Source organism: Budorcas taxicolor, chromosome 2, assembly GCF_023091745.1.
Source record: "Budorcas taxicolor isolate Tak-1 chromosome 2, Takin1.1, whole genome shotgun sequence".
NCBI lineage: Eukaryota > Metazoa > Chordata > Mammalia > Artiodactyla > Bovidae > Budorcas > Budorcas taxicolor.
This window is the reverse complement of record NC_068911.1, coordinates 923664-984611: the sequence shown is the minus strand read 5'-3', so window position 1 is coordinate 984611 and position 60948 is coordinate 923664. Positions and strand designations below refer to the sequence as shown.

Below are 60948 nucleotides of genomic sequence, written 5' to 3'. Positions count from 1 at the left end.
CGCAAATATGCAGAATTACCGGCCTGGTCGCTCCTAGAGCCAGCGCCGGGGAGCGAGCGCGGCGGCGGCCAGCACCGGGAACGCACCAAGGAAGAGGCCCAGCCCCCGCCCTCCGCCCCTTCCGTCCCCACCCCCTACCCGGCGGCCCAGGAGGCTCCCGGCGCGGCGGGCGCGGCGAGCGCGCACTCCCTGCTCCTCCTCCTCTCTGGCGCTGCCTGCCTCTCTCCGCACTCGCTGCTCGCGCCGGGCGCGCTCCGTCGGCTCCCTGCTCTCCGCGCCACCCTCCTTCGGGCCGCGTTCCCTGAGGGATGGTACTGAATTTCGCCGTCACAGGAGCCCGGCTGGAGCGCCCGCCCCGCGGCCTCGCCTCCCCGCCGAGCCACCGGTGCCTCGGGACGCGATGAGGACCTGGGCTTGTCTGCTGCTCCTCGGCTGCGGGTACCTCGCCAATGCCCTGGCCGAGGTGGGTGCCACCCCCGCGCCCTGTCCTTTCTCCGACTCCCCCTGCGCACGCCCCCTGAGGTCGCCCGAGAGCCCGGGCTCCGGGGCTCTGCAGGGCGCGTTTTGATTTCTGCTAGGGTGGTCGGTTTTAAAATTTTCCCAACTGGGTTCTATTTTCTGCCATGCCTAAGTGTGTCTGGTGAGTTTCCAGCGGGTTGCGTCGCTCCGCCGCGGAGGGACGGAGTGGCGGCTGGGTGGACGAGTGGGGAGAAACTTCGGGGGCCGCGGGCTCCTCTCCGAGGAGGGAGACCTAGGGCGCGGCGGACAATGCAGCATTGGGGTGCGGGAGCGCGGAAGGGGGTGTGTGTGTGTGTGTGTGTGTGTGTGTGTGTGTGTGTGTGAGCCCGCGGAGCCGGGGAAGAGGGAAGCGCCCCCGACAAACTGGTAGGGGCGGTCGCAGCGGGAGCCCCCGGAAGGCAGGGTGAGCAGCGCGGAGCCGCAGACCCCGGGTCCCGGTCCCCACGCCCGGAGCGGCGGCTGGGCCGGCGCAGTCCCGCCCGCCCGGGGCCTGCTTACAGGTGGCTGAGCGAGGCGAGCCGGGGCCGGGCCGGGAGCCCTCGCCCTCCCACCGCCCGCGTCCCCACCCCCACCCCCACCCCCACCCCCACCCCCACCCCCACCCCCACCCCCACCCCCACCCCGAATTCGGAATCCTCGTGAGCTGTGCTGTGATAAATGACTTTCTACACGCCCGTCGTCGGGAGTCAGTGCTTGAGACCCCCCACGACCCCCTACTCCCTTTAAAAATCTGGAAAGAGTAGGGGAGGCCGAGAGGTTGCGGGTGGTCTGGGTTGGGACCCGGCGCTGCCAGACATAGATACTTAACCCTCACGTTCCCTGGCAGCCCCTCCCAGTCGCGGCTGGATTTGGGGCGTCTTCGTCGGCGCTAGGGCCGCAGCTGGGCCGGAGCCCGGGGTGGGGCGAGTGTGAGTGTGCGCGCGCGTGTTTGCAGACCCTCTCCCCCGCAGATTCGGTCGGGATTCCGGGTGTGAAATTTAAACCTCGGGGTAGATTAAAGTGTTAGGGCAGCCGTGACTTTCGTCGCCGGTCCGTGACGCATTTCAACTTGATCTTTCTCGATGTTGATTTCACTATTAGACCAGCAACTCCCCGGGCCCCTCGCTGCCCCTAGACCTCCTGTAATGGACACCCCCGGGCAGAGGGGCCCGGTGGGTTTTTTTTTTTTTTAATTTAAAGGCGGGGAGCGGTTTCTTTTTGTAAAGGGCAGACACGGATGGGGACGGAGAATTGGATTGGGGGTCTCATCCAGCCCCACCCTGGGCCTTAGGCTCCAGGGCCCAGGCTGGGGGTCCAGCGGCCTTCCTGCAAGGCGCCCGCGCGGGCCGGGTGGGGGACCAGGCGCTCTGGACAGCCACGGGCGCTGACCGTGTTGCTACGCTTGCAGGAAGCCGAGATCCCCCGCGAGGTCATTGAGAGGCTGGCGCACAGTCAGATCCACAGCATCCGGGACCTCCAGCGACTCCTGGAGATAGACTCCGTAGGTAAATCGCGCCCCTTCCCTCGGCGCGCGGGGAGCGCGCGGGCGGGTGGGCAGGCTGTATGTGCGCCCCGTGCCGCCTCCCGCGTCCGGGCCGGGCCGGGCGCCGCGCAGGAGCGCACCGAAAGGTCAGAATCCAATCCCGGGCCATAAAAGCCGAGGCGGATGAGTCAGGAGTTTCTCTTCCAATCACCACTTTCTCTCCCGGCGGCGGCCGGGGCTGCTCACTCGCCCAGGGGTTGTTTTTTTGCTTTAAGGAAAATGCCGAATGTGTCTCAGAAAGTTAAGCCGCATAGAGGGCGCCGGCGTCCCGGCCAGGTGTGCGGTCCGGGGCCTGCCCTCCGGCCGGGAGGAGCCAGCCCAGGCCTTGGGCGCTGAGCCCTGACCTGGGCGCAAGCTGTTGCGCGGTGCCGCCCCCCCGCCACCCCACCGAGGGCCCCTTTGTCATCGGTGCGCATTTCCTCCGCTCCTGCTGCAGGGCTGGGCCTTTGTGGTTGTGAGTCCTGTGTTTTTCTGTTTTCATGAGCCAATAAAAAAGGCGCGCCTCGGACAGTCTGCTGTTTGGGGACTATTTTGGGGCTCCCCCCCTCAGGCTCTGGAGCTGAGCCGCTTTCGGAAAGTGTCAGGCAGACTTTGAAGCTCTTGAGTGTCGCTGCAGAGTTGGACTGGCCCCAGGTGGGCAGAGGTGCTGACGACCCATGTTGGCCCGGCTGGGAGCCGGGGGTGCGGGGTGGCTGTGCTTGCCTGTGGACCAGAGGAAGCTCTTCTGGAAGACGAGGGTTCTGGCCTGCATTTCTGTGGCAAGAATTCCACTGTGAGTTAGCTAGGGCAATACTCATGTAAGAAAACTTCCTGTTGACTGGACAAAAAGGAGCCCCAGGTGAGCTTGTCAAATGGAGCGACCAAAGCTAGCCAGGGGTTGGTTGGGAGAATTTTAAGTGAAATGAAGATCTTTCTCTCACTGCAAACTACTCTAAAAAGGGGGGCGGTGGAGGAATTAAGTAAAATCACATGGTCTAGTCATTTGGAAATTTGTACCTAATTATGGTGGTGGAAAGGCCTGAACTATTTTCATTTCATGCCAAAACCATTTTCTAGCAAGGGCATGGTTTCTGTAGTTTCTTGACCCAGGAAATCCTTTGGCTGATCCTTATCAGGAAGAGGGTAGAATTTCACTTGGAGATCAGAGTGGGGCCAGGGGGGGGTTTGATCTGGCTCCTTGATGTGTAACGCTGGGGAGAAGGCTTTGGCTTTGGTTAGCCGAGGAGAACGTTTGCCTGCATGCTGCTGCTCCCTGATGGACTTGGGAAACGGGGAGACTGGCTCCCAAGAGGTTTTCCCTGGGAAGGCTGGGCCTCCCGCAGGACCTGCTTTGGGCTGTGCTGGGGAAATGGGCCATTCACTTTCTGCTGGGACCTTTCTTACTCTGTTTTCTGATTCACTTTCTGCTGGGACCTTTCTTACTCTGTTTTCTGCAGCCCCGCCTCCCCCTCCCCCACCCCCCACCCATTAATGCTTTTAGCATTGCAGCTCCGGGGTCATGCTGATAGCATTCCTGACCTGGGGACTTCTGGGTCCTCGGCCTCCTTGGAGGGTCCAAACAGAAGAAGCAAGGGTGCACCAGCCGGTTCTCCGGGCTGGTTTCAAATTGCCCCTTATAAAAGCCTGGGAGCCTGGCCCCCTCCTGCCCCAGGGAGTGGGCAGAGTGGTTGCCTCCCTCCCTCCCCCACCTGTTGGGGCAGCTGGGGTCTGAGAGGGAGCGCCTAGTGCCTGGTGAGCTTTGGGCTGAGCACACTGGAGGGGCCCCAGGACCTCCTTTGTTCAGTAGCCTTGTCCCTCCGGGACCCTTTGTGACGCAGACCCCAGGGCGGGCTCCTTCATCAGAGCTCTGGGCGGTCCCCCTCTCACAGCTCTGACCTGAGCTGGTTGCTTCTGTAGCTTGTTTTGCAGGAGTGGGCTGGGGGTGTGGGTGTCTTTTCCCCAACTTCTGTTTCTGCCCCAAGTGAAGACTAGAAATGGACCCCGCCGCTAGGAAAGGTTGTGAACTGCTGTGAAGTTACTTCTCCAGGCCCAGGACTCCCCAGCAGGGTCAGCCAGAGGTGGGATCAGTGAGGAGGCGGGTGGGTGCAGAGAAGACCGGTTGGCCTAGGTGCCCGTCCTTCCTCCTACAGCTCGGAGTGGAGCTCCTGCCGACTGACGCCTGGGAGCGGGAACAGACGCTCGGGTTCGCAGCGGCTCCTCCCTGGGGCGGGGCCTCGTGACTGGCAGGTGGGCGGGGCCTCCAGGGGCGGGCGTTCCCGTCCCCCAGGTGAGGCGCTGCGCCCAGGCCCGCAGGCGCTGGATTCCTTGCCCGCGCCTGAGAGACCGGACAGTTGGTTTTTCACGTGTGACCTTTGGGTGCAGGGGTCAGCATGTGGTCTTTTAATGACCAGTAGCATGGAGTTTGCGGCCTGTGTGTGGGGCGTGCGGAGAGCAGACCATTCAGCCGCGCGGGAGCTTTGTTTTCTGAAGCCTGGCCGGGTGCCCGTGGCCATTGAGTAAGGATACGTAAATGTCATCCCATTAGGCCATTAATGCTCCTCCAGGACTGACGGCTGGAAGACGGCTTCCTGTCTTTCGGACATCTGTGCAGAAGAGGCAGGAGGGAAAACCAGCTGATGAACCGTCCTGAGAGCCATTTTCGGCTGTGATTCACGTGTGGCCTTCTCTTGGGGAGGGGGGGGTCCCTGCTGGTCGCATCTCCACCCACATTAATCAGGGGGCTACCTCCCCATCAGTGAGGTCCAGGCTGGGTTTCCGGACCACCCGTCTCCCTAGGGTAGTGGATGAGCTTGTCTGTCTGGGAGCTCTTTCTACTCTTGTTGGGGAGTCCTCAGTTCAGGTTTTAGAACAGTTGATGGACCAGAAGGCTTTGTCTTTGCTTCTTCAGAGGCAAGAGGCCTGGGTGTGGCGCAGGCAGGCAGGGGCCTCCTGCTCGCCATCGGCCTTGCTTGTTCTTCTGAGCCTTGGCCTCAGTTTCCTCTGAGCTGGAAAGGTGGCAGCCCCTACTGTGTGCACGGCACCATGATATCGCGGAAGGCCGCTGTTGCCTGGCTGGAGTGCTGGGTGGAGTGCGGCCTGGGTTGCTGCCGTCCCATTGTCTCCTAGAAGCTCAGGATGGACCAGCTGCTCCCGGGCTTGGCGATGGTGAGATGGCCACCACCAGGACGTGACTCATCATGTCACTTTTTTCGTGAAAAAATGCTTCTTGTAACAGTTGGTGGATGGGATTCCTACTGCATGAGCAGTTCTGTTCTGATCTTATTTTGGGTCTCAGAAAAAATTAGCGGCAGTGGAACATTGAGTCATTGTGAGGGGAGAGCTGGGCTCTCCTGGACGGCGGCGTGCACGGCGATGCGTCTTGTGTCCCCGCTGCGTTTTCTGTGTTTGCGCTTCGCTTCTAGTGTGTGCAGGTTCCGACTGTGGGCACGTGGACAGTCTCCAAGGCCTCTGTGCACTGCGCATCGGGGAGAGGGGTCCTCGGGTCTGGGCTCATGGCCGGGATACCACGGGAGCTTCTTGGGGAGGGGAGGTGGCGAGAATGGGCTCCTTGGGCAGCTGTGGCCTTTGAGGCGTGCTTTCTCAGAGCCCGATGCCTCTGGTTGCCTCTGGTTAACTGTGGGGGAAGCAGTGATGGAGGGGAGAGGCGGGGAGATGCCCCACCGGGTGTGAGGGCCGGGGTGGGGCAGCCGCGTGTGGCCCACTCCACCCTGGTGCAGGTGCTGTCCTTGGGCGGGGTGAGGCCAGACGGCAGGTGTGTGTGTCCCTTCCGAGCCCTGTCTGGGGGCCCTGGGGGCAGAGTGGGTGGTGGTCTGTGTACTGAGGGGGCTGTAGCCAGCCTGGGGCGCTAGGCCCAGTGGTGACCTTGGCTCTGGGGCCGCTCAAAGCACTTTCCTTCCTGAGAGCCGTGTCCCCCACTGGGCACCGGGCTCCTGATGCGCTGCGCCCGGCTCTGATGGCCTCTCCGTCATGGCCGGCTGATGTTCAGGGACGAGTGGGGTCTGAACGAGGCCCAGTCGGGCCTTGCTCCTGATGCCCCTGCAAGGCCAGGATGCTCAGCCACGATTGGGTCAGTGAGGGCAGCAGAGGAGGCGGCAGAAGCAGAGGTGGTGGAAAAGCTGCGGCTGCAGCCTGTGCGCGTCCGCGGTCCAGTCTGCCGTCCAGCCCTCTGTCCACGGTGCGCTGTCCAGCAAGCAGCAGCAGGCCTGTCGGCTCGGCCTTGCGGGTGGGGCGGGCTGGCTTCAGGCACCTCCCCTGGGTCAGCCCTCACCCGGCTTCCCTGAGGAGGTGCCCCGGCCGGGCTGGCCGCAGGCCCTTCCCGGGTGTTCTGCAGCTTCGCGCAGGGTGCAGGGCAGGCGCCCACGTCAGGAGCCCCATGCTGGCCGCGTGGGGCGGCTGAGACATCTTTGCAGCTGGGAGTCTCATCCTGCACACGTCTGGAGGCCCCCCTTGTGGGTGCAGAGGGACCCCCTCTGTAACGAGGAGGGCGGTGGGGTGTGCTGCTGTGCAGGCCCCAGGGGCCCAGGTGTGGGCGGATGGTCGGCATCTCTTTTTCCTGTAGGAGCTGAGGAGCCTTTGGAAACCAGTCTGAGAGCCCACGGGAGCCACGGCGCTAAGCATGGCCCGGAGAGGCGGCCGGTGCCCATCCGGAGAAAAAGGAGCATCGGTGAGTCCCTGTGCTGGGGGGCTGTGGAGGGGCTCTGGGGATGCGGGCTCCGTCCCTTCTCTGCTGTGCAGGCCCCGCGTCCCCCTCCCTGCCCTGGCCCGCCCGCTCCCCGCTGCAGGCCTGGCCTGGGCCAAGAGTTTCCAGAAGTGGGGAGCCGCCGTAAATTCCTGAAGTGCCCGGTCTTGTTGGGGCCTGTGCTGGAGGCAGCCTCGCTGGAGGATGGGTCGTGTTTAGTTTGCAGTTCATAACATCGAGCACAGAGTGCTCCCTGCTGCCCTTCGAGGTGGTGGGTGCAGCCATGCTGGGCCTGGGGGGCCCTTTCCAGGGTACCCCCCGCCCCCGCAGGCCTGGCCTCTTGGCCCCACTCTGAGCATCCAGGGTCTGCCTGGCCCCTTCAGGAGTGAATGGCTGATGGAGGTCTCCTGGGGCCTTGGGCTCATCCTTGAGAGGAGGCCTTGCCCCAGGGGTGCAGTTGGGGGGTTTGACCACCCGGTCCCGTGCCACGTGGGGGTCCTGACAGCTGCCCGTCCTCCTTGTGACCTTGGGTATGTGACTCCCTCTGTCTGAGCTGTCTTTCCAAGAATATGGATTTTATAGCTTCTGCCTTTGGGCGTGGTATGTGGGTAGACGATTCCTGGTTGAGGCCAGCGGGCCCTCCCAGGTGACGTGTGCTGGCTTGAGTCTTCGGGGCTGATGGGGGCCTCTCCTGCTCTAAACCGGGGGCCTGCCCTTAAGCGGAACTGGGGCTGGACTGAAGGCCTGTGGCCCTGCCTAGCTGGACCCCCCAGACCCTTCCTACTGGTGGGCGCTGGGTTGGGCGCTGTGAGTGGGGCCCCTTCCCACACTGGGGTAGCTGGGTCACCAGTACCCTGCCCTCTTGATTTGGGGGCCACTGGAAATGTGCTTGTGGGAGGCGGGGCCCTTGGGAGGTGAGGCAGGTGAGAGATGGCTCCCCGCCCCCGGCCCTGAGTAAAGGCGGTGTCTCAGCTCCAAGCTGGCCTCGGGCTGTGTGAGCCCCTTTTCAGCCCCCACGCTCCAAGGGGGGCTCTCTGCAGCCCCCTCCCCTCTGGGGCCTCCCCTCCCAGCCCTCCAGTTACCGCTCATCTTTGGGCCAGCCAGTGGCACCGTGCTGGGGGCCGGGGTCTTTCTGCCTCTGCTGGACCAGGGGCTGTGTGACATGTCCCGTGGGCTTAAGCCGTGGGCCGTGGGTCGCTCCTGCCTGGACCCCTGGGCGCTGCTGCACGTTCACCCACCTCTCACCTCTGCAGAGGAGGCCATCCCAGCGGTCTGCAAGACCAGGACTGTCATTTACGAGATACCTCGGAGCCAGGTGGACCCCACGTCCGCTAACTTCCTGATCTGGCCGCCGTGCGTGGAGGTGAAGCGCTGCACCGGCTGCTGCAACACCAGCAGCGTCAAGTGCCAGCCATCGCGCGTCCACCACCGGAATGTCAAGGTGAGCCCGCGCATCCCTGGCCCATGGCGGCCAGCTGTGGCTGGTGAGCCGGAGGATGCGTCCATTTCTCTGACAGGCACACTGAGGCCCGGGGGCAGGGCTGGGGCTTGGGTCCTGGTAGGTGGTTTAGGGGTGGCGTCTAGTCCCCTCTCCAAGGGCCTCTCGTGGATCTTAGGACGAGTGGTGGTTTGCCTTGCCGACGGGTTTCGCATGGTGTCCAGCCATTTAGCTGAGGGCTGCCTGGTGTCCCCTCCAGGCTCTGGAAGGGTCTCTTGGGCACTTTATCAGGGGCTGTGGTGTGTGGCAAGGGGGCTGGGCGTCCCCTGAGAGCCTCTCCCCACCGAGACCGGAAGGGAGCCCTGGGCTGGGGCTGGGTGGGGAGGCTGACTCCCACCACAGCTCAGAACTTGGCTCAGAACTCAGGCTGCAGGGCCAGGCACATGCCCGTCATGTTAGACCTCTGGCCCCTGTGAAACCTGGGAGGGTGCCCCTCTCCACTGGACGTGCTGTTGATGGGGCACCAGCCTTGGGGTGTCCTTTTGGGGGCCAGGTCGCCCCCTGTTTCAGGAAGGTGTGCTCTGCGTGGCGAACCACAGGCCCAGCGGCTTGGGTCAGACGTCTCTGCCTCCCGCATCGGGCTCCTGGGGGCCAGTGCACGGCAGTGCTCTCTGCGAGGCCTACCAGGCAGGAGGCCTTCTACCAGGCAGGAGGCTGGCTGGCCTGGCTGCTAAGGGCGTTGTGGGCTCCTGCAGCGGGTCAGGTTCCAGGGACACATGTGGGGCTGGTCCTCTGAGTCTGGGGGACATTTTGCATCCTCAGGTCACTGAGCAGCTAAGCTAGGGGCTGGCTTCTGGCCCCATGTCTGCAAACCTTTCTTAGCCTGGGCTCGCTCCCCTCTGGCTGCACCTGCCTCTTTGGGGGAGTGGGTCTGGGGCGTGGGGACTGCCTGCCCCCATGGAAGGTCTGGCTGCAGGTGGGTCGTGGTCCCTGTGGCCCTGGAGCGTGGACTTGGCACCGCCCCGTGGAGCAGCTCCCTCCCCACTCAGCTGGGCCTCCAGTTTTCCTGGAGCGCGGACTTCTGCTCCGGGGGTGCAGTAGAACTCTTCTCTCCACTGGGAATTATCTCCGCTTGCCTGCCAGTCTGAGTCCAGGCTTCTGGCCCCAGAGTGAGGTGTGGAGTTGAGGGCCCTGCAGCCGGCACGCGAGAAGCACTTTAGACTCTAACTGGGACTTGACTTGACCTCGGGGACTTGGTCCTCTGCGTGCTTTGGGGACTGAGTAAGCAGATTCCACGGCTGGCTGCCTGTGGTCTCAGGTGGACACTCCCCTGGGGCCAAGGTGCCCTGGAGTGCCTGCCTGGGGCGCTGGCTCCCGCCTCAGGCCTCAGACTCCGGGTGGGGGGCATGCGCCCCGGGCACCCCGTGGGCCCCGCTGCATCCTCCTCGGTTCAAGGAGGAAGCAGGCCTGATGCCCGCCCGCGGGCTCAGCGGAGGCCCTGGCTCTCAGCCCAGCCTCCTGGGCTTCCGTTGGGTCTGGGGATCCCTCCTTGTGGTGTGTTGAGAGGTCTTAGGAGCCCCGGGAATCCACAGAACTGAGGCCTTTGTCTCTTGGGCCTGGGGGTGGGGTGCCCTAGATTAGATGGTCCTGCTTACGGATGTTGGAGCCTGTCTGTCGGGCCAGCAGCAGGGGCCTGGAGGTACGGGGGGGTGGAAACGGAGTGGGCTCTCTGCCTGTGGCTCCACCCTTTGCGGGCCCCCATGGCCCCCACTCTTGCTTCCCATGGTGTGAGGGCCAGGTCATGTCTGGTCCTGGGCTGGGCAGTGACTCTCTGCCTCCCCTGGTCCATCCTAAGGGTGGGCGGTGGTCCACAGCTCCTCAGGGGTCTCGGTGGGTGAGGGCGGGTGCTCCATCTGCCGGGTCACAGGCCTGCCCAGCGGGCGGGAGAGCCTGGTTCCGTCTGCCCAGAGCGGGGTGGGGGGAGGGTCAGCCCGCCGCGGGGGGCCTGGCCACCCGGCTCCGCATCCAGTACCCCGCGCCTTCGCCCACCCCCCTCTCCCGGGGAGGGCCCCTCCCGCCCTCCCATCAGGAGGTCGGCAAGGAAACATCCGGCGCCAGACCCCGGGGTCCTGGCGGGAGGAGACGGAGGTCAGTGGGAACAGGAGGCCCATTGTGGCGTGCCCGCCCCCCGGCCTGGCCAGGGGCCACCCCTGTTCCATTTGGGGTTGAGGCCGAGCGGAGAGCGGCCCTCGAGGCCCAGACTGAACGCAGGGTGGGTGCTGGGGGTCGGGGTCATGGGGCGACGCACAGCCCGAGGCCCCTCATTGGGAAGAGAGGGCGGGGAGGCTGGAATGGCCTCCCAGGTGACTGAACCAGGTGGGCACCCTCAGCTGCAGGGGGCTCTGGGCCTGGGGTCAGGACATGCCCCGGTTGGTGGCCTGCCCACCAGGGCCCTGAGGCCTCCGGGGCCTGCCCTGGGGGTGGCTCGTGGACCCCGGAGCCCCTGCAGACCCGCCGTGTTGCCATGTGGGCAGGGGTCCTGGCCACCTCCCCTGCACAGCAAGGTCAGCGCCTGGCGTCTGCCCCCTGGTGCGGGCTGACACACGGACCCCGCCCCTAGACCCGAGCCTCCGTGGCCAGGACAGGTGGAGCTGGACGTGGGTGGCGGTGGGTCAGGCAGAAGGAGCGGCTCCCCGCCGCCAGGTGGGCCTCTGGCCTCTCAGGTGTTGGGAGTTTGGGGCGGCCCTGCTTTCAGGGCAGCTGTTGGCTCAGCTCTGCAGCCGTGTCGGGCAGTTAGCTGCAGTCTGACATCGCTAGACCTGCGGCCTCTGGGAGGTGGGCCTGGTGTGTCTACCTCGGGCAGTCCAGGGTGGGCCTCTGCACCCCTCGTGGACAGGGGCCTGTGCTTTGGGTGGGGCTCCCCACGGGGCCGCATCAGCCATTGCCGTTCCGGGAGCCGGGTCGGGCCGTGAGGGTGAGGTAGTGGCTCTGGCAGCGTGTCTGGGTGCTGGGCTCCTGAGTCCCTGCCCCGTGTGGCGAGGCGCCCGCTGCTTGCCCGACTTGAGCCCTAGTCGGTCAGGGAGGCCAGACCCCATCGGCCACAGGCCCCAAAGCTGGGGTTCTCTTCTCCGGCTGCTGTGGCCTCTAAACCGAGCCTGGAGAAGGCCTCCTGCTGCCCGCCTGGGAGCCGGGTCGGTCTGTCCATCGTGACTCCAGGAGCTGGACTCAGTTCTGAGTGGACTTGGGGCTGCAGGGCCCTGGCGACCCTGCCCAGCGGACTCAGGACGTGGCCTGGCTGAGGGGAGTGCTCAGGGGCCCTGCCGGTCGCAAGTCCGGGACCCCTGCCGGTGAACCAGGCCCTGTCTATGCGGCCTCAGTTTCTCCGTCTGTGAAACGGGCCATGGTTGTGCCCTCTCGAGGCTGCTGTGAGAGTCATGGGCCTGGCCCGTGGGGTTCAGGAGACGCTGTTCATTCCGGCTGACCCGTGTCGGGGGGCCCTGCAGGGCGTGGCTCCCCCTGGCCCTCCTGGGAGTGTCCTGCTTCATGAGGGCTGGTGGGCACAGGAACCCAAGGCCTGGCTCAGAAGGCTGACGGCGTCGTGGGGGTGTGCTCGGGTGGGTCTGGCCTGGGGCCCTGCAGGCGGGGCAGCTCTGGCGGGGAGTCCGAGTGTCTGGTTTTTCAGGAGCAGCCGAGACAAACGGTGGGGAGAGCACGGCGTGTGAGCTCCGAGAGGCTGTAGCGTAGGTCTGGAGGTGGGGCGCCGAGGACGGCAGCATCTTCATCGTGGCCTTGGCTGGCGTGGAGGACGCTTTTGAGAATTTAATAATCACAGCGCGTTCTTGGGGGAAAAATGTGGCCATTTCCTGGCCAGATGGAGGTGGTGGACCGGCCCGGAATGCTTGCATACCCAGAAGCAGGTGCAGCCATGAATCCCTGTTTGTTTTTCTGTGATAAGAAAAACAAGATTTTTCTCTAAAGGCTCGAGTGGCCTCTGTTGCGCACCCTTCACTGAGGGGCCCGTTGGGGCAGCGCTACTGGGCCTAGCGCTAGTCCCCGGGCAGTCTGTCTGATGGCTGGCAAGGCCCCCCGCCTTGGGTCCTGGGTCCTCATCCTGCCCTGCAGAGGATACCAGGGGAGGCACCCACTGGCCAGAGGCATGCCATACGGAGGGCCAAGCCCTCGGGTAGCCTGTGTCCCCCAGCAGAGGCCAGGGTGGCGGGAAGCGTGTGGGCACTCAGAGCGGGGTCCGGGGCGGGGTGAGGCGCTGGCTTGTGTGCAGGCCTCTCTGCATGGGGTCCTTGGATAGGCTCTGCGCAGAGGTGCCAACTTCAGTGGCCTCTGGACAGTGACCTGAGTTCCAGGTGCTTCTATTGTGAGCGTGCGTGTGACCCGTGTTCCCACTTTACAGATGGGAAGGCGGAGGCTGGCTGCCCACATGGCCCGCATGCCCAGCTCTCGGACTCTCCCCGGGGAAGGGGGCAGGGACAGCCGAGCCCCAGGCCGCCCCGGGTGGAGGTGTCCTGCAGCAGCTCCCACCCGAGGCCTCCTCTCTCCCTGGTCTTGAGATCTCGACTTGAGAAACCCCTGGGCCTGGCCGCAAACCCGGCCCAGCTCCTGACCCGTCTGAGCCACAGCCTCGTCACGCGGCCGGCGGGCCACTGGCTCTCTTCTGCTTGGTTAATTCATGCGGCCGGGTGGCCGTTCCAGGTCTGGACGGGCCTCCAGGCTGCTCGCCTATGGGGTGGGCAGCCTGGCCACCGCAGTGCAGGCCAACCCCCTGCCCAGGGTCCCCTGGCTTCTGGCCTCGAAGCTCCTTGTAAAGATGGTCCCAGGCTGGAGGCTTCTGGTTGCCGCCTGGGGTCCTGTTTGCCCCGGTCAGCTGTGGCCCATGAGCCGGGCTTCCCCGGGGCCTCTGAGTGCTGGAGGTGGGTCTTGGCCAAGCTCTGCTCCCCCCACACCCATGTCCCCGGGCGAAGAGCAAGGGATGGAGAGAGTGTCCCTGGGGGCCGTTCTGGGAGCCCTGGTGAAGCTGCAGGGCTGGGCCCGGCCGAACGCCGGGCGGCTACGGGGTCCTTGTCCAGAGCCCCAGGTGGGCCCACGCCTCCTGCCCCTCCTCGCGGCTCGGGTCTGGGCCGGAGGGCGGATGGTCCCGGGCCTCGAGCAGCAGCCCCGGTCCCTGGCTGCTGACGGTCAGGCGCACCTTTGCCGACCTCTGTGGCTGTTCCACGTGTCCCTGAAGCGTGGAAGCAAACCCCTTCCCTCGCCCAGAGCCTCCCCCTCGGGGGCATCCTCAGGGCCTCTCCTGGCGTGCACGAGCCTCTGGGCTCAAGTTAAAATGGGGCCAAACCACAGACGCTGCCCCGGATCTCACCGCTTCCTCACCGGGGCTCCCGCTTTTCCCACGGAGGAGGTCAGGGGCCGGGGGCGTCCCCGCTCCCAGGCCCGTGTGCCGCTCGTCCACGGCGCACTGCTGTCTCGGCAGGTGGCCAAGGTGGAGTACTTCAGGAAGAAGGCGAAGTTGAAAGAGGTGCAGGTGCGGCTGGAGGAGCACCTGGAGTGTGCGTGCACCAGCGCCAGCCCGAGCCCCGAGCGCCGTGAGGAGGAGGCGGGTGAGTCCCGCCAGGGCCGCGCCCTGGCCTCGGCCAGTGGCCTCGGGGGGCGGCGGGGGCGGGGGCTGCAGCTGAGGCCTGTCGGCCGTTCACTGCGGGGCCTGTGCGGCCTGGGACCTGCTGGCGGGGCGGGGGGGGGGCGGGGGGAGGGCCGGTGTGCTGCCCCCAAGGGCATCGCGGGGACAGGGCCACGTGCCTGGAGGGAGGGGTCAGGCCGCTGTGGGGTCCCGTCTCCCGCCCCGGCCCAAGAGGTGAGCTGGAGAGATGCGGCCCGTCCCTGGCGGGTGGCAGGTGCTGGCCACAGTGTTGGCGCTCGGGGTCCTGGCCTTCTCGGCCAGACTCTGCCCAGAGCAGCCCGGCTTTGTGGCCACCACGCCGGGCCGGCTCACGGGACCAGGAAGTGTCTCCCTGCCAGCGCCATCGAGCTGTTTTCACAGAAAGACAAACACCCCAGGTATTTATTGCTTCAGTGTCCACCCCACACCCTCCCTTGGGCCCACTCACCCTTCCTGCCCTTCTGTCAACAGGAAGGCGTAGGGAATCAGGTAAAAAACGGAAAAGAAAAAGGTTAAAACCCACCTAACGTGGCCAACCAGGTAGGAGCCACCTGCCCGCCGCGCCGCCATCCTGGGGTGGGAGGCGTAGCGCCCGATCGCTCCGCGAATCACCCACAGGCGAGGACGCGCCCTGATTGGCCTTGATCCGTCCGCGAGCTTCCGCTCTCTGTCCGGCCGGGCTGCGGGTCTCCACGCTCCTGTCCTCTGCCCCTCTCCTGCCGCTCGGGACACCTGGCCCCCAGCCCCCTCCTGCTCAGGGGCCCCCGCTCTGGCTTTGGTCCTCGTTGATCGGGAGGCGGAGATCATAGGAGCGGGGTGATCTGGGCTCCCCGAGCAGCAATGGAGTAGCTCCCATGTTGAACTGCTGGGATCGCACGGACAGCTTACCCACTCCTTTGACAGATGGAAAAACTGAGGCTCGCCGGGATCACGGATGAGAGTTGTTGAAGGCTGGATAGATCCTGTCCGAAATGCTTTGTAAACACGTAGGGCTGTTGGTTGCTGTATTGGAAATTGTGTTTGGCTGCGAACAACACACTAGAAATAAGGGTGAGATAAGGTAGAGACCAGAGCAGGTATGGCAGTCTCAAAGTACCATCAGACACCCACCCCAGGACTGGTGATGTCCGTTCTCAGCCTCGTGGCCTGAGGCTCCAGGCCTCCAGAAGTCGTGCTATGCTCCAGGCTGGAGGAAGGAGGACAGTGGGGAGAAGAGTGGAAGGACCCAGTGACTTGTGCTTGACCTCACTGGCCGCCCTCCACTCTAAGGGGGGCCTGGGGAAGGTGGCCTTTCCGAAGGGCTCCCCAGGACGGGTGGGTGTGGGCAACTGCAGTCGTCACGAAGGGAGGCAGTGTGGAGTCTCCCGGGCCTTGCTGTTGGACTGTCTGCCTCTGGAGAGCCTGGTCCTTGCTCCTGGGAATGTGGGAGCCCATGGCATCCAAGACAAATAGTTGTGAGAGGAACTCTTAGCGACAGGCGCCTGGGAACCCAGGGCCCAGCTGAGAGATGTGTAGCTGCAGAACCTGACCAGGCCAGGAGTGTCTGAGGCCTGTGGGCCAGGTCCGCTCGGGAGGCTCCTCTGGGAGGAAGGGCCCACGTAGACAGACCCTGAAGCAGCCCCCAGCTGCTCAGCCTTGGCTGTGGGTCCTGAGGGTGTGCAGGGGCTGACCTGTGCCTGCCTGTGCTTCCGGTCTGCAGCCGTTGGGCTAAGCCTCCATGGGCCAGCTGGTGACAGAGGCCCCAAAGGGAGAGAGCCATCCCCACCTGCCTGCTGGCATTCGGGCTCTGGGCACGTGGCACAAACGCTGCGATGAGCAACAGGCAGGCAGTGGAGGGCAGGGAAGAGCTGCTGCACGCTCAGGTCCCTGTACCCTGCCTAGTCACAGAGACCCCTGTGTCTCACTGGTGACATCCAGAGGCAGGATTGCCTCCTGGCCCAGAGTGGCTGCCAGAGCACCAGAAGTCACACCAAGCTGTAAGCCAGAAGAAAGAGAAAGGTGAGGAGAAAAGCAGAAGAACCCTTCTGGGCCTCAGTTTTCCCCATCTGTACAGTGGGAGAATGGGGCTTGCTCTGAAGCTGTGTTCTATGAGATCCCAAGAGCCGAGGGCCAGTTCTGGTCAGGATGTTACAGAAAGGGTAATGGGGCGTATTTGATTTGAAAGATTTAACAAAGGCTTTAAATCCCGCAAGCTACCACACAGCGTGCGTGCGTGCGTGCGTGTGTGCCTGCGTGCGTGCGTGCCATGATGGCGTTCGTGAGCTCGTGGCCTCTCAGTGTCCGTCTCTCTCCTGCCTGCAGATGTGAGGTGAAGGTCAGCCAGCAGCCCTCTCCCGGGACACGGATGTACATGGCGTGTTACATTCCTGAACCTACTATGTACGGTGCTTACTGCCAGCGTGGTCTTTGTTCTCCTCCGTGAAAACTGTCTCCATGCACGCTTTGGAGAACAAAGAGACAGTATACGTTGTTCATGTGACATCAAAGCAAGTATCGTAGCGCTCGGTGAAACAATAAGACGCTTCCCTGTCAAAAAAAAAAGAAAGAGAGCAAACAAAACCACGAAACTCGACAAACAAAACTCACACAAGCATCTGAGCAGTTGCCGGAACGGAGGGGCGCCCCGAGCGGCGGAGGGGCCGGCGTCGCGGCGGACCGGCCTCTGTGCAGGTGGCCACAGGTGCTTCTGTCGAGGGTGCAGAGCCTGCTTTCTGGAGGCTGCGCTCGGAGGCCGCGGGCTCTGCAGGCGCACGCGGGAGCCAAGACTGTCTGGGAAACCGCATCTCCTTGCCGTAGTGTCTGAGTCTTATCCAGAAACCTCCCTGAGAGCCTTAAGTGGATTTTTTTTTTTTACATCATAAAGTGATTATTAAGCTTTCCTTTTTACTCTTGGCCTAGCTTTTTTTTTTTTTTTCAATTATCTCTTTGGAAGACATTTACACCGATAACACCAGGCTGCTGTAACAGTCAGGACAGTGGGACGGTACCTTTCCTAGCAAGATGCAAGTGAACGAGATGTATTACAATAAACATGGTATACCCACCTATGCATCATTTCCTAAATGTTTCTGGCTTTACGTGTTTCTTCCTTGCCTGGTCTCACCCGCCTTTTAATTTAAGCCATTTCGAGAGAACTGCGCGAAGCAATCACATGCCGTTCCCCAGCCTCCTGCCTGCCGTGGACGGGCCTGAGGACCCGGCTTTCCTGAGCGGCGGCCCGGGGTTGCTCCCTGCTGCTGCCAGTGTTTGGACAGAAACTAAACTCTTATTTTTGGTAAGATGTTATGCTTTACGTGTATTCAACAGAAATTCTGTGTGGTGTTGTTTTTGTTTTTTTTTGTAAAGGTGAAGTTTGTATTTTTGTCTAATATTACCAAGTTTTATATACCTGAGAGCCTGCCATGCTTTTTTTTGTTTTGAACCAAAAGAAAAAAAACAAACCCACCAAAATGCATTCACGGTGAAAAGCATTTGTGGCTGCGGCCCATCAGCGTCACGTGGCCTATGGCCTGGGTGCTGGAGCTCCAGGTGGTGCCTGGGAGGTCTCGGTGTCCTGGGCCTGCCTCCGGGATTCTGGAACCTAGAGGACCACGCGCCCTAACCTCACAGAGGCACAGCGGCGCGCCCCACCAGATGCCAAGCGGACGAGGAAGATTTGCTCCCTTGGAGTGCATGGACCCCAGTGTCTGCTGTGCCTGCGAACTGGGTCAGCCCCGTGTTGCCCGCGGCCTGCCGCCCCTGTCCTCCTCGTCTTGGAGCTCGAGTGACCGTTGGGACCCTTCTGTTGCCCTGGGGCTGTCTCTGGCGACAGGAAGCGTCCCGGGACTCACCTGTCCGTGGGGAGTCTTCCACGTTAAGGAGCATCTTCCACGCGTGGCTGCAGGACGCCTTTGAGCGAGCGTGTGGGGGCGTGGTCGTGGGCTGTGGCCCCCCCCATGGGGACCGCCCCCGTGCAGTCCCAGGATGGGTGTCCCGAGGGGTGCGCGATCCTGTGCTATGGATACGTGTCTGATGTGATATGTACAAACGCGATCTGTGTATTTGCGTCTGGTGAGATGCCCAGAACCCTGCTCACTTAATCTTCCTTTGGGCAAATGCGTCTGATGGTCTGTCCATTAAAGCAACGGCGCAGAAAGGCTTGGTGTGCTCTTGGGGGAGAGGAACGCCCGGGAAGAGGAGGGGCCCCAAGCGGCTGCGGGGAGGATGTTGGTGGGGAGGGTCTCGGCCTGCTCTCCGTTCCCAGATAAAGGCAGAAGGCCCTGAACGCTGGCCCCTGCCCAGTGCCCGTCCAGCTCCAGGACTCCTGGGAGCCCGCGCCATCGACCCCCGAGGGGTCCAGGTGGCGCGCTCAGCTGGTTCAGCTCCCTTGTCCCCCATCTGTTGTGAATTTCCCTGGAAGCTCTAGACAGAAATGGGGAGAACAGGCCCCCCTAAGGAAGATGTGGCCATACAGTGGGGTGCTGGGCCTCCAAAACGGCACCTGTGAAGGGCTGGGGAGCAGAACGCTTGTTGTAGGGGGCATCCAGGGGTCAAATGGTGAAGCAGGGAGTTGGGCTCCATCCCGGGGGCCTTGGAAGTGCCCATCAGAGCTGTCTGCCCGGGTTGTGCACCTGTGAACACACACAACTCCTGCAGGGCCCTTCCTGTGGCCTTGGGGGAGGTGGGCAGGAAGCCGGGGACCCCACTGTGGTGCTGAGTTTGTGAGCGGGAGGATGCTGTGGGCACAGAGCTGCCCACAGCAGTCCCGGTGAAAGCGTGAGTGCAGGGCCGTGCTCAGCCCTGGAAGCACCTGCCGGCCTCCCCACCCCAGCCCTCTCTGAGAGTGTGATCTGAAACCTGGGCTGGGCTTTGGGCCCTGCCTGGCTGGGAAGTACCCCCAACCTCTGTGCTTTCTGCTTCCTCCCCACCCTGGCCTCGTGACCCCCCACCCTGGCCTCGTGACCCCCCACCGTGGCCTCGTGACCCCCTACCCTGGTCTCGTGACCCCTCACGCTGGCCTCGCCAGTTCTGTCTATTCCGTGGGGTATCAATGGCAGCTGAGTCTCGGGGCTCAGGCTGGGTGGGCGGCCCAGGTGAAGGAGCCAGCATTTTTGGAGCCCAGTGGACAGCTGTCCCCCTGTGGGCCCCTGGCCTGAATAGGCGAGCTAGTGCCCTGCGCTGCCCAGGCTGGGGAGGGCTGTTTCGCCAGCGGTCCATCTGCAGACCCCGGCTCACGTGCTGGGGGCTGCTGAGTGTGGAGTGTGGGAACGTGGCTCTGCCTGGCTCTTCCCTGCCAGGGCCACCTGGCCCTGTGACCTTGGGCGACCTTGCATGTGACCTTGGCAGGTGGTTTCCCTGCTCTTGATTGGACAGCTGTGCTGGTCTCCTTGGTGAATGGAAGGGCTTGGCCCAGAGCAGACGCTCCAAAGGACTCATGGGGCTCCCGACCCTGAGCGGGAGCAAGAGGAGCTAGTCTCAGATGGGGGAGCGCCTGCTGGGGCTGTGGGCTGATGGCCCCCGGGACCGCTGGTGACAGCCCCCAGGCCCGCTTCCCCGGTGGGGCTGGGCTGAGCACGAGAGCCGGGCCTCCCCGGAGCTTCCGCCCATCGGGGCCGCCTGCCTGCTCACGGCTCCTTTCTGGGTGTCTTCTCACCAGCCTGGGACCCTGGGAGGCAGGGCCAGGGTCTGAGTCTTTTCTGGGCCCCCAAGGGAGACCTGGTGTTCAAGTGAGCTGTTTGCTCAGAGCGTGTTCCGTGCCCCTGGGGCTGCTCTGAGGGAGGAACCCGGGGTCACCCCCAGGCTGGAGGCCAGGACCCAGCCTGGCCTCGCGGGTCTGCAGCATGGGCAGGGCCTAGCTGTCACCCTACAGTGCCCCCCACGCCCCTCCACCATCGGCTGGAAGCCATTCCCGCCTGCTGCGGGGCCCTGTGATGCAAAGCTGGTGGCTTCTGCAGAACAGCAAAGCAACTGTCAAGACCAGGCCCTTCAGCTGCCAAAAATGTGGAGTGTTCGCCGTCTGCCCCCGGAACGTCAACCAGACCCTGGCCCTGTGCCCCCGGCCGAGGCCCCTGCCTGGCACTCTGCGGGTGAAGCACCCCACACACCCCCTCCGGCCCCGCGGCCTGTGCTGGCACCTGCCTCTGCAGGGCTGGCCACCTCAGGCTCCACCAGGCGCTGTGCTGTCCCGAAGGCCGCGTGTGGTTCTGGTGTGCAGGGTGGACAGACAGACAGAGACTTCTCCAGGTGGGGACACAGAGCAGGCCCCATGCAGGCAGTCCAGCCCCAGCACCCACAGCCCTCGCGTGGCCCCTGGGCCTCAGGCTGTCCGTCTGGGGACGAGGAACCCGGAGTTGCTAGCAGGCCCCTGAGCCCTGGCCTGCCCTCTCTGCACCTCTAGACTCTGGGCAGCCACGCCCTCTGCCCTTTGCCCTCTGCCCTCGCAGGTGGGCTCACAGCCCGGTCCTCACTCTTCCTGCTGCCCCTCCAGGGTGCTGGCCTCACGGGCTTGGTGGACATCACCCTGGGCAGCGCGGGTGTCTGGTGCCTCCCTGGGTGCTTTGCGGGCTGGGCCTCCCTTGGGGCTGTCTGGTACTAGGAGCTGGAGTCCCTGCCTTTCCGTCTGATGGCCCCAGCGTCCTTCCTGCAGGCCCTCAGGGAGGGGGAGCGGACAGAGCCCCCTGCCCTCCGGGCCCCTGGCTGCCCCGCGGAGGCTGTGTTTCCGGAGGGAGAGGGGCGGCTGCAGGCTTGTCAGGACCTGCGCTCCCCTGGGTCGCTGGCACCTGCCGGGGGGCCCGCTGCCACATCAAGACGGAGGCTCAGCTCAGCCCACGGCCACTACGGACCCCCGACCCCGGAGCCCCGTCCCTCATCTGCCCCAGCCCCCAGCACAGTGGAGACCAGGAGCCCAGGTCCCCCAGCACCCAGACTTCCTCTGGGGTGGGTGGTGGAAGAGCCAAACCCTGGGTTTTAAATGCAGAGGATGGTGGTTGTCACCGCTGGTCCCTAGAGATGAGCTCCTTCGTTCGTTCTTGTCCCCGCAGATGCCCGCTGGGGCCGCCCCGAGGCATCAGACAGGAGCTCAGGGGCCTCATGAGGCCTCCCTGTTGCTGGGCTGTTGTCGGTGAAACTGTTTCCTTAATTTAATTTCTGGATTGTTCTTTGCTGGTGTGTTTTGATCCCTGCAGCTGGCTTCTATATATTGTCCTACAGTCTTGTGGCCTTGTTTTTAGCTCTAACGTGTGTGTGTGTCTGGGTTTCCTGGCATTTTCCATGTACAAGCTTGTGTCACCTTCCAATAGGAGTAGCTGGCTACTTTCTTCTCGATCTATTTCTTTTTTCTTCTGTAATCGCCGGGGTGAGAACCTCCGGGATAGTGGGGAGAAGCTGGCAGAGCAGACATCATTGTCTTGCTCCTGATGGGGGAAACTTTTACATTTTTCTGCCTTAAATATGGTGCCAGGTGTGAGTTCCTTCCAGGGTAAGGGAGTTCCCTCCTGTTTCTAGTTTGCTGAGTGTTTATCATGAAACGGTGTTCGATTTTTTCTGGGTGATGCTTTTCCACAGTAATTGAGAAGATCATGTGTATTTTTTTATCCTGTGAACATAATGCATGTATATTGTGTGTGTATACATACACACACACACATTTACACACACATACACACATGCATTTACACACATATACACATACACACATTTACGCACACACATACAATTTATACACACACACATATACACACATTTACACACACATACACATACACATACATTTACACACACACATATTTACACACATTACACACGCACACACATTTACACACTTGCACACACATGCACACATGTATACACACATATACACACGCATTTACACACACATACAATTTATACACACATACATACACACATTTACACACACATACACATACATTTACACACATACACACATATTTACACACATTACACACGCACACATTTACACACTTGCACACATGCACACATGTATACACACACACACACACATACACGCATTTACACACACATTTATGCACACACATTTACACACGTACATACACACACATTTACACATGCACACATTTACACACACGCATGCACACACATGCACACATGTATATACATACACACATATTTACACACATCTACACACATCTACACATGCATTTACACACATACATATACATACACACATTTACACACACACTTACACATTTACACACACATTCACACACACGTATACACATACACATTTACACACATATATGCACACACGTATACACATACACATATTTACACACATTCACACATTCACACACACAGACACATATACACACATACATATACACATGCATTTACACACATTTACACACACACATTTACACACATACATATATACACACACATTTACACAGAGACACACATATACACACATACATATACACACATACATATACACACGCATTTACACACACACACACACACACACACCCCAGCGCTGACTGGTTCTTGGCTTTTGAGCCGCACCCGAATCCCTGGGATAGCCCTGCCTTGCCGTGCGGTACAGTCACCGTTTTTATGTGCTGCTGGATTTGTTTTGCTAATATTTTGTCGAAGTTTTTACATCTGTACATGAAGGCAGTGGTCTGTGTTTTCTTGTGATGTCCTTGGTTTTGCTATCAACACCTAAAAATAATGATTCTGTGAGAGTGAGTTCCTTCCTCTTATGTTTTTGGGAAGAGTTTGTAAAGCATCGATGTGAATTCTTTTGAGAACTGTTTGCTAGAATTCACTGTGGACTGACTCCATCTGGTCCTGGGGTTGCCCTACTTGCGGAAGACCCCTGGGGCTCAGCCCTGCTCCCTCCCAGGCCGCAGGCCTCAGGGGGCCACTCTCCCAGCTCAGGGCCCCGGGGATGGACGGCTCTGTTTGCCCAGCATGGTGGGGGGTTGGCAAGCAGCCCTGGGCTCTGGCTCTGGCCTGGGTGGCGTCCATCCCTCAGCCTGCATACCTTCCTCTCCCCCTCCTCACTGCTGACCTGCGGTGACCCCGAACAAAGGAACTCCCTGACGCCGACGTCCACGGGCTGCATGTGGGGACGGGTCGGGGCCTCCTGGGAAGTCACACGTCTCCACTCCTTAGAGGGGGGTGGGCCGTGCCCTGAGCCCCCAGGGCGAGCTGGCCGGTCCCCACCCAGAGAGGAGCAGCAGCCTGCCTGGGCACACGCAGCAGTGCCACGGTCTCCTCTCGTGGCTTCGGGGCCCCTGGGACCCTCCATCTCGGAGCCCCGGCCTCCCCCAACAGCACGTGGCCGCTGGGGGCCCAGCACTGACGGGGGGAGGAGGGGGCCGTGGGGGGACAGACCCGCTTCCTGAGGCACTGGGCTCCTGTCCGAATTCATAACAGCCTGAGAAACACCCTCTGGAAAAAAGCAGCCCAATCATCGTCTCATGTGTTTAAAAAATTCTGGCATTTTCCCCCTCAAAATCTGTCCTAGTTATGCTTGAGATCTCCTGACCCCAGAATACTTTTATTTATGACAGAAAATTCATCTCCATGGCAACGCCTTAGGAAGCTGCAGTCTCAAGATGATAACTTCCCAGGCAATGCAGACAGTAAATGGATTTCTCAGAGAAAAGCGGACAGCGACTCCATCTGCAGTGGCCGCTGGGCAGTCTGGGGGGACTTGGGGGAGGTGCTGGGCAGGCCTGGCAGGGGCCAACAGGGAAGCCTTGCACGGAGCGGCCAGCTCTCACCCTCCATGCTGAGCAAACAGAGTCCAGGGCTTTCCGAGGCTGCATCTGGCCGGCAGGACCGCCCCTATGCTGGGCACCTGACTCTCCCAGCGCCCTGTGGGCCACCACCTGTGCCCCGTGTTCCTCCCGTGAGCAGTGGGCACAGGACGGGAGGAGGCGGGCCGGCCCTCGGGAGACCCTAGACACTCTCCCTGCAGCCCTGCTCTGCAACTGGGCTCCCGGGTCAGTTCGCGTTCCACAGCAAGGGAGACAGCACGGGCCTCGGCCACAGTTAATCCATCGATTGGTCCACGTGTCCTCACCTGCCCATCCATTGATCCTCAACACCGTCCACCCACATATGCACCCACCCACCCACCCATTTATTCTTCTGAACACCCCCCACCCACCCACCCACCCATCCATCCATCCATCCATCCATCCATCCACCCACCCACCCATCCATCCATCCACCCATTTATTCTTCTAAACACCACCCACCCACCCATCCACCCATCCATCCACCCATCCACCCATCCACCCACCCACCCAAAAGATGTTTCTTCAGCATCTACCAGGGCCTGTCACTGGGCTGGGCACCAGGGATATTTGCCTTTGTGGAGCTGATCATTAGGAGAAGAGTCAGGCATTGCTCACACACACACTCATACACACACTCACAATTGTGGACTGAAGTGGGGGCCTGCAGGGAAAATGAAGCAGTGGGTGTGTTGCAGGATCCTGACGCTGGGAGAGATGCTTTATATTTTAACCCTCACAGCTGCCCCAGGATCAGGGCCCCCAGCAAGCCCTGTTTTACAGGAGAGTTCCGTCTGGAACGTGCCTCACATCCAGTGATTGGCAGAGGCGAGGTCTGAACCTGGGCTGGACTGGAGCCCTCAGGATGTTCTCTGTTCTCGGCTTGGGGGGCTGCATGTGGTGAGCGGGGGCCGTGGGGGGCGGCGGGAGGGGCTGCCGGGCAAAAGGACCCGTGGTGGCCCCTCAGCCTGCACAGGCTTGGTGGGTTGCGGTGGGGGGTGGGTGGGGAGGGGCTAGGCTGCCCATCAGGCCCTGCCCCTACCCCGGACCACCTGTTATCAAACTCTGCTAATGAGCTGCCTTCTAGGAGGGGAGATGGAGAGATTAGGGGAGGGGAGCCTTCGATTTCCAAACATCAGGACAGAAGGTAGACAAAGCCGGTTTTCAGAGACGCCGCTGTCTGGAGCCCCGGCGCTCCGAGCTGTTTGAAGCAATTAATTAGCAGGATCAGGGCCTGGCTTCCTGCCCGCAGTGCAGCCCCACCTGGGCCTTCCTGCTTCCCCTGGAGGCCGGGCCCCCGTGGGTGCTGCCTCCAAGGTGTGAGGCGCTCGGCCTGGACACAGCGTGGCTCCGGCAGGCGCTTGGAGCCCCATGGCCAAGGACTGGAGGATGGGGCGGCTGCAGAGGAAGCGCTTTCACCTCGGGCTCCGCCTGGTGTTGGCCGGCCCGAGGCTTGCTCCTGGGCCCGTCCTGGGCCCATCCTCCCGGTCCTCAGCTGGGCCTGTGGGCTCCGTCTTGCTGAAGCCGTGACCCCCATGCAGGAGCTGGAAGCCTGGCCACCCCGGGCCCCGTCCCTGCGCAGTGCCTGGGACGGGCCTGCAGCCAGGGGTCTGAGCAAGGCGCAGGGTGGGGCGGGCACGGGCCTGGGGCTTTGCTGGATGCGGGCAGACGTGTGAGGAATGAGGACCCGGAGGGTCAGGCGCCCACAGGCCCTGGGCCCCGAGCGCTCCCCCAGCCTCTGGGCCAGTCCTGGTGGCCCTGGCTCTGGGTCTGGCCCTCTGGCGGCCCCCGAGGCCCTCGGTCTTAGGCTGTTTTCTCTGCACTACTTGTTACTTGAGATTTCTCTCCCAGTGTCCAGTGCAGCCAGCACATGCTGTGCATGGTGGGAACGGACGTGAGGGTCCCGGCTGGGTCCTCCATGGTTCATTAAAGGAGCCAGTCCTAAGAGCCACGGCTTTAAGAGCGAGGCTCGCCAGCCCTCCAGAGGTCATTCAAAAGGGGCGTGGAAGAGCAACAGAATTCCGGAAGATGATTCGGGTCCCCAGGCAGTGTGGTGCCTCCCCCGGCTCTGCTTTCCACCCTCTGGCTGACGGTGCCCCCAAACTGTCGCTTCCTAGGTCTAGAGGGAGGGAACCTCGACGGGTTACCTGCCCCACTCCCCTCTGCGTCCAGGGCTAAGCACGTGTGGTCCCTTGGCCTCTAGACAGTGAGACCCTCCGGAAAGGCTTTCTGAGCCGTCCAGACACCCCTGATGGCCTCGCCGAGGAAGACGTACTAGTGGTGAATAAGCCCAGAAAGATACCGACGGGACCGAATCCCTGCCTCACCATGTAAAAGCTCCTGCACACCCTGGTCCTCCCTGCAGCCCACGGCGGCCCAGCTGGGAGGGTGGGCGCGACTCTGAGGGCCAGCCGAGGCTGCCCAGCTGGGAGGGTGGGCGCGACTCTGAGGGCCAGCCGAGGCTGCTTGTCCTGGGCCACCTAGACTGTGACCCCGAGGAACTGAAGGAAGCCACCGGGCATGCTTGAACCTACGTCTCAGAACCTGGTGCAGAGCCCTCAGGCCATCCTCTGATTGGCAGACTCAATTGCAGATGAGGAAAGTGGGGAGTGGGGCAGGGTGAAGCCCCGGAGCAGGTCTATACCTCAGGCCCAGGACCGTTGTCCACCCAGACGCGCCCACCTGTGCCGCTCTCTGCTCAGGACAGGACACCCGGGGCCTGACTCCCCAGGTCCTCTGTGTCCTGCTGCCCTGGCCACGGTGGGGGAGTCTACAGTCTCTGCCTGTGAAATCTCATTTCTCAAATTCACAGCCCCGCAGGTGAAACAGCCCCATTTTAGGAGGAAAACCCAATTTATTTTTGCACATGTTTGGGAGAATGGATTCCAAAGATATGAATAATTCATCTCTCTACTTACTCCGCTCCTCCGACATTTCGAGGTCAGGAGAAACAGCTGAATTAATTAATTTTGTGTTTTAATAAAAACAACAACAGTGCTTCAGTCTTTCCCTCATCATGCAAGATGTTTGAGCAAAGGGGAGGGTGTGCTGGGCACTGCGGCAGTGCCCAGCTGGCAGAGGGCAGGCAGCCACCCCTCCCGAGACCAGCTCCCCAAGGGGCAGAGTGACCCCCTGTGCAGACCAGACCCAGGAAACAGATTCCCCGAGGCCCCGGCTCTCAGCCTCAGTGAGTCAGCGCTTCCCTTCTAGCAGGAGCCAGGATGGGGCTTAAAATCCTTCCTGCTGCCCCGGGAGCCCGGGAAACCGCTTCTGTGGGGAGCAGCTGCTGCGCAGGTGGCCTGCTGCGAGCGGCGTGGGGCGTGGTGTGTTAGCAGGACCTTCGGCCCAGGGTTTGTGTTGGGCTGGCAGCTTGAGAAGAAAGACAGACGCTGTGTGGGCCCGCACGGCCCCCCGCCCTCCCAACCCTGCCTGCCACTGGGCCGCGGGGCCGCGGAGGGGCCTGGGGAGCTGGAGCCGCGGTCATCTGGGCCTGGTTCCCTGAATGAGCATGCGGGCTGCTGCCCAGTGATCAGAACATCGGAGTTGGGCTCAGGAGAGTGAGCCCAGGCCAGGCCCTGGGCGCAGCCTGGGGAGAACCCATCTTCTCCCAGATTTTCCTGGCACACCCTGGCGTTGCCCTGGAGGGACCAAGCCCACAGTTTGGAGCCCAGAAACTGTGCTCTACTGAAAAAAGGGTTTCTTTAGAAAAATGAGTTACTTTTTTTCTTCTGTAATGAAGGAATAATTGTTCACTTTAGCGTAAAGAAAAGAGCCACCTTTCTGTAATAATCTTGGCAATAGAGCTTTAGAGAAGGCTGCTGAGGGTTCCTGGGAGCACCCTCTTGGCTCTTTGAAAACGGGCCACAAGCAGGTGTGTCTTTAGAGGTTGGTGGATAAGGGTGTGATATCCAGAGCTATGGCAGTCATCTTGCAACCAGGAGAGCCAAGTCTGAGGACTGAGGCCAAGTGAGGATGGCAGAGCTGAGAGGAGGGACCCCAAGTCCTGTGATGTCACGCAACCTCTGCGCACTAACTTGAACTTCCTGTCATATGACATGATATATTTTAAAGCCGTTTCAAGTTGGTTCCTCTGTACTTGCAGGCAAACATCCTAACTGGTTATTTGAGTACTAAAATTTCCCTTCTTAGCATTAAGAGGGGATCAAAAGATTGCTCCTTGTGCAGAGAAAAGGCAGTTTTAGGAGAGGCAGTGACGAATGAGGGGCTGGAGAAGCGTGGCCAGACCTGAGGCCAGTCACCAAGGCCAGTGCAGGACCCCCACCCCCAGCCCTCTCCAGCTGCAGGACCCCCGCCCCCCACGGAGAGCCTCCTGGAGGACCCCCCACTTCCCGGAGAGCACAGGGAGCTTCCTCCAGGGGCTGCAAGAGCCCCGGGTGAGCACGGGGCCCTCGGGCCAGCCCTCCAGCCGCCGGGCGCTTTCCCACAGAGCTCTGAGGAGGGACTGAGTAAGCAGAGCTATTTTTATGTCTTCAGTCATCGGAGTCGTGCTCTTAACTCGTAAGAAGTTTATGCTCCTTAGAAACTCGAGCTGCCCAGGAGCCCCTGGGGGCTGCCAGAACAGATTTGCCCCCAGCCCTCTCCTCCTTCCCTCTGGCCCGGGGGGCCCCGGGGGCGCCAGCACCTGCTCCGGGCGCTGCCTGCTGGCAGCATCCTGGGCAGTTAGTCGCCTCCTCCGTGCGCCCCCGCCGCTCTCAGCCCCAGTGACCTCAGCTGGAGGGGTGGCGGGCGCGTCCTCCGTGCTGGGCATGACGCTCCGTGGAGGGGCTCCATGGGGGCCTGCTGGACGAGGCCCCCGACAGCCCTCCTCTGACACCCATCCCTTGCCCAGGGCCATCTTGGTGACCCTTGCCTGCCCCCCAGGTCAGACTGGATGGGAGCCTCCCCTCCCGCCTGCAGAGATGGGGACACGGGGCTCTGGCTGGGGAGTGGTGACCGGCACACCCAGCAGAGCCAGGCCTCAGACCCAGGCCACCTCCCTGACTGTGTGCTTTCCTTGCCTGAGGCGAGCTCTGTGACCGAGGCCCTGCAGAGACTTGGGAGGGGCCCGGGCGGCCCCTGTGTCCTCTCTCCCTCCCTCGGTCGCTGAGGCAAGTGTTGGCTGGGCCCTCACCGTGGGCCGGGCTCCGGGTTGCAGGGTGCCGGGGCAGGTGCTGGCTCAGGGCTTCCGGCCCAAGGTGGAGGGAGATGGGCGGCCTGTAGAGTAGCACGGGGGCCGGGGCAGCAGGAGCTGCAGGCCTGTGGGCTGAGAGGCGGGCCGGGGCAGCAGGAGCTGCAGGCCTGTGGGCTGAGAGGCGGGCCGGGGCAGCAGGAGCTGCAGGCCTGTGGGCTGAGAGGCGGGCCGGGGCAGCAGGAGCTGCAGGCCTGTGGGCTGAGAGGCGTGCTGGGCTGAGGAATGTCTCCCTAGGATCCCCATCCACGAGGGACCAGTGACTGCAGCCTTATTTGGAAATAAGGACTTTGTAGGCATCATCAGCTAGGTCGAGGCCGCCCTGGCGTGCGGTGGCCCAGAACCCGATGGCCGATGCCTTTGAAGAAGAGGGAAGCGTGGACGCAGGCCGGAGGGGAGGGCCCCGTGATGATGGCAGGTCGGGGCTGCTCCACGTGACAGGGGGCCTCAAAGGTGCTGCTAGGAGGTGGGAGAGGCCTGGGCCAAGCCCTCGGGGCCTCCAGCAGGAACCAGCCAGTGCAGCGTCCGGACCGTCAGCTCTGGGCCCACGCAGTCCTGACCTGTCACCGCAAGCCCAGCTCTGCCCATGAGAACTTTCCACCATGATGGGCGTCCTCACCCACGTGGACAGAGCCCAGCAAGGCAGCCACTGGCCGTGTGTGTCCACTGCCTCCTGAAATGTGGCCTGTGTGGCCGAGGGACCGAGTGTCTACAGTGTCACTTACTTGTAGTTAAATGTAAGTGGCCATGTGGGACCAGTGCTGCCGTGTTGGCCTCAGGCCTGGGGGGCTTGCTTATGTCCAGGAAGAGTCCTGCCCCGTGGGCCAGGCCCGTGGAGGGCCCGCCTGGGCCCTGGACTTGGCTGAGGGGCCATGTGGGCAGGGATGGCTGGGGGACCGTTCTGTGGCTCTTGTACCAGGTGGGGGTCATAATCCCATCTTCTCTCCACCAGTTGGAGCTCCCCGGGGCTGGCCTTCCCAGCCTCGTCTGGCTCCAGGGCCTGGAGCATCCAGAGAAGGGCCTCCTTGAGAGCTATGCCCAAGCGCCCGGGCTGGCTCGCGACGTCCAGCTTTTCCTTCTTGAGTTTACAAAGCCCCAGGGCTTTAATGAAACCGCTGTCTTTGCTTTGCAAGCTGCCCCTGAGCCAAGTGAGCATTCACTTCCCAGGGTTAACAGAACTGCTTTAAATATAAACTCTACCAGCAGTCCTGATTGGGCAATAAAACGTTTTATTGGTGGTAGTCATTCTTTGGTGGGGCGGTTCGTCAGCTCAGACTTCCAGCAAGGGTTATGTAAGCGCAAGTCCAGGGTCCTGGGAGTAGGAAGGCCACGCAGCTGGCCTGGAGGGGCCCATGGTACTTTCCATATGTCACGTGACTTCCTTAAAGGTGACACCTTTGGGTCCATCAGGGAACCTGAGGGGCATCCAGGTACGTGCAGATTACGCAGGCCTTGAAAACAGGGTCTCAGTGAGTTTTAGTCCACCACCGGACTTGTGGTGGACGCATCGTCACCTGGGGATGGGTCTTGGCTGTGGGACTGAGTACTGAGGTACAAAGGCCGTCAGTCAAGGTCTGAAGACTCTCGCTGGAATGTAGGGTTGCTGCTTGCCTGGGGACCCAGATACTAGGACATATACCTGCATCTTAGTAATAAAGCAAGTGGACTCAGAGCGGGGATCAGTGGTGATGATGGGGCGGTGGAAGTGGTTCTGGAGGCTATGGTGGTGGTGGAGGTGTTGGCGGTGATGTTGGAGGTGATGAAGGTGATGTTGGAGGTGATGAAGGTGATGTTGGAGGCGATGGTGGTGATGTTGGAGTTGATGGAGGTGGTGATGTTCGAGGTGATGGTGGTGACGTTGGAGGCGATGGAGGTGGTGATGTTGGAGGTGATGAAGGTGATGTTGGAGGCGATGGTGGTGATGTTGGAGTTGATGGAGGTGGTGATGTTGGAGGTGATGGTGGTGACGTTGGAGGTGATGAAGGTGGTGATGTTGGAGGTGATGAAGGTGGTGATGTTGGAGGCGATGGAGGTGGTGATGTTGGAGGTGATGGTGGTGACGTTGGAGGTGATGAAGGTGGTGATGTTGGAGGTGATGGAGGTGATGATGTTGGAGGCGATGGAGGTGGTGATGTTGGAGGTGATGGTGGTGACATTGGAGGTGATGGTGGTGATGTTGGAGGTGATGAAGGTGGTGATGTTGGAGGTGATGAAGGTGATGTTGGAGGCGATGATGGTGATGTTGGAGTTGATGGAGGTGGTGATGTTGGAGGTGATGGTGGTGGCGTTGGAGGTGATGAAGGTGGTGATGTTGGAGGTGATGGAGGTGATGATGTTGGAGGCGATGGAGGTGGTGATGTTGGAGGTGATGGTGGTGACATTGGAGGTGATGGTGGTGATGTTGGAGGTAATGAAGGTGGTGATGTTGGAGGCGATGGAGGTGGTGATGTTGGAGGCGATGGTGGTGACGTTGGAGGTGATGGTGGTGATGTTGGAGGTGATGAAGGTGGTGATGTTGGAGGTGATGGAGGTGGTGACGTTGGAGGTGATGGAGGTGATGATGTTGGAGGCGATAGAGGTGGTGATGTTGGAGGTGATGGTGGTGATGTTGGAGGTGATGGTGGTGACGTTGGAGGTGATGAAGGTGGTGACGTTGGAGGTGATGGAGGTGATGATGTTGGAGGCGATGGAGGTGGTGATGTTGGAGGTGATGGTGGTGACGTTGGAGGTGATGGTGGTGATGTTGGAGGTGATGAAGGTGGTGATGTTGGAGGTGATGAAGGTGGTGATGTTGGAGGCGATGGAGGTGGTGATGTTGGAGGTGATGGTGGTGACGTTGGAGGTGATGAAGGTGGTGATGTTGGAGGTGATGGAGGTGATGATGTTGGAGGCGATGGAGGTGGTGACGTTGGAGGTGATGGTGGTGATGTTGGAGGTGATGGTGGTGACGTTGGAGGTGATGAAGGTGGTGATGTTGGAGGTGATGGAGGTGATGATGTTGGAGGCGATGGAGGTGGTGATGTTGGAGGTGATGGTGGTGACATTGGAGGTGATGGTGGTGATGTTGGAGGTGATGAAGGTGGTGATGTTGGAGGCGATGGAGGTGGTGATGTTGGAGGCGATGGTGGTGACGTTGGAGGTGATGGAGGTGGTGATGTTGGAGGTGATGGTGGTGACATTGGAGGTGATGGTGGTGATGTTGGAGGTGATGGAGGTGGTGATGTTGGAGGCGATGGAGGTGGTGATGTTGGAGGCGATGGTGGTGACGTTGGAGGTGATGGAGGTGGTGATATTGGAGGCGATGGTGGTGACGTTGGAGGTGATGGAGGTGGTGATGTTGGAGGCGATGGTGGTGACGTTGGAGGTGATGAAGGTGGTGATGTTGGAGGCGATGGAGGTGGTGATGTTGGAGGCGATGGTGGTGACGTTGGAGGTGATGGAGGTGGTGACGTTGGAGGTGATGAGTGTGGCGATCGTGGTGTTGGTCGTGATGTTGGAGGTGATGGAGATGACGATGGCAGTGATGGTGGTGACGATCTTGCAGGTGATGGAGGTGGTGTTGGTCCAGGAGGAGGGGCAGTGGGCTGATAACAGCAGTGGTGCTCGGGAGGAGACAGGATAAAGGTCGTGATGATGTTCCAGACTTTTTTTTTAGTGTCATCAAACCCAGGGGAACCTACTGGTCTGCTGGGCCTCACCCCTTTTTACTCTAGCATCACCTGGGCTCAGACCCTGGTGTGTCTCCATGGCCAGACCCACCATGAGGGCACTTGCCCACTGGCCTGCGGAGGCTGCAGCCCAGCCCCCAGGATGAGAGAAAGCACACCCTCTTCCAGACTGGCGTCCGCCTCCTGTCCTGTGCAGGGTTAGGGTTAGGGTTAGGGCCAGGGTGTGCGGGGTGGGCTGGGGCGGGGCCCTCGAGTGTGTCCTTGTCCTCTACCGCACTCTTCTGAGGTGTGAGCTGCACACGGGGAATCCAGGACCTGTGTGCACAGCTCTGACTTACACGTGCAGGCCCGGGACCGCCTCACAGATCCATGTACACGCATTTCCCATGCCCCCAACCCCCTGGGACCAATCCCCACCCGAGGGAAACCCTGTTCTGACTCCCATCACCATAGGTCAACACTCCTCTCCCGAATGTCGTGGGCTGGACCCTGGAGCCCTGCTCGTGTGGGGTCCCGTCTCCACGTGGCCCTGGCAGTGTCCAGCCCTGGGCCCAGTCAGGCGCGGCTCCTTGTGTGACATCTGTTTATCCGTCACCTTGATGCGTGTTTGCATTTGTCCGGGTCTTGGACCGTCAGAGCCAGCATGAGCATCCTTGCCGCTTTCGTTCACAAGCCTTGTCCCTCTGGCTGCTCTGAGGGCCACTTGGGGTCAGATCGTGCGAGGACCGCAGTCTGTGGCTGGCACACAGCGGCCACTATGCAGGGCTCTGCCCTTCTGATTTCTGTGTGCCTGCGTTCCTCGGCCTCTGAAACTCCCCTCTCAATGGCCCAGAGCATTCTGCTGTCAGAAAACGTCCAAGCATCCAGAATTCCGGGAGCAGAGCGGGCAAGCTGAGGGATGGGCGTGGAAACACATGTTCACAGCCAGCAGCGCACAGCTGTTTCCTCTTGCGGCTTCCCAGCCTCAGATGATTTGTTTTATTAGAGGCGGGTCGTGTTTGCTACCGGCCCACAGCCTGGCGGCCCTGGGTAGGCTGGCGCCCAAGCACTGACCGGGCCCCCCAGCCCTCTCCTGCCGTGTGTGTGCGGGGGAGCGGGGGCCGGGCCCGTGGCATGATGTGGTCGGTGGGCTCGGGGCTCTGGAAAGAGCAGGCCCTCCTGGTCTTGCCCCTGGGGGCCTGCGGGCAGTCGAGTGCCCTGACGGTGCTTGGTGGAGCCCTGTCTGCTGGCCCCCTTTGCCCAGCTGTGCCACGGGTGGAGCAGCCTGGCATCGGGGATCCTCAGAACAGGCAGGGCACAGACCCTGCCACCCTGGAGGCGCTCTTGCCTGCAGGGCCTCAGCAAACCCCAGGAAGACCCCGCCCTCACCTGCCACAGGGCCAGCCGCTGCCCTCTGGGTCAGTGTGACGGCTGGGCGGGCTGGGGTGTGGCCAGTCTGTCACCTTACACACATTCCATGTGCCCTGTGTCCTTCCCACCTTGAGTCAAACCAGCTGCCGGTCACAGCAGCCAGTGTGTGAGTGTGTGTGTGTGTGTGTGTGTGTCTGTGGTATGTGTATGGTGTGTGTGTGTATGTGTGTGGGTGAGTGTGTGTGGTGTGCATGTGGTGTGTGCGTCTCTGTGTGTGTGTGCATGTGGTGTGTGTGTCTGGTGTGTGTGTGTGCATGTGAGTGTGTGTGTGTGTGTGTGGTGTGTGCATCTCTGTGTGCATGTGGTGTGTGTGTCTGGTGTGTGTGTGTGCATATGAGTGTGTGTGTGTGGCGTGTGTGTGTGCATGCGATGTGTGTGTGGCGTGTGTGTGTGTGAGTGTGTGTGGTGAGTGCATATGGTATGTGTGTCTAGTGTGTGTGTGTACATGTGATGTGTGTGTGTGGTGTGTGTGTCTGTGTGTGTGAGTGTGTGTGTGTGTTGGGGGCTGCCCATCACAGAGACCAAGCTGAACAGTGCATCCAGCCTACCAGCGTCTCAGGAGCCTCTCGGGACGCCCCCGAGCCTGGGCCTGGACGGGCGCAGCGCTGGGAGGCTGGTGGTTTCTCAGGAGAGCGTTTCCTGGTCTCCCCATCCCCGGCCAGCCAGCACCCCCAAACTGAAGTTTCCCAGGGCAGGTGGGCGGCAGGGAAGGCTATCTGGGTTGGGAGGAAGTGAAAGTGTGAGCCGCTCAGTCGTGTCTGACTCTCTGTGCCCCCATGGACTGTAGCCCGCCAGGCTCTTCTGTCCATGGGGTTCTCCAGGCAAGAATACTGGAGTGGGTTTCCATCCCCTCCTGCAGGGGATCTTTCCGACCCAGGGATTGAACCCGAGTCTCCTGCACTGCAGGCAGGTTCTTGAGCCACCAGGGAAGCTGGTGGGTTGGGAGGAGGTCCATCAAATTCGCATGGTTTGCTCTGACCTTGGGGTCAAATTTGGCCCAAGAACCTTATTTGACACAGAAGTGGACTTCATGTATTTGCCTGAAGTATTTGCCTATGTCCACGTTGCGTGTGAGTGGATGGGGCTCAGCACGCTGGGTTTGGTCTGGGTTTGGCCTCTCCAGGGTGGGGACCTCTGGGGTCGATGCCCTCCCTGGAGCCGGGGTCCTGGGGGCACAGGGGCCGCCTGCCCGCCTGCTGGCACTCAGCCACGAGGGCCTCCTGCCGGCCCACCCCCAGACCCTCCCCCAGCCCCGCTCCAGCTGTCCTGCACCTGCTTTGTGGGAAACCGTGGAAGGGGATTTTCTCAGGATTCTGGGGTGGGGGTTGGGGTGGCGTGGGGAGGAGCCTCCCATGACATATTAAACCCCCCAACTGGAAAGACTCATTGCAGAGACTGCAGGGCCCTCCACTTTTACGCCAGGAACTGAGCATGTGGCGGGGCATCTCAGCTGGGCCTCTGGGGCCCCAGCTCAGAAAGTATCCCCTTTGCTCGCTTGTCCAGGCTCATGTGGAGGGCGCCCAGCCCGCGGCCGGATGCTCGCATACTTCTGTGCCCTGGGCCCACTTTGTCCCGTGTCCTCCTGGCTCCCTGCAGCGCATCCACCCTGGGGCCCTTCCTGCAGCCTCTGCCCTGCCAGGCCAGCCCGTCACAGAGCCAGGGGTGGGCTGGACTCTCCCATCCTCTCCAGGTGTCTGGGCAAGCCCTCCTCACGTCCTCAGGGCAGCGCTCAGTTTGGGCAAGGTCGGCCCCCTGGGTGTGGTCGCTGTGGCGGTTGGGGGTTCACACCCCCAGATGTCTCCTGTGGGCCCATGGTGCAAACTCCAGAGTACGGCCGACGCCAGGGAAGGTGTGCGTGCCCCTGCGCCGACCCGATGGCGTGGTCCCTGCATGGGGCACGTCTGGCTGTCCACAGGGGCCTCTGGACGCGGTCCTTCGGGGACAGAGTTCTGGCTCAGGACTTGGCCTGAGTTGGGAGAGGAGGCTGCACGCGGGGTCCTCGTGGTCCCCAAGCTCCCGCCTCCAGGCAGCTCCAGGAGGCGCTGTGTGCAGGGAGCGGGGGCCTTTCATCCCCACCCCAGGCCCTCAGCTGGGTGCCTGCTTCTGGGGACAAACATTGACCAGCCTGTCAGGAAAGGGTCATTCCTGGCAGGGACCCCCGGGGGCTGTCAGCTGGGAGCTGGCGGGAAGGGTCTCTGGGTTGGCTGGGAAACGCAGGCAGCTGCCGCCGTCCACTGAGTGGCTGTGGGCCCTGGAGCCGGGGGGCCTCTCCCCCAGCTTCCCATCCAGCACCCACGCCGACGCGTAGCTGCAAGCCCCAGCCGCCACTCCGGCTGGTTTATGCCGAGAAGACATTTGGCAAGAATCACTTACTAGGGAGGCCCGCAGACTCCTGAGCAAGCCCTACACCCCAGGGTGCCATCAGCCGCAGGCCTGAGGCTCCCACAGCCGGGGACCTCGGGAGGGGCCTGGGGCCAGGCTGCCCTGGAGGATGCTTGCCCGGGGCCTCTGGCAGAGCCCGCGTCCAGGGCAGGACACTCCCTGCTTGGGGACTGGGAGGCCCCCTCCTCATCTTGGGGACACTGGTCTCCTAGGGGCACTTTCTCTGAACTTGGGGAGGGTGCCTGCAAAGAAACGATTGTCCATTGCCCAAGTTGCTCGGCAACTTTCTGGAAGGAGCGCTGCCAACCTCTGCCAGGATCTGCTGAGGTCCGTCTGCTGAGGTGAGGGGCGCCGGAGTCCACGTGCTGAACCCTGGGCCCCCTGCACCTTGCGGGCCCCTCTCCATGGAGCCTGCCCTCCCTGGGATGAGAGGCCGTGCTTTCAAGGTGAACAGGGAGACGCTCACCCTTGGCACGTGGCGCTGCCCACATCCTGCCTGTGGCTGCTGCCTCCCATCTTGAGAGTCTCCAGCACCAGCTCTGCTCAGGCACACAGTAGGCGCCGTGTGTGTGCCCCTGAGGGTAGGCACAGGGCTGGGGCTCGCACAGCCCGGCTTGGACCCCAGGCGCACCCCTGCTCTGGCTCGGTGCCCTTCCTAGCATCCCGGGGCCTGCTGGCAGGATGCTTGACTGAGGGCCAGCCTGGTTCTCAGCTTGGAGCTGGCAGGACAAGGACTGTCCTGTCCCCTGCCAGGGTCAGCTCAGGGCCAGGCAGCAGCAGAGGCTGGAGGTGGCCCGAGAGGGAAATGGTTGAAATTTGCAGCCAGGGCAGGAAGTGGACAAATTGTGGAGGAGGAGTTGGAATGCCAGCTGGAATGCCGCCCCCTCGGTGCCCGCCCCTCCCCGGAGATCTGGGCCCAGAGTCAGGAAGTGCCTGGTGTCTTGGCCGGAGGAGCTCAGGCCCCCTTGGGGTGGGTGCCCGCCCCGCCCACCCCTCGCCACCTCCGGTTCCCAGCCAGAGGCTGCCCAGCAGGAGGGCTGGGCGCAGACGGGGGGCCGTGGGGCGGCGGGGACCGCTTCCTCTCCGCTCGGTCAGCCCCACCAGCCTCTGGGGCCCCAGATGCTGGCACGTGCCACACCCGCACTCACCCTCTGCTGCGCCTGGAGGCTTCTCCCCAGGGGAAGACTGCTCAGCCTTCAGGGCCCAGCTCTGGCCGAGTTCCTGGATCCAGCTGTCCCTGAAGCCCCCCAACCCATGATGCCGTGCCCCTGCGTTTCCCTCCTGCAGCTCTGCAGCCCAGGCCCCCTCCCCTGCGCTGGGGCGGCCCACACGCTCCTCTGTCCCCTCCACAGGGCTGCGGCTGCCGCATGCAGCGGCGTTGGGTGGAACATACAGTTGGCACCCAATGTTTGCTGGGCTTGGGGTGGGCACTTCCGTTGTAGTTGCCTGAGTGAACGGCCTTGGGATCTGGGAGGGTCTTCTCTTTCCTGGGCCGCAGGAGCTGCATGAATGCAGCCTACATCCGCCTTGGCCCCCTTCTCACCGTCAGGCCCCCGTGTCTGCGCAGCCTGGCCTCCAAAGTCAGCAGGCCTGTGTCTGCTCCACCACCCACAGGCTCTATCCCAGCTCCTGGAGCCTCGGTTTCCTCCTTTGTCAAGTGGGCAGAACAGCACCCTACCTGAGGGTGGGGGTCCCAGTGAAGCTCTGAGCCGCAGCTGACATCCAGCAGGCACCCCTCTCAGAAGGAGGAGGGCCCCCCGCCCCCGGCAATTGCGATTTCCAGGCTGGGAGGGCCCCCCTCAGGATTCCTTTGCCCCAGCGGGGGAGGTAATTAGCATTCCTGCTTTGAGAGAGTCGTTCCTTCCGTTCCTTCCGCAGAGCAGGACAAGCCCAGCCCAGCAGCCTCCCCAGCCTCCCTCGCTCCTGGGGGCACTGCTCAGGGTGTCACGGGCAAGGGGGCCGCATGGGCTGGGGGTTTGGTTTGCCCCCAGAGTTGGATGTAATTCTGTTGTGGAAGTGACTCAGGTCTCCAGGGGCAGGGAAGCGGGCGGCAGGGTGGGATTCGGGGGGGGGGGCGGGTCCCCGCCTCTCTCTCAGGAGCCCTGACATCTGGGCTTGAGCTGGCCTGGCCCCTCAGGGTCATCAGCGGGGGCTCTTGGTCCGCCCCGTCCACCGACTCCAGCTCTGTGTACCAGGTGCGCCCGCCCCTGCTGTCGGTCCCGCTCTGGCCCCGTGTGCCAGGCACCCCCCAGGGCGGGGCTGATGCCCGTATCCCTTTCTCCCAGGGCGGCCCGGGGGCTCCCAGTAGGCATCACAAAGGCTTTCTCCCAAGAAGGGTGGGGTGGTGGAGAGGCAGCCATCTCGGAAGGCTTTCCCCCGGAGCCTCTGGGGCTCTGCAGGGAGTCCGGCAGCTCTGAGCCCTCCCTGCCTGGTGCTGGGTCCTCGCCCACAGGGGGCCTGAGGGCTCGGGTGGCCTGGGGAGGGGGCCACACACCCTGCTGCCCCTGCTCCCCAGCCCCGCTCTCGCCTGCCTTCCAGGGGAAGGTGGTGGGTCCCGGACGGGGGGGGGGGGGGGGGCGCGCGCCTGAGCCCCAGGGGGGCAGACGCGCTGGCCACAGCCGCCACAGGTAAGGGGGCCGCCCTTCCTGCCCCCCAGGTTCTGAAGACCCTTCCCATGCAGAGCCCTGCCTCAAACCAGGAGGCGGCAGCGTCTCTGAAAGCTGCATTTGTGGCACTGGGTCTGACCGCCTGACCCCTGGGCTCAGGGCCCTATGTGGCCACGTGTGTCCCTCCCCTCGCCTGTCTGGAGGGGCCCCCAGAGCCCTGTGAGGACCCCCGGGAGGACTCCGTGAGGGGCGGGTGGGGGAGCGTGGCCTCTCGGGATCACCAAGGTGCCCGGCTGGGGACACTCCGGCCCGGCCTCCGCCCCGGGCCCAGCAGGCAAGCCTTGCTCAGAGTCTTGACCTGTCTCGCCGCTTCCCGAAATTTGCCACCGGAGATCAGATTCGAGCTAAGGAAACATTTATTTTAGATGTAAGCTGATCGTGGTGCAGCCTAGCCGGCCTGTGGATGGCGCGGCGCTGATATAAATAGAGTGCAGCTGCTGCCACTCATAACTGGGGCCCCCGACGGCCTGCAAGGGGAAGCGGGGCCGGGGACGGCCGTCGTGGGGCAGCCCGCAGCCGGGGGGCCCTCTCAGCCATGCCCCCGCCCCCATCCCCAGTGGGAGGGAGACTCGTGCGGCCCCTCCGGCGTGGGGGCCCGGGACCCCTGTGTGTGCGGCCCCCAGGGCTGGCGCCGCCCTGCGCCCCTTCACCCGGGTCCGAGACCCTGACTGTGCTCCGCCCGCAAGGCTGACACTGAGACAGAGCTCCCGCAGCCCTGGGCCTCTCCAGTGGGGACCCCCACCCACCCTCCTGCAGGGGGGCATCCGCACGGCCCCTTCCCTGTCTGCGCCCCCAGGCCTGACATCTTGTGCAGGATTCCAAGGGACTCCGGGCCCCACCCCCTACCCAGGCATCTGAGGCCCCCGGGACGTGTGACAGCGTCTGGCGGGGCTCCAGGAGTCACCCACAGGCATGCTGGGGAGCTGGCAGGTGGCCAGCAGTGCGGGGTGCGGGGCAGAGCGCCCCGTCCTGGGAGCTGGAGGAAGGGGAACTGCCAGGGCCGGCCTGCCCACTGCCAGTGCCCCCCACCCTCCCAGAGCTGGGGTGCCTGAGGCTCAGGAGGGGCTCCCTCTGCCCTGTCCCCTGGTCCTGGAGCCCAGCGGGTCCCAGGCTGGGGCTCCCTGCCCAGGAGGCACTTTCCGGAGACGCCGCCAGCCTTGCTCCGCGTTAGCAGGAAGGTTATTCCTGCTTTATGGGTACGGAAGCCAGAGCTGGGGCGGCTGATCGCCGGTAGCTGTGGTCCGGGGTTAGGACCCGCTCGGGGTGTGTCCTGGAGCTCACGCCCCCCTGGGGAAGCCCGTACCTGAATTCCCATTTCAGGGGGCACTGTGAGTCTGTGACCAACAGAGCCCTCGGCGGGGGGCCAGGGGGAAGGGCTGCCCTGGGCATCCTGCTGTGGCCCCAGTGGGCGGCACCCCGAGGCCCTGGGCACCCCTTCACCGCCGCTCTGAGGCATGGCCCCACGGCCTGGAAGCTGCTGGGAGAGGCCGGCTGTGGTCTGGGTGGACGGAAGCCGTAGCAACTCCTGGCCCAGCCCCCCGGGGGCCAGGGGTCCCTGCCGTGTCCCTGGGAGTCCACGTGGCCTGGCAGTTAGTTCAGACCCGAGGTCTGCAGGCGATGCAAAGCCAGGCTCCCAACCCGACTCAGACCCGCTCGCCCGCTGCTGGTGGGGCTGCCCGGCCCAGGGTCTGCCTTCAGGGGCTCAGGGGGCGGGGGCGACGTTCAGGGCTGCTGACCCAGTGGACGGGGGCGGGGGCAACGTTCAGGGCTGCTGACCTGGTGCACGAGGGCGGGGCCCCGCTGCTGGGGGATCCACTCGGGCAGGGAACTCGCGGTCCCCCCACCTTTCCTCTTCGCAGAGTAGCCGGAGGACAGCTTGCCTCCGGGGCCGGAGCCGTGGGACGAGCTCGCCTCACCCCAGGGACAGCCGTCTGCGTCAGGCCGTAAGACACACCTGCCGGGAAAGTGGGGACGAAGGCAATGCACGGCCTGGGTCATGGCCTTGGAAACCAGCGCAGCAGAGAAACAGCAGGGACCCTGAAGCTAAAGGGCCGCTTAAACTACTGGGGGCATCCCTGGTGGCTCAGCCGGTAAAGAGTCTGCCTGCAATGTGGGAGACCCGCGTTCAGTCCCTGGGTTGGGAAGAACCCCGGGAGAAGGGAAAGGCTACCCACTCCGGTACTTTGGCTGGAGAACTCCAGGGACTGTATAGCCCACAGGGTCGCCAAGACTCAAACGCGACTGAGCTGCTTTCACTTAAACCGCCGGGGTCTGGTGTGGAGACTGACTCAGGTGCTGGCCTCCCTCACCAGTCACGGGACCTTGCGAGCAACGCTGACCTCCCTGCAGTCTCTTTATCTGCAGGGTCTGACGGGAGCATTGATGGACTAGGACACACAGCAGTCTGCAGTGGGCACTCAGTAAATAGACACTGTCTCTGGACACGACACGCGCAGGTTTGCTGGAACTAAAGCAGGGCCTCCCCGCCCTTGGCGCTGTTCCGTGTGTCTGTGGCCCGTCTGCACAGCTCTGTTGGACGCTGATGGGGGTATGGGGGACACAGGCAGGGCAGCTGTGGCCTCAGAGCATCTGGGATGTGACCTAGCCGCTGCACATCCTCCAGGAGGGCATGGCACCCCCGAGAGCCCATGACCGTTCCGTGGGCATGAGACCCTGCAGAGTCCGTTGCCCACCCGTGGTGGATGTGGTGGGACCTGTTCCCGGGGCTCCCGTCTGGGGAGCAGCCACCCCGGGCACTTCCTCTGGCCCCTGCACAACCGCCTGGCGCGTCACGGAGAGGGGTTGCCCTGTGACCCCCTGGACTGGCTGAGGCCAACCTTGCTGAGACCCCAGGCCCAAACACAGCTGCCCCGGGGACAGAGGGCCAGGCCACTCCCCCTCTCTGGAATGTTCCAAAGCCTCAGAAAAAGCCCACTTGGAAAGGAAATGGGCAGCAGCTGCCGGCCCATGGAGAGAGGGCAGCACCCGGGGCACCACCCTGCATTTCCGAGGCCTCCCCATCCCCGTGTGCACAGGGACCCGGGGCCTCCCTCCTGAAGGCAGCATTACCTGTGCGTGTCCCCTGGGGTCAGCAGGGGACCGGCCCTGTCCGTGGGAGGAAAAGGGAGCGGCTGGGCGATGGGCGGAGGCCAGCAGCTGTGACCACACTCTTGGGAGGCGATCCTCGCCTCACAGACCGCCAGCCTTTCAGAAGGGCCCCGTTTCACAGGTGCAGAAACTGAGGCAGGAAGCTGTGAGTGGCTTGCCCGTGGCCACACGGGCGAGAGCTGGGTCTGCCTGCGCCCCCCTGCTGGCCCTCTGCCACCGGCCACGCCCCGAGGCCTTCCCTTCACTCTGGCTGAGTGGGCGGCCTCCCAGCCCTCCCCAAGGGGTTCTGCGCTCAGCTCGGGGGTCACCCAGTGGCGCCAGCGTGACGATTGGCAAGTGTCCTGGGGCTGCCCCCCACAGCTGGCATTCAACCCCTCGCATTCCAGGGGCCATGGGGCGTGAGGCTGGTGGGGCCAGAGCCCCCGAGGCCCTGGAGAGTCGACCCTCATCCTCCCAGCTCCTGGGCTCCTCCTTCCTTCGCCCCCATGCAGACGCTTCTCCGCGGCTCCTGTGGACCAGGCAGGGGAGGAGCCGTGACCCTGCTGTGCTTCTGGAAGCTTCTTCAAGTTCCCTCGAGCTTCAAAGGCCTGGGAGCTGGGTGACCTCTGTCCTCAGCCAGGCGTGGTTTCCGGGCATTCCTGGGGTGGCAGGCAGCTCTTTGGGGCTATTTTGGGATCGCCACAAACTTTACCCTTCTCCTGTGAACGGGACTTTTCATCAGACTCGGCCAAGACAGGGGTGATGTCACTCCAAATTATAGGGGCTCTGCGGGGTGGGGCAGGGTGAGGCCAAGGGTGGGACCCCAGGTGCCCTGCTGGGTGACCCCAGGACAGTCACCTGCGGGCGGGCACAGCGCTCCCCTCCCGAGAGCGCCCCGGCTGCGTGGGGCTCAGTGCGCGTCTGGAAATGTCAGCATGCTGGGCAAGATGTGTTTATTTAGGACGGGGCCGCTGGATGCGCGCCTTCAGGGAAATGACCAAATGCCTTTGTCTTTCCCAGGGAGGCTGGCCCGTCCTTCAGCCCGGAAGGAAGGGGACTAAGCGATGCTTAGCCCCGGCTCTGACGGCTCCACACCCTCTGGGTGAGGCGGTCCCTGCGCTGCCGCAGCACTGACACCCCGGCGTCTCCCGGGGGGCAGGCAGAGCACCCCCCGGGGCCCCGCTCACCCCTGTAGCAGCAGCACAGCCCAGCTGGGGGCTGAGGGGGCAGAGGGTCCCCGGCAGGAGCAGACAGACTCAGGCAACAGGGAAAGGAGCAGAGACCCTCCCGGGGAGCCTGGGCCCCGGCCTCTGGGCCCATGCTCAGTGCCCTCTTGAACGGGGCAGGGGTACCCTACCTCAGGGGCCCATAAACAGTGCCGGTAGGCAGGGCCCCCAAGGTCAGAAGCACACCCTGGCTCATCCACGCACTCGTTCACTGCCTCATCCATCCCGGCACCCGGGACAGCTTCCCAGGAGGGGCGTGGGGTCAGGCCTCGCCCCTCAGCTCGCTTTGAAAATCCATTCTGCCTCTTCGGGGTCGTGGCCCAGAAAACTCCTGTTCACATGCAGCTTGCCTGCGGCCCGGGCAGGCTGGCAGCTGGCACTGGCGAGCGCTGGCAGCTCCTGGTTGGGGGGGTGGGAGGAAGTCACGCTTCCTGCTGACACTTGGCGGGAGGCCGCGTGGCCCGGCCGGCTCCCTGCAGGGCCCTGCGGGAGGGTGCACGGTAGGTGCACCCCGCCCCTGCCAGGGGCCCGGAGGACTCTGGCCGCAGGGACCAAAACCCAGCAGCGGACACAGACCCAGAAAGATGGTGACAGGGAGGAGGGAAGACGGGACGGCCCAGGGGCCTGCAGCCGGTGTCCACGCTGAGACCCGGCCGCCCCCTGGACCCTCCCGTCACGCTGGCCCCGCGCTTAAACCTGGCAGAAGAGTCAGAGAGAAGGGGGTCGCGGCCGCAAGCCTGAGAGACAAGTCTGTCCAGGCCGATCGGGCCTGGACCCCAGAGGACCATCCCGCCGGGTCAGCACGGTGCCACCCATCAACAAGGGGTGGATGAACAGCTCATTAATGAGCCGTTGCCCTCTGCCTGCAGCGCCTGAGGCTTAACTTACGCTGACGGCGCAGCTGAAGTTGCAGCTGCATTTTCCCCGCAAAGACCTCCTCTGTCGTTGGATCCCATGAGGCTACAGTTGAAACGTGGACCCACTTGCTGGGCTGCCTGACCATCCTTGACAGTTTTCCAGCCAACTCAAATGCCCCTAAGTCACCCCCCTGATACTCACACCCAAACGACACCACAGCTCTGCTTAGGGTTTTCCTACCTGCTGTTTTCGAGCACATTTTCATACGACGTCCTTTTCTGTTGTGTCTTCATTTCTTTAGCCCATTTTTCCATAGAGCTAGCCTTTTCTTAAATTTGTAAAAGCTATCTAAAAAATCGGCGCTAGTGACTTCTGGCCCGTGATATGGTTGGGAGGTAGCTAGCCTTTTTCTATCTGTAAAGGCCACTAAACAGCCTGTGCTGGTAACCTTCGACCCATGGTCTTTGACCCATGATGATACAGTTGGGAGGCATTTTCTCACTTTGTCATTTATCTAGTTTCTAATTTCTCTGCAAAGAAAAGTTCTTTTTAAACTAAAAAATTATGGAAAACGCGCCCACATTTTCTTGCAGGCCTCTTGGATTGTTTGCTTATTCAAAAGACTTTTCATTGTGAAGCAGTGATGGAATCCCCGGAGGCGGCAAAGTCAGCGCAGAGGTTCCGGCCACCTGGTCCCTCTGGCGGGTGAGCTTGACCTGGGGGGTCAGATGAGAATGTCAGCTGGGAGGGAGCGGAGCTGCCAGCCGGGCGCCCCCCTGCGCGGCGGTTTCGCCGTGTTTGGTTCTATGTCTCTGAACCATTCCAGTTTGCTTCTGGCATCAAGTACAAGGAGAGAACCCAATTTAATCTTTTTCTTTTGAGTATCCTACCACCCTGATGCCACATTTTCTTTCTTGTTTAAAACAGCGTGATTGGGGCAAAATTGACATTACTCAGATATCTGAGTATACATATTTGAAATCATATTTTGGTAAATCCTGACTTAAGTATACACCATCACTAAAATCAGGGTAGTGAACATGCTTGTTGCCCCACAGCTTCCCTGTGCCCTTGGTAACCTGCCCCCAGCACCTCCCCAGCACCCCAATTCCACTTCCTGTCACTTCAGGTTGGTGGCTGGTGTTTCTTATGGTTTTATGTAAATGAAGTCACAATGTATGTAACCTTTGTTTGCTTGGCTTCCTGAACTAAGCCCATCAGTGGGCCCTCCTTTTTTATTGTTGGCTGCCAAGCGCTTCACCTCTATCCCTCTAGCCTGTGTCCACCCACCCACCCACCCACCCACCACCCCATCCATCCATCTATCCACCCACCCACCCACCGCCCCATCCATCCATCTATCCACCCACCCACCCACCGCCCCCTCCCACTCACCCACCCACCGCCCCTGCCCCCCACCCACCCGCCCACCCACCCACCCACACGCCCACCCATCCAGCAGCTACCATAACCTTGGCAGGGTCAGGCAGGGCCATAGGTGAGGTGACCTAGCCCAGACAGGACGCAGCCCTGCCTTCATGGAGCTGCCATTCCAGGGCTTGAAACTGTGGGGGAAACAGTGGTCAGAAATGCCGTGGGGCCCGCAGACTCCTGTGCCCAGGCGTCCCTGTGGGGTGTGCCCTGGTGGCTGTGGGGGGTTCCTACGGCAGGGCTCTCCCAGGCCACGGCCGCCCTGGCTCCCCTCCTGGCCTCACACTCACTGGGAGTTTTCTAGGAGCACAAAGACTAAAGGGTCCCACTCGAAAGCCTCCGTTCTGGGGGCTCTGTCCAGCTGGGAGCTGGGGCGGGGTGAGGGTCCTCTCCCACGGGGTCTCAGAGCTTCTGAGCACCAGAATCCAGAGGCCTTGGAGGCACCGAACTGAGAGCTAGCGACGTTTATCGAGCGCCTGCTGTGTGCGCCTCCTCCAGGGATGGGCTCATCCAGCTCCTGAGAGATTCCATTTTGCAGCCAGGAACAGGTGCTGGGGCACGGGGAAGGGCAGCTGTGTGCCAGAACCAGGTGACCTGTCTGTCTCCCCACTTGCGTTTCTCAACAGGGACCTCCCTCGGGGTGGTGGCCGAGTGCCGGTCAGGTCGCCCGGAGTCTCTCCACGTCTGATCTCATTCAGAAGCTGCTGGTGGCTGGGCGGCCACCCTAGCATGACCTTTCACCTCCCGGTGGCCTGGCCCCCGCCCGAGGCGAGGCTCTGCTGCTTTCTTGCCTCCGCTGGGATGACTTGGCCGACAAAGGGTAACTGAGTCCAGGGCTCCAGTGCCGGCCTGGAACAGCCACTGTGGGCGGCCAGGGGCCTCTGGCCGGGGGATCCGGAGAGTCCACCCCCAGTTGCGGCAGGGACCCTGGGAGGAGGAGCTCCGGGCCAGGTCGGGAAGTCCCGGGGCAAATCACCCCTCTGTGCAGCAGTGAACTCGGGCAAACCAGGGGCCTCCTCTGTGCCTCCCGCGCTCTGAGGACTGGCAGGCGCCGTCTCACTGCAGACGTCTGGGGCGCGAGCTGAGGGGTGGTGGGCGCAGGGCCCGGTGCCAGCCTTGGACCCCCCGCCCTGCCCTCTCCACGGCCACACAGGCTCCTGGGTCCTCGCCTGGGTGGACCTGACAGCCCCTCCGGGGGACGGCGTGGGCCAGCTCCGGCGCTGGAGGCCATCAGCACCTGGACCAGCGGTTCCCGGGGGAGCCCCGCCTCCTCTCCTGCCCCCACCCAGCCCTGCGGCATGCCAGATGCCCGGGAGCTTCTCCTGGACTAGTTCCGTCTGATTCTGCCACTCACTGAATGGCCCCAGAGCCACAGGATGACGTCCTAACTCCCAGGGTGACTACGCTCAGAGACGCAGGCTTCCGGGAGAGATCAGGCTGAATGAGGTCACGGGGTGCCCTGACCCAGTAGGCCCGGTGCCCCTGTAAGAAGGGGAAGGGGCACTGATGCACCCCCCTCCACGCGGGAAGACCATGGAGGTCAGCCATCCACCAGCCAGAGCGAGCTCCCCCAGATGCCACCCTGGCGACACCGTGGTCTTGGACAGCTGGCCTCTGGGTCCACGAGAAGGCGCCTCTGGTGTTTATGCTGCCCGTCAGGGCGTGCCGCGGCAGTCCAAGGAGACGGACGGCCTTTGCAAACCCCTCTCACTTTCTGCCTGGGAACAGGAAATAAACAGGGGAACAGAGAGCCCTGCTTCCCGGACCTGCCAGGACCCGGCTTCCACATGGCCTCAGACGAATGCCTCTTGCTTTCGGGCCTCTGTTTCCTGCCAGGAGACGAGGATGCCGTGCTGGGGGACATGTGCGGCTCCCCACGCCCGCTGTGCGGCCTGACCCTGATGCGGGGTGCACGCTGGGCCTGGAGGAGGCGGCCCCTGGGCAGTCCGGCCTTTGCAGGAGCTTTGGAGACGGGCTGCCAGCTGGATCCTTTTCGAGGAGCCTGTGGCCAGCGCTGCGCAGGGCCTGTCCCTCTGGGGCTCCATCCAGCGGGAGCTGTGCGGAGAGAAGAGCCCCTTCTTAGCAAGCCAGGATGCTCTGTGGCCCCGGCAGGAAGCTGGAATCCCTTGCTGGAGGTGGCCCCCCTCGGACCTGCGGTCCTCACCCCGTGTGCCCCGGAAGTGGATGTGGCCTTTGCAACAGAGCTGGTCTCGGAGCCTGGCTGTGATGGATGGGCTGGGCTCCGGGTTTCTGAGCGGAGGAGGGGGCGGGTCTGCTCCCAGGCCCTGAGGGAAGCTGCACTCGGCTCCTTTGCCCTGGGAAGCAGGCTCGAGGGGCCGGGTCCCAGTGGCCCCCCGGAGCCTCCATCCTGAGGTGGGAGCTGCCTATGCTGCAAATGGGCTCCGCTGGCTCAGGGCAGCCTCTCTGCCGTCTTGCAGTTTAGATGAAAACTCTGGAGTAAGACGAGGTCGCCGCTTCACGTGGGCACTTGTGGCCCGCCCTGTGGTGCCTGTTTCCTGGACGGGACCCTCCCTGGGGCTCATTGTCCACCTCACCGTGCCTCCTGCACTGGGCGCCGCTTTCCCAGGCTTCACGCCCTGACTCTAACAGGGTGGTTTTTCTGGGTCAGAGCTGAGCAGGAGCCACAGAGGGAGAGTCGCTTGCCATCCCAGGTTCGCTGGTGTCTGCGTGTGAAGGCGACAGACACAAACAGGTGAGAGCTGGTCTCACCCGACAACCCAGAGTACTGCCGTTTCAGCATGCGGCCCGCGTCAGACCGCTAAAGCAGAAGGTTGCCTTGCTGGCACCGAGCCTTCAGAGTCCTGTGTGCTTCCTGTTTGCCTCCCAAGCTGGGACCCAGCACAGCTGCTCCCCTCTCCCCACCATGAGAATCCCTGCATCCTGGTCAGCCAGTTCTGGGTCTCAGAGGAGGGCCTGGCCCGAGAGGCGAGCCGGCGAGCCGGCCGGGCAGGTGCTGGGATGAGCAGGGGCCCCGGGGCGGGCAGGGCACGGATGCTCCCCCGACAGCCTTGGCCCAGGAAGCTGCTCCGAGGCCTGGAGGCCAAGGGTGCCGGCCCAGTGTCCTGCCCTCTCCGCTGGGGCCACACTGGGGGGTGGGCAGGGCGCTTCCTTTCTGCCCTCAGGGATGGTCGCCCTGGTGTCCTGCGAGGGCGTCTAGCCCTGAATTTGAACAGAAACAGCCGCGCTTGCTGATGATCTCCCAGCTAACTAGCGATGAGGTTTAAGTCGGCCAAACACAGGGAGACTGGGGTGCGTCAGGAAGGAGACACGTCCAGGCCCGGCCACCCGCCATCTGCTGGGGCCACAGTCCCTGTGCGGCCTTGTGGGAGCCCCCTGGCCAACTCCCTGGGCAGGACCGGCAGCGGCCGCCCCGGAGCCCAGCCCCTTCGGACCCGGGGCCGCTGTGCCCCGGGCAGGGGGGAGGAGGCAGGGCTCCCATGGGGGCCCACTGCTCCCCGCTGGGGTCTGAGTGTGGGCACGGGGCTGAGCACCCAGGCCCCCACCTCTGTCTCCAGGGCAGCCCCCGCCCCAGCCCCTTTCATCTGCTCCGCAGAGCGTTTTACAGACTCTGACTCATTCCCCTCCCACGGGCTCGAGGTGACTGGGTCCACTCTGTGGGAGGGAAGCCCAGCCACCTTGCTGATCAAGACTTACGGCGGGGCCACCCATTGAGCCACCCCGACCCGCCGCCCCTGAGACCCCAGATGCAAGGTGCAGTCGTGGGGCAGAGCCTCGTCCTGGGGGCGGGCGCCAGGGCCAGCCTGGGGATGAGGGCTGCTGGGCCTGGAGCACGCATCTGTTCCCCACGGAGCCGTCTCCCTGCCAGACGCCAGCCCAGGCCCCTCAAGGACCCGCAGGAGTCCTGAAACGGGTTCAGTCCCTGTCTCACAGGCGAGAAAGCAGAGCTCAGAGAGGGTCGAATCTGTGAGCACAGAGCTGCCAAGGCTGGGCCTGTGCGCACTGAGGCCTCAGTCTGTCCCATCACCACGTGGCCACCACGGAGGGGTGTCCTGCTCAGGGGCTGACCCTTGCGGTCAGGGCGTGTGGCCAGGACCCTGGGACAGGGCATCTGGCCCGGCGAAGCTGAGGGCCGACGGGCGAGTCTCACTTGTGCTGGGAGCTGGCTCCAGCTGGGCCTTGGGAGGGGTGCGTGGGGCTGCTGGCGGGCCTGCCTTTGGACCCTGGAGCCCGGGACGCGCCCGCGCTCGCCTGCCCACCTGTGTCTGCTTTGATAACCCGGGCAGCCTCCGCTCACCGTCCTCACACGTCCGTCAGCCTCCTTTGTGAATCACTTTCATCAGCGCAGCCCCTCCTGCGATTTCGGGGGCTCATCAGGTGCGACTTAAGGTGAAAACCTGTCTTCTGTCTGACAGGGAGGAGGTGAAAGTCACTCTGTGAACAGAAAAGTGCAGGTTACGCAAACAGCGTGTCACGGGAGCAGGAGCTGAGCCTGCTTGCGGGCGGCAGGGCTGTTGGGGCCCCCGGGCCCTGCAGCCGCCCCTCAGGGCCCCCCAGCCCCTGAGTCCCCGGAGCGACCCAGCTGGGTCTCCGTCTGGAGCTTGTTTTGCTGACCTGGCAGGTGAGGTGCCCACCTCCCTTCAGCACGTCCCTGGCCTCAGGCTTTCTTCCGGAAACTGGGCCCAGCCTGCAGGCCCGGCCCTGGAGGCCCAGATCCCTGCTCAGCTCACGCTGCCCCCACTGTCCAGGCTGCCTCCAGCCAGCACGGAGGGCCGATGTGGGGGCTGGCCCGTCGGACAATGACCAGGGCCGCGGCGGTAACAGGTGACTTTCAGCGAGTCAGGGCCCTGGGCCAGCAGGGCAGCTGACTGGCGGCACCTCTTGCCGGCGGTGGGGAGGCTGGGCCCGGTTTCTTGGGCCTCACGGCTGGACCTGCTCATCTCTGCACCGATGCCTCCCCGGAAACCCTGACGTCTGATGTTCCATTCTGAGCTCGGGCCCCTCATCCACGCAATGACAGACTGTGTTTGGGGGCAGACGTGCGGGTAGAGATCTGCTTAAACTAAGGGGTGTGGGACTAGATGCTGGGACCTGGGGATCTGGGGGCGTGGGCCCTGCTCCAGCAGTAGCACCTGAGTGGGAGCCTCCCCGAGGGCCTCGGGCTCCTGCACCTGGGCTTCCGCCTGCGAAGGTGCAGCTGTGTGCCTGGGACTGAGCTGGGGTGTCGTGGAGGTGCTCAGGGCAGGAGGTCAGCTGTCCTTTCCGCCGACGGAATGGGTGGCGGCTGTGTGTGTGGCTCCACCGCCTGTCGGTCCGTCTGTCCGTCCATCGTGGTCCCTCTCCACGCCACACTCCTGGCCTGGTCTAGAGGCTCCGGGACGACTTGTGGGGCAACCATGCTGTGTCCCTGAGTCCGGAGAGGGCAGGCCCGAGAGGTCCCTGTGTCCGGGGGACTTTTCTGGCCCCGGGAAGAGCCTGGCTGCCCCGTCCGGCTGTAATGGCCGTGGTCGGGAAAAGAAGCAGCCGGACAGCTCGCCACCAGGATCCCCAGCTGCATGGGTCTCTGGGCTGCCAGCTGGCGGGCACTTCTGAGAGCCAGCCCCAGGCTTACCTGCCTCCGCGTGGGCTGCGTCTGTCCCCTGCAGGGACCGCACTTCCCCACTGAGGCTGGCTCCCTGGTGGCCCCGGGGATCTGTCCCAGGCAGCCTCCCCCCACCCGCCCCCTCCCAGGGCTGAGCAGTCAGTGCAGCAGGGAGAGGGGTGGGGGTCAGAGGCGCCCCAGGGACTTCCCTGAGCGGGCTTCGACAGTCATCCAGAAAGACAGGGCCACCAGGCAGCTGCTCCCGCGACTGCACCAGCTTCAGGCGGCCTCACGGAGGAGGCGGCTCGGCCTGCTGCCCACTGAGCCCAGGCCCTGCAGGGCTGGCAAGCAAGGGGGCCTGCCAGGCCGGCCTATGTGGGGCAGCTACGCACGTTCCCTGCCACCGTAGCTTCCTCCAGAGACATGAGGTGAGCTGCCTGAGGTCACAGACGGCGTGGGATGGAGCCCAAGTCTGCTGATGTGGGCCAGCTTGTCGGGCCCTGTGGCCCCCGTGGCTCGTCTCACGCCCTCCGCCTGAGGGTGGCCGCTCTGCTCAGTCCTGGCCCCGCTGCTGCCTGGGCCCTTGCTCTGTGGCACTCCAGACCGCACGGCCCCAGCCCGCAGCCTCCTGGCCCCCAGCAGCCTGCTCATCATGCCCGCTGGCCTTTGGCTCTGAAGCGGGGGCCCCGGCCCGGTCCTCAGCTCCCCGCTGGCTCCCAGCCCGCTCCCAGCTGGCCAAGAGCCCGAGGGCCCAGCCCTGGCCCCATGCTGCCCACGTCCCTCCTCGCCTCCCTCCACAGCCCTGTTCCTGCTGCTCCCCACTGCCTCCAGCCCAGGCCTTTCTCCCGGAGGACTGCGCGACCGGGCGGGACTGCCCAGGCTGAGGGCGCAGGCGCCGGCCCCCCTCAGAGGCCCGTGGTGCTCGGACGCAGTCAGAGACGCGTGCGGCCGCCGGGAGGGGCCAGCGCTGTCCCGCCCGCTGGGCCCTTTGTGAGGCCCCCACCCCCGACTGAGCAGTCCCCGCTGCTGACCCGTCAGAGCAGGAAGCTCCCACGTGGCAGTGTGGTTCTCCTGCCCGAGACCCTGGCCACCGTCCTGACCCCTCTGTCAGAGGCGAGGGGGCTCAGGGCGCAGAGGGTGGGCTCCCCAAGGGCCAGAGAGTAAGGACAGGTCCAGCCCTTCCCAGTCGGCGGTCTTTCTTCAAAGCTCCCCACCCCGTCTACTCCCCGCGGGGGACCCGGCCCGAGAGGCCGTTCCTGGGTCGGGGCAGCCAGCCTGGCGGGCGTGGGGAAAAGTAACGAGGCACCACGTCCCTTAGGCCCTCAGGGAAGCTCCCGACGGCCACGTCACCCCTGGCCGGCGTCCTGGGACAGACCCTCTTGTCGGCCGCCCTAGAGGCCAAGGGATGCTCCCTCTCACCGACCCTCTCCTGAGCGGCCAGGCCACTGGGCCCGAGGGGTGGTCAAGCGTCGCTTTCTGTGGGGGTGTGGCCGAGTGTGGTCACCGGGAGGGCCCCCACCTCCACACGTCACCCAGGTGCAGGGGTGTCTTTGACAGTGGAGCTTCAGCCCCGTTTCGTCAGGGACCCCAGAATCATGATCTGATGTCCAGTGCACACCGGGATTTGTCTGGCGGGAGGACCTCCAGGGTTGCTTGCTTCACAGCTGTTCCGCCTGATGTGTGACGTCAGTGTTTGGACGCAGGGTGCAGGGGTCTCTCTGTACTCTCGGACTGAAGCGGGTTCCAGTGGAAGTCCCCCCCAAAGAGCGCCCTCCTGGGCCTCTACCTGGAGTCCAGGCTGGGGGGCCATGTGGGAGGCAGCATTGAGGGCTGGGACTCTCCCTCATGGCCCATGAGAGCCTCTCCCCATCAGGGTGGACACACTCAGAGAAGCCAGACACGTTCCTGGAGGCCTCACAGCCTGCCTGCAGGCAAGGGGGCGGCGGCGGGGCCTTGCCCCCACCCCGGCCAGCCTCGTCTCTGCACAAACAGCTCTGGAGCCCAGTCTCCAACCGTTAGTGGCGTCTTAGAAGTGCGCCCTATGATTTATTAATCCTGCGTTGGAACGCTTCAAAGGCCCGTAGCTGCTGCGTCAGGACCAGACCCTATGGAAGGCTGATGCTCAGAAAACCATTTGGCTCCCATGAAAAATGCATAGCAGCATTGGAAGCAGCCGTGAGGTCCGTGTTCGCCCCGCTGCTGTTGGGGCCGGCGCCCAGCCTGGCGCCGTGGTGGCCCGTGGAGACCCTGGCCTGGCCTGGCCTGCCTGCAGGGACTGGGGGAGCGCAGCCCTGTTGGGACAAGGCGCTGGGCTCCAGTCCTGTGCTGGCCCCACAGATGGAGGCGGGCAGCTGGCACGGTGCTCAGGGTTCCCCACTGGGAGCCTTTAAAAAGGCTTTGGGCAAGACAGACAAAGGAACTTTCTAGGGCAGGGGTGCGCCGTCCACCGTGGCAGCCACTGGCCATGTGTTGCTACCAAGCTCTTGGAATGGGGGGACTCAGGAGCCCTGTGCTTTTGGGGGTCACAGACAAACACCTGCTTCTAAGTCCCCTGGTCCCTTGGGGATCCATGGGGAGCTGGGCCTGCTGCACAGCTGAGCCAGTGAGCTCCGCCCACAGGCTGGGACCCGCCTCACCCCCACCTCCAGCCCTGCCGCTGCTGGGCATCTGAGCCTGTCCCTGGGGGAGGGGCTCTTCTGCGGGGCGTGCTCCCTGGAGGAGGTGCCACCTGGGAGGAGGTGCTCCCTGGGGGAGGGGCGTACCCTGGGAGGAGGTGCTCCCTCGGGGAGGGGCGCTCCCTGGGAGGAGGTGCTCCTTGGAGAGTGTCCAGGGCCTCTCTAAGGCCTCCCATCCACATGAAAGCCCCCGGGGATGCAAACAGGGGTCAAGCCCAGCATCTCAGCCCCTTTCCAGGGACCCTTGTCAGTGATGAGGCTGGAGCCTAGGGGGCATTGTCCACACATATGCACACACACACTCATGCATGCTCAGGCACACTCACATACTCACACATGTCCACACATGTTCACACACACACATGCTCACACACATACACTCACACATACTCACACACATGCACACACATACACATTCACACACACATGCACACTCACACATGCTCACACACACACTCAAACACACACTGAAGCATACTCACACACATGCTCACACTCACACTTGCTCACATACTCACACATGCTCACACACACATGTTCACACACACATGTTCACACATGCTCACATTCACACACATGCTCACACACATTTACACACAGTCACACAAGTGCTGTTCACGCTGTGTCCCTATCAGCCCTCTGCCCACACCCTCCCCTCCATGGGAACCGGGGCCTGGGCGTCGGGGCCCTCAGTGCTCAGCCCGTTCCTGGGCTGCAGCTGGGCATCCGGCTCATGGTGAGCTGGCCGTCTCTCCACACGTCCGCAGCCGGCTTCCTTTCCTGGGCTCAGCTTCTGACCGTCTGAGGAAAGCAGGACTTAAACACCACGGGGAAAGTGCTCTCCTGCCCCTCCCCTGCCTGCCCTCCTGGCGGGGGCCTGTGAGCGTGGGATGACGCTGATGAGCGCTCGTGGGCTGGGAGCAGGGCACACGTTGAAAGGGGTCTGTGGACCGAGCCAGGCCAAGCAGACAGCAGGCGGCCACCTCCCCAGGGAGGGTCAAGAGGGGATGCTGGGCCGTGGGCCGTGGAGGGCAGGGGCAGGGCTGGCTGCAGCCTGAGCCCAGCTCGCTCAGCCGCCTCCCGGGGCAGCGGACGGCCTGCTCGGCCTGGCCTCAGTCCCTCCAGCCTCTGGGCAGCTCCCGTCCACCACACAGGGTCCAGCAGGCTCGGGTGTGCGCCTGCGGCTCTCGTGGCCTCTGGGAGGTGCTCCAGGCCTGTCCTCCCCGCCGTCCCCACCCCCTCCACCCCGCAGCCTCCCCGGAGTGTTTCTGGGCTCCCGTCTGAGGGCTGGGCAGGGTGCCTGCCATGGAGGGCTGTGAGCGCCCCCCACCGTCAGCCGAGGGTGAGGGCCTGCTCTCCACCCGCCCCTTCCCTCGAGTCTAGGAGCCCCCCGTCGGGTTGCTGCCACTCTTGGTCTCCCGTGAGGGTGGCTGGGTGCTGCGGGCCGGGTGCTGCCTGCTCTGAGCAGAACTGTGGGCTCACCAGCCTCCCCGCTTCCCCAGTGCCCGTCGCCCAGGCACCCTAGGGCTGGGCAGCCACCCTCGCCTACCCCCACCTTGTCCTAAGAACTGACAGCCCCCCAGGAGCAGAGAGAGGCCACACGGGCCCCCGACTTGGCGCTCTGGCCGGATGTCTGCCCCCTGCCCCCTGCCCCCTGCCTGGTGCCCGCGGGCCCCACGCTGTCCTGGAGGAGGTCATGGGCTGAGAGCCTCCCAGGCCTGTGCCCAGGGGCCGCCCCCGGTGAAGCAGGCACACGGAGCTGCTCATCTGGGAGCTTCAGCTGAGCACAGTGGGGCCCTGACCCCATCCTTGTGAGGTGGGCGGAGGGACAACCTCAAGGGGTTTGCCCGCAGAGCTCACATTGGGCTTGTTGGCTGCTGCTGCTGCTAAGTCGCTTCAGTCATGCCCGACTCTGTGCGACCCCATAGACGGCAGCCCACCAGGCTCCCCCGCCCCTGGGATTCTCCAGGCAAGCACACTGGAGCGGGTGCCATTTCCTTCTCCAGTGCATGAAAGTGAAAGTGAAAGTGAAGCCGCTCAGTCGTGTCCGACTCTTCGTGACCCCACAGACTGCAGCCCACCAGGCTCCTCCGTCCATGGGATTTACCAAGCAAGAGTACTGGAGTGGGGTGCCACTGCCTTCTCTTGGCAGCAGGAGTTTATTCAGGAATACTCGTGAATGTTCCCTGCACACACAGGGCGGGGCTCTCCCTCCAGGGCTGCCCCCAACCCCGCAGCGGACACAGGACTGCGACCTGGGGCTCCAGCTTGAAGAAGAGAAGCAGGCCAGACGGGTTCTCTCTCTTAGGGATTTGCCGAAGGAAACATGGAGGGAATGTGCCGTCAGCAGAAGGAACGAGAGCCGAGCGATTGTGAACCACAAGGCTCTCAGGGGAGGCTGAGGACAGGCGGGGCGGCAAGGCCGGGCCGAGGCTTGAGGAGATTAGGGGAGACACAGCTCTCCAAGCGCGCCCCAGGGACCCCCAAGGTGCCGGAGGCTCTTCTAGGCAAGAGGTGAGCTGAGGACCAGTCCTCTCAAGGATGTGGGCTCTTCAGGGCCACACGTGAGTGACGGCAAGATGGTGGTGCAGACAAGGACGCCGGTTCCCATCCAGCCAGGTGGCGGAGACCCCACGTGGCCCTCCCGGGCAAGTGTTTTTTCTTTCTGGAAAACTGTTCAGAAAGTTATATTATCAGGTAATGGTCTTATTGTTGTTATTTACAAATAAATGAGCGTGAAAGCAGTTCTCAGTTTAAATTTCCGTTACAGAGAAGAATGAAACAAGAGCTACTGGGGTCCTCAAAAGTTTTTAAGAGTTAAAAAGTTTCCAAGCCCAGAGATTTGAGAATTGATGGTGTAAAGAGAAGCAAAGACCCACGAGGAGAGAGGATGTCCCCCGGCCCACCCGGAAGCGGCTTCCCACACGTCTTCGTGTGGCTGGAGTGTGGGTCTTTTCCTGTGGACCCCGTCTCACCCTCTCCTTTGCAGGTGGTGCAGGTCAGTCCACAGGGTCCTGGGGAGGGCAGAGAGGCTAGGAGGACATTTCCTGGTTGGGGGAGAAGAGGAGAGAAATTTCCAGTAAAGCAGATCCCAATGGGCAGGGAGCTGGTCGTGGCCTGGCTGACCGACCCGGGGGGACGGGCTGATCTCACCAGCACGTCCATCCCGCCCGCCCTGGGCTGCATGCAGCTTCTGCCTTTCGGGTTCTCCATCCTGCGGCTACAGTGATGGCTGACCCTTCGACACCCACATGGGGAAGAAGGCATTTTTGAGGTGTGTGGGCCCAGCCTGCTCTCAGAAATAGTTCCTGAGACGAGGGTCCCCACTGCTGGCCCCAGCATGACACAGACCTGTCTACCGCAAGGGCTGGGCTGAGGCAGTCGGGGCTGAGGACACCTGTGTGTGCCCACCAGGCCAGGTCACAGGGCAGCAGGCACTCGGGCGTTTGCTGAGGCTGGCGTGGCCAGGGCCGTCAGAGAGGACTCCTTGTCCCTCAGGAGGGAGGTCCCCACGGGGCACTCTGTGGGCTGCACAGGTGGGGGCTGCAAGCCCAGGCCTCTGACCACTGATGGGGCGCGTGAGACGGGAAGGGCCGGGGGTCACACTGGACAGTCGGAGGCCTGCACCCAGCCCGGGAGGAAGCGTGCTTCGGTCACAGGGCCCTGATGCCGCAGGCCTGTCGGGGAACCACGGTGGCAGGCCCTGCACGGCTCTCACAGAAAGGAAGTCAGAGGCTGGAGCAGGCCCCGGGCCGGGCTCCCGAGCCGCTGCGTGGAGGTCGCTTCCTGCCCCGCCGGGCCGCGTGCCTGGCCGGCAGCTCTCCCGCGCACTCTTGGCCGCCCCCGCGGGCCTGGGCTTGGGCTGCAGAGGGGCAGGCTTCCAGGCGGATGGAGCCAAAGGCTCCCTGGACAAACCGGAGTCACCTCGGGCCAACTGGGACGGGATTCCTGCAGGACTCCCGCGCCGGCTTGCTGCTGCCCGCTGGGCGCCGTGCCTGGGGCGGGGGCGCAGGAGGACGCTCAGGGCAGGACCAGGACCGAGACGCACCCAGGGCCACGTGACGTTTGTGGAGAGGGGTTGCTTGCTGTTTCCTCTCCTCTGAGACTGCCATCTCCCCGCGTCAGACAAAACCCAAAGGCCCAATGCTCAGTAAAATAATAATGAGCCACAGAAACCCATGGCTCGTTAACATAAACAGTATTTCCAAGAAAAAGCAACTCCTGTCACCAGCTCAGAGGGGCTCCTGAGGCCCAGGCTTCGTGGGAGGGCACAGGTGCCCCTGCTGGACACACACACAGGCACACGGACACACACACACACACGGACACACACATACACGGGCACACGCACACACACACGGGCACACAGACACACACACACGGACACACACATACACGGGCACACGCACACACACACACACGGGCACACGGACACACACATACACACAGACACACACACACGGGCACATGGGTACACACACACGGACACACACACACACACGGGCACACGGACACACGCACACACGGGCACACGGACACACACACAGAGACACACGGACACACACACACACGGGCACACGGACACAGACACACATTCAGGGCACATAGACATACACACATGGATACACACACACCGACACACAGGCACACACACATTCAGGGCACACGGACACACACATACTCACAGGCACACGGACACACACACGGGCACACACATACACATGTACACACACACACACGGGCACACACACAGGCACATGGACACACACACGGGCACAGACACACACACACACAAGGGTACGTGGACACACACATACACACAGGCACAAGGACACACACACACGGGCACAAGGACACACACACGCACACAAGGGCACACGGGCACACACATACACACGGGCACATGGACACACACACACGGGCACACGCACACACACACACGGGCACACGCACACACACACACGGGCACAGACATATACACACACACGGGCACATACACACACACGGGCACACGGACACACACATACACACGGACACACACACACGGGCACAGGGACACACACACACATTCAGGGCACATAGACATACACACATGGATACACACACACCGACACACAGGCACACACACATTCAGGGCACACGGACACACACACACATTAGGGCACATAGACATGCACACACTCACACACGGGCACACACACACCTGGCTTGGCATGACCCGTCCCCACCCGGCTGGTTCTGACGTCTGTGATCTGGGCACCAGACTGCGGGTGTCCATCCTGACCACCAACCTCCTTGAGGCTGTCACGGTGAATTCTAGGTGCATTTCATCTGACTCACACCAGTCATCATGCCTGGAAACTCTGAATCTGGAAGACAAACACCGGCTCCAGGAGATGCTGGGGGAAGGGCAGGGGCTGAGCGGGCATGACCCCCTCTCTTCCAGCCCCCAGGCCCCCAGGACACCCCCTCACCCTCTAGACAATGCCCCGAGAATCCCAAACCAGAGCCTCTCAAGGATTAAATCAAGCCCTGGAGGTGAGGAAAAGGGGCCCCTCCCGTTCCGGCTGAGGCCGAGAGGAGAACCCAGCTGCACGGCCTGCACGCCGCCTCCCGGGGATGCGGGGTCCTCCCTCGGGGCCCCCTGCACCCCACCAGGTAGGCCGACAGTGTCAGGGTGGCAGGAGGGGCCGCAGGTTGGGGGCTGGGGCTAATCCCGGATCACCACCCTGGGGCAAGTCGGGTGGCCCTCGAGGACAGCGCGGTCTCCTCTCCTTTTTGCTGAGCTCCCCCCACAATCCTGAGAGAGCCTTGCTGAGGCCTTCAGAGGCCCCCGTGCACTCCAGGCCCTGGGAACCCTCCAGGCCCGAGTGGGCACGAAACCCGATCGGCCCTAATTGCCTGTGGGGATTAGCGGGGCCCAGACAGCCCCTTCTTCAGGTGAGCTCTCTGCTGCCCTGCCGGGACCACCTTCCCCAGAGTGGGGCCTCCTGTGAGCCTGGATTAGTTTGGGCGAACAGATTCGTCTCCGGGGCCTCGAACGGCCCGTGAGCCCCTGTGCAGTGCGCAGCTGGGCCGGCATCAGGCAGGCGAGGAGGGGGCAGTGGCAGTCCAGGGAAGGGGAGGCTACCTGCCCCCCGCCCCACATGGACCGGAGTGGGGCCCGGGGCTCCCCCGGGCCAGCTCGCCTGTGCTCACCCAAGCCCCCGCCTCCCCACAGGGGGCCCAGACTTGCATGCCCCCGCCAGCCGAGGCCCAAATCCCCCGACTGCTTGCTGGGTCCCCCTCGCTGCCCCAGCCCCTCCCCCGCAGATGCTCCCCTCCTCCCGGCGTCGCTGGTGCTGATGGGCGACAGGCTCCCCTCAACCCTCCTTAACCCCCCGCATCCTCTGCTCCACCAGCGTGTTCTGCTCTCCGGAGACGAAAGGTTGCCTCGGGTGCCTGAGATTCTAACGGCCTGTGTACTAACGCTGGGCAACAAAGTCTCTGTCTTAGCTGTGTGTCTGTCCCGCTGTCTGTCTATCACCATTTACCCTCTAGTCTTGTTTAATGACAGTTGCGGTCCTTTGCAGGGGATTCAGGTTTCAGGATGAGGGAGAAAGAGAAACTCTGTCTTTGAAAAAATTTTAATCGTAGTTATAAAACACAGTTAAAATCTACCACCTTAACCTTTTTTTAAAAAAAGACTGTATTTCTGGCTGCGTGTGGGCCTCAGCTGGGGGACGGGGGCCACTCTCTTGCTGCTGTGGGTGGGCGCTCAGGAGTGCAGCGAACGGGCTTCTGGGGAACGAGGGTTTTCCCGGGCCAGGGACTGAACCTGTGCTCCCTGCGTTGGCAGGCAGATTCTAACCCCCGGTGCGCCAGGAAGCCCCTCGACCTAACCGTTTCTCAGGGTCAGGCCAGGGGCGTTGGGCACATCCACACTGCTGGGCAGCCATTGCCAGAACCTTCTCCCCCCGCCCGAGGCTCTGTTACTCAGCCCTGCCTCCCCCAGTCCCCGAGGCACTGACCCCCGCCCGCCTCTTCTGTCCGTGTGAGGCCACGGCCCCAGCGGCCTCACGGGGCCACGCGGCGTTTGTGCTTCTGTGTCTGGCTCACGTCAGTGGGCGTGAGGGCCTCCGGGTCCACCTGAGCCACGGCAGGTGTCGAGGCTTCCTTCCCAAGCCCGAGTGGCAGCCCGCTGAGTGGCTGGACCACGTGGCGCTCATCCA

General features: G+C 62.9%; 1 protein-coding gene across 4 annotated transcripts; it reads left to right on the top strand.

Moving 5' to 3' along the window:
• Window positions 1–204: 204 nt before the first annotated feature.
• Window positions 205–17904, top strand: PDGFA (platelet derived growth factor subunit A). Of its 4 annotated transcripts, XR_008201125.1 has the most exons (8): window positions 205–463; window positions 1907–2003; window positions 6600–6704; window positions 7973–8160; window positions 13640–13766; window positions 14294–14362; window positions 14726–14800; window positions 16124–17904. XR_008201125.1 is itself a non-coding variant. In XM_052658938.1 (7 exons), exons 1-6 carry the CDS (start codon window positions 401–403, stop codon window positions 14347–14349), a joined length of 636 nt encoding a protein of 211 aa, XP_052514898.1. In that variant the 5' UTR covers window positions 205–400; the 3' UTR covers window positions 14350–14362; window positions 16124–17904. The 4 variants fall into 4 exon arrangements, 3 of the variants coding, with proteins under 3 accessions (XP_052514898.1, XP_052514900.1, XP_052514899.1); XM_052658938.1 differs by lacking the exon at window positions 14726–14800; XM_052658939.1 differs by lacking the exons at window positions 205–463; window positions 14726–14800 and adding an exon at window positions 1613–1670.
• The last annotated feature ends 43044 nt before the right edge of the window (window positions 17905–60948 follow it).

Excerpts from the sequence above, each read along its gene's own strand:
- PDGFA (XM_052658938.1), top strand. The coding sequence starts at position 401 with ATGAGGACCTGGGCTTGTCTGCTGCTCCTCGGCTGCGGGTACCTCGCC. Across the intron at positions 464-1,906 it reads TCGCCAATGCCCTGGCCGAG|GAAGCCGAGATCCCCCGCGA; the intron begins GTGGGTGCCACC and ends CTACGCTTGCAG. Across the intron at positions 8,161-13,639 it reads TCCACCACCGGAATGTCAAG|GTGGCCAAGGTGGAGTACTT; the intron begins GTGAGCCCGCGC and ends CTGTCTCGGCAG.